This window comes from Haliotis rufescens, unplaced genomic scaffold (genome assembly GCF_023055435.1).
Source record: "Haliotis rufescens isolate VD_foot unplaced genomic scaffold, xgHalRufe1.0.p SCAF_13, whole genome shotgun sequence".
NCBI classification, from domain to species: Eukaryota; Metazoa; Mollusca; class Gastropoda; order Lepetellida; family Haliotidae; genus Haliotis; species Haliotis rufescens.
In genome coordinates, this window is record NW_025963813.1 from 25435467 (window position 1) to 25507555 (window position 72089).

Below are 72089 nucleotides of genomic sequence, written 5' to 3' on the forward strand. Positions count from 1 at the left end.
TTGCATGGATTTAGTTTTAAAAGCGTTGTGACTTGAACTTTACCAAGTTCGGCATACCAAAATATGTTAAAAGATGGTACTTGATGTTACCCTGCAACAAGTAAGGGCCTGCTCCGTGTGTTTGGGGTGTGATGGGGGGGGGGGGGCATAGTGTCAAATGATCAGTATGTGTTTACATTATTAATTATTCCCATTTTCCAATGTGTGGTCCAGTAGCATTGTTCATCTTAATACTCTGAATCAAGTATAGAAATATGCCGTCTCCCTCTGTTTGTTGCAGCAAATGTCTAACACTAATACTGTACTGTATTTGTGAACAAATAAATAATTTAACAATGCATGTACATGCATTTCCTATTCACTTACCCATTACCCATAAGCAACCAGACATGTCACACACCAGTTGTAGATGAGGCAACGAGGCCCCTCTCCACAGCCAAACATTATCAGAGGGAAGGAAGCTGTATAAGTCCTTAACTTGTAGTGATCATTTGTTGGGAGAAACATTAGGTGGCAGCATTTAGCAGCCCTCTTCAAGTCTATCACAGCCAGAAGTCAACCCTGAAAGAATCCCTGGAACCCCCTGAATACAATCATCACTATAATGTGTAGGAGACAATCCTTATTGTGGACCTTTACATTCCAACATAATCAAAAGCAGCCATAAGTCTCCTCTGGAGCTCAACTGATTTAGGGTGCAATAATGGCAGCCATGTTTTAAGTCAGATTTGAATTTTATGTTCCAATTTTTAGAGATGTCATACCTGGGATCATTCACACAAAGTTTCGTCTCCATAGGCCTAGTAGTTGGAGAGATGTCATAGCTTGATCATATATCAAAATATGCCAAAAAGAGTATACCAGTATGATATTCTGCATGCCCCATAGTTGCTGCCTATCAAATTCCATAATGACACATGAAGAGATGGCTGAGTGATCGGCAAACATTACAATGTCAATATGGTCGCTGTCTGCCATGTTAAAGATGGATTGGAATTCTGTGAGCACTTTTTAGAGACATCAGTGCTGGGATTGTTCATCCAGTTTCAGAGCCATAGGCCTTGCAGTCTCGGAAATGTTGAAAGTACAGTAATACAGTAGAACAGATTGACAAAAATCGAAACATGCCAATAACCGTGTACACTCAAGCAAACTTTCAGTTTCATAGGCTTTGTAGTTTTAGAGAAACCTAAGAGTTAATGAAGGACAGAGAGACAATACGCCTTGACATAAGTTCATTTGACTTTCAACCAGGTGAGCTAAAAATGTGTGCATGTATGCACATACATGCAATGTGCTCAATTAATGGAAATATTTGTGATCATGGTGACACCATCTGCTTTGGTAGCTGTTATCTTACTTGAAACATGATGTGAACTCCTATGCACAAACTCAATGTGTATAATTTCTGATTACTGCTGAATATTTTTCACATCTTTAAACAACATCCCACACAGTTTTCATTTTATTCTCTTCATAGTACATGATTGGACAGATTCTCATTTCAATGTCTCACTTAATTTGGATAAGGGGAAAGAAATTGAAAGTTTAACCTCAAGTCACGGATGTATAAGTTACCAATTCATTATTTTGGAAAGCTCTCATGGGAATTCCAGTTAAGAGTGACAGATTTGGGTTTAACACTGCTTTTAACAGTATTCCAGTTATGTAATGGCATGTCAGCTTAATGTGGGAGGAAAGTCCGAAATGATGCAGGTCTCAGAAATTTACCATTTTGGTGAAACCCACGAGAGCTTCGGTATGGTGCTGACAAACCTAGAAACATAATCGGGGCTAACCAAGATTCAAAACCACAATCACTGGTTTATGACATGCCCAAGGGACACAACTCTGCACAGCGAATTGTGGTGCCTTTGACGCCCCATGCCCCTCCAGGTTAGAACTGGTCCACAGCAAACATTGCTAGAAGCAACAGGCAACATATCAATCAGGCGGTCAGGTTCAATGACTTTGTGTCAATGTGCTCCAATGCTCACAATATCAATCAATGGATTGTCTGGTTCAGACTCGATTATTTACAGGCCAACATCATGTATCTATTGTTGAATGTCCCATTAAAATTTCTTTTTGAAAGACCTTGGTATGCTAGCAACAAGGAATTTGTAAATATTGTATTCTTGCCCTTAACTGGAAAGATTCCTATCTTGAATAGGATGAATGTCGAAATTACTTGCATTGTCATTATGTGCACAAACAAGGATTATATGACCAAACTATTCATTTATACATTCAGTATTGCTCAAATGTTGCCTTACAGGAAAAAGATGTTTTTGTCATTAATGCCCTCGATATAGAAGTGGTAGAAGTGTATAAGTGAAATTAGTCCAAAGCAGCCCATATGCATGTTGTACAAAGCGGGTAAGTGGAGCAGCAGGTCATGATTGGTGACTTGGTTGATAATGTGTCATTGTACCCTGACAGCGTGTTCCCTTAATGTCAACCACTGGTTTATCTGCCCCAGACTTGGGTGAAGCATCAAACAACAAACAAAATATTAAGATCCATATTGGGTCAAAACCTATCAATCTTTGATTTTAAATTTGATCGGGATAGAAGAATGCTAACATGATTAAGCAATAGCGGAGCCTTATTGGACAAGAGAGGGCTGCCCTTGTATAAATAATACTTGTATCAAACCAACTGAGCTGAGCAAATGTAAGGAACAAAAGAGACAAGAAGACTACAGAACTTCAAATATAACACATTTTCCTTAAGTCTTCCGACATGAACATCAATTTTCTTTGACTTTAATTCTGCTTGCATTTTAATTTAGATTTACATCATTTAGTTCTCATGAACAATATTCTATTTGAAGCGCATTTCCTGGCGTAGTGCAGTCTGTGGTCCTAGTTACTGATCCTAAGCCCAAATCTATCAAAACTCTCAGTGTACTGTCGAGATATTGTATGACTGGGAGCAGTGTTCCCCTTGTACTATATAAATGTGGACATTAATGTGACAATCATGACAATAGGGGCCTTTGAAAGATGAAAATGACCAACAGCTTTGGTATGTAATTCAAGCATATCCTTTACCTTCATCAGAAATGCTTTAAAACAGTCAGTGAACCAAAATATACCTAAAATGATGTTAAAGCCCTGTTCATTCTTGTTCTCACAGGTATTTTTCCCAAAGATGAATGAAATACAAAACACAATTATCAAAGTTCAATATAATGGTGTGCACTGTTTATTTGCAAGCATAATGTCAATTGTAATTAAGTCAGCAGCTTAATAATAACAGTTCTAATTTTAAATTAGAATCCCTGGTCATGTCTAATGATTCCAGAGTTTTCTTTGTTTATCTATCAGCATTGCAATTTGTTTGACTGTTAGCACAATAACTAAGAATATATATCCCTAGACATATTTACTTTGTAAATTGTTCAACCAATGTCACTATACATTACATGTTTACAACTGTTCAGCCGACTGGGGAGATTGTGTATCTGCTAACATAGAATTTGATCTAAATTGGTCGATGGAATACAGGCAGGGCTTGGGCATAAGGTGATACCATTATTTAGGCCAATGAGTGAAAGTGCTATCACTCTCCACTTGGCAAATTGCAAAAGTCAAGCTTTCAGTAGAGCCTTGTTTCATCACTCAAACCTTTTGCTCTCTTGAGGTGGTAGTAGCTAGTTAACAGAACAGTTTGATACACAACTGCTATCTGAGAGATGGTATGTTGATGGAATCAAGTCTGGAAACCAATGTCTCTTAGTCTTACTTCCAATATTTGAAGTTCAAAACCATATTTTATTCACTTTCTTGGCATGTCCCAAGTCAAATATTATATTACTGACACAAAATAAGGGAAGTAATTATTTTAATGTAGCTATCGTTGAGGTGTACAATTTACAATACTGTGGCATCGCATGTGAACGCAACATCTAATCACAATGAAATTTTGATTCATGCAAGAACAGCATGCCAAAGTACCTATGGGGGAACTCACAATTACTAATACAAATGAGCGAAGCACATGCTTAGAAATGCCTCCAGTATCTCAATGACCAGACCAAATGGCGAATGGTGGGTACAACAGAGGGGCGGACATCAATATCCCAAGTTGCCCAAATGTTTGGCAAATCAAATAGTTTAATTTCTCAACTGTCAGACAAGTACCGTCGAATAGGTGAGGCCAAAGAGACCTGGGTGTTGCAGGCCTAAAATGTCGAGACTTAGACAAGACTGTCTCATTACATTAATTGCACTACACAACCGATTCAAATCCGGAAAGCCAATTTCAACAGCTACCATCAAAAACTGTTTCTTTGAAGCCCGCCTGAAAGCAAAGCATCCTGTGAAGGGTGTGACCCCAGTAGGTTACCATAGGCGACAAAGACTGGGGTGGGCTAGGCAACACCAGGGCTGAGCATCAATGTCATTACCCAATATTTACAGACAAATCAAGATTTTCCGCCCAGTTCTGAGATGGTACAAAACGTTGGTGACGCAGCAAGTGCAGTATGCAAGGGCAACAATTCTTGACCACGATTTGTATGGGGGCGGTACTGTTATGGTGTGGAGCAGCATCACACTTGACAGGCGAACTGATTTGGTTATTGTGAGTGGGCATTTAACTGTCCAGCTATATCTTGACGAAATTTTGTGTCATGTCGTTGTTCCAATTGCTAGAATTATCAGCAGAAATTTTGAACTGCAAGATGGCAATGCCTCACCACATCATGCCCAGGTCAATTGATCATCTCTGACAAGAAGGCATATGGGCATTGGACTAGCCAGCTAAGTCCCCTGACGAGTCCCCAATAGAGCATCTGTGGGATGTACTCACCCGGAGAGTGTATGCGACAGACCCAACACCAACTAATGTGGTCCGACTTGGGGTAGCTCGTCAGTCAGATTGACGGGCAATAGCATGGAAAACATGCACAAATTCATCAACAGTATGCCATCAAGGTGTCGACATTGATCGAAGTAAGGATAAGATTTATGGATGAACAACTTCTTTATTACAATTAGGAGCGACACCGTTATCAACCAAGTGAGAGACATTTCGGTGTAGGTTCTAACACTGTTATTAACCAAGTGATCACTTGCTTGATAACGGTGTAAGAACCTAAACTGAAAAGTTGCTCCTAATTGTAATAAAGAAGATGTTCATCCATAAATATTATCCTTACTTAGTACTCAAACTTCTATATGCCTCTCAAAGAAGATATTGAACCTACACGCATAAAAAAGTGTCATTACACCTTCATTATCATTTCATCAGTTCCCTTATTTTTGTCGGTAGTATAATTTTGTGGCATTTGATAAAATCCTTCAGAAATGTTGTATTCTTGGTAGAACACTTTACTCGGATTTTATACAAAATAATCCATATATCATCACAAATATCTATCTGATATGATGAGAAAGAGACAAGTTCAAGCTGATATACTCCAATGTTTATGGCTAATACTGGTAATGTTACCATTGTTAAGTTGTTAATTCCTAATTAGCATGATTAGGCTACAAAGCTACTTGAAAGTGGTCAACATACAGAACAGGTTAAATTTGATTTAAATGCCAAAGGCAAGTTACCATATGAGCATAGATGTCCCAGATAAGTATTGTTTGCAACTTTGCATGCATTTCCATGGAGAGGGTAATAATAATCAACAAAATACAGCTTGTGTTTCATAACAATCCTTGTTGCCATGAGAGTGGAAGGTGACAAGGTTTATAAAAAGTGTCAATTTACATCAAATTCAAGATTAAAATTCTCAAAAACTTAGAAATGGACATGAAAATCACTTTAATTCAGATGCCAATACATATCATAGATGAAGTCAATTTGTAAATGGAAAATTGTACAAATTTATGCCACAGCCAAGATTAACAGCAGAATTACACTAACTAATCTAAAAACAGTCATGATTTATCACAAATACTTCAATCATTCTCAGTAAATAGACATTTAGCCATATCTGGATCACCCTAATCATTCAAATGTGGTGGTGACCTAGCACATGCACTAGACAAGGGAGGTAACTCCAATTGAACAGCTGGAACCAGTGCTTGCAGATGTTATATTTATCTAGTCCTTATTAATTCTATGGAAAACATAAACACAAGTTATTTCGGTGGATGTATGATGGAGCTTTAATATTTATCAAGATTACATAACAATTTAAGACATGTTGCTTATCTAGATATTATCAAGCACTTAAAAAATTGTTAGCCTATTTTTCTTTCTGCATTTAAAGGATAGAACTTAAAAATTCTGACAAAACCGTCACTACCTGTATGACACTAAAATGTCCAGTGTTATTAAAATGTCAACAAACTATCCTCACAGATATCATATTATAACTTTGGACAAGAAAAAACATGATATGAAGAGTCAGTACTCAGTAGTATGGGTGTCCAAGCTTTCTCAAGAGGAAACAAGCAAAATACGAAAACTCTTTCCTGGCACAACTCGATTGTAATTCATACATGATACTGTCATTTTGGAGAGTGTGCAAGCAGCAAATTCAACTAGTCCAAGCTTTGGAGTCCGTGGGACAAACGAGAGAACAAGAGTGACTATTGAGACTGTTCCAACTTCACATTCAACCGTTTCTCGCACAGTTTGTGTTTACTGTTCACTCCTGTGTCTGCCCCTGTTCGTCTTCACAGGCAGCATCAGACGTCCACAGTGTCAGGTTGTCACGCAGGAGTTGCATTATAAGTGAACTGTCCTTATATTCCTCACTGCTAAGTTGATCTATCTCTCCTATGGCGTCATCGAAGGCTTCCTTAGCCAAAGCACATGCTTTGTCTGGTGAATTTAGAATTTCATAAAAGAAAACAGAAAAGTTCAGTGCCAAGCCTAAACGGTTAGGATGTGTTTTATCCATTTTTTCCTTTGCGATTTTGTATGCTTCTTCATAAGCATGTTGAGCTTTCTGCTGGACCTCCGTCTTGCTGTCGCCTTCGGAGAACTCAGCAATATACCTGTAGTAGTCGCCTTTCATTTTCAGGTAAAATACTTTTGCTGCTTCGTCCTCTGCTTTCTCGATGAGGTGCTTATCCAATAATTCCAAAACAACGTTACATGTCTTATTCAGTTCTTTCTCTATACTTTGTCGAAACTCCTTGGCAATTTCCTTCTTCCTATCCGCTGTTTCTGGCTTGTTTTCGATCATACAAACAACCCTCCATGACGATCTTCTAGCGCCGACAACATTCTTAAATGCCACTGACAGCAGATTTCGCTGATCGGCGGTTAGCGGTTTCTGATCACGCTCTGTCACTAGTCTCATCGCCTCGGCCATATCGTCGTACCTTTCAGCTTGCTCAGCCAGTCTGGCCTTGTACACCAACTCATCAAACTCTTTCGCCTGGTCAGTCATTCTGGCAATCTCTACCAGAAGTGTCAAAGTGTGAAGCGATCGGCGATTCTTCAACAACTAGATTCGATTTGAAAAAGGAAGGGCCTGAGCGGCACTTTCCAAAATGGCGGATGCTGAGTCTGGCTGTTGCTTCGTGATCCCTCTGCGAAATGAATCATTAGCTCGTGTGCAAAAGCGGTGTTGCGCTTTCTTATTTACCCATGAAAATAAGATCCGATGTTAGGGACCGATTCAAGAAGGATGTGGTGGACTTTTCTTATAGGCAGTTACCAACCTGTCATCATCAATACAAATATTATTGTTATGTGCTAAACATAATAGAATTGATATAATATCCTTACTTATATATGTGTTGGGGGGATATTAAAGTTGTTAATCGCAATTCAGACAATATTGATAATAAAAGTGTTTTGTGCATTTGATAGGTTCCCTAAAGTAATTTCTGAAGAAAATCAATGGCAAGGTAATGCAGCATTACAGCTTTGAGCCCGCTTGTGAATGACGCACTCTTTGTTGACCGAATGTAGTAACCTGGCAACTAATTTCCTGGTGTAAGTGCCGCATATGTGTGCGAAATATTGAATATTTCACCACCTCATGAAAATCGAGGTCGTGCATGCACAAGCATGTACTTTACGATCTATATTTGACATTTGACCAGTATCAATTGAACAGCCTCGTGTAATCAATATGACACTCGCACCGTGACAACTGTACACTTAAATAACGCACGCGGCTGTAGCTTAGCATCATATCTATACACAATGAAATATAAACGAAGTCTAGCTCTCCATTGACATGCAAATTACCAGCATAGGTATAGGTATAGGTATATATATATATATATATATATATATATATATATATATATATATTCAAACCCCACAAGGCATGACAAAATACACAAAACTCATTTCAAATGCCATACAGCTGTCATTTATATTGGATGCTTGGCGCGTGTAATACAATGCGCTACGGTTATAGTGTTACCCAGCAATGTCACACGTGTCGTGGAAGAATATACAGTGAGGTAGGGACGTGAAGAAGATTCTCCATAAAATGTAGATGGGCTCAATTATCATCGTCACCAAATACGTTTTCGATGTAATATTACTTTATATGCATGCCATGATTTATATCAGGTGTAACGTATGTTGTTGAGAACACACTTGCCTATGAAGAAGACACCTTGGTTTTCAATACTTTTGTGTTTCCATGGTAACAAGTTCAAATGTGTCTGTGATGATCGTTTTTACATTACTGGCAAATTGTACTAGCTCACAAGAGAGTTGTCCGACGTGTATGTAGGAGTTGCGTGTGTCTGTTTCCTCCCAGTGAGGGACTGTATAGGCGCGATGTGTAAACGAGGAAACATTATATTACGTAGAAATACACATTTAATGTTCTGAGTGGTACGATTAGAACTCGCGAGATGTCCGTATACCGAAACTGAGTATATTCCTGCATATACCGAAACTCGAGCAAGACGCTTGTATAGCGAAACTGAACCATCCGTATACCGAAACATACTGTACATACAGCATTGATGTCAAGCTATCCAACTTTACCTTGTGTTATTGAGTACATAATGTGTGTGTGTGTGTGTGCGTGCGTGTGTGCGTGCGTGCGTGCGTGCGTGCGTGCGTGTGTGTGTGTGTGTGTTTATTTACATGCATCCAACATATTATATGCATATTATATATTCATCGCATCCAATGTAAAATCGCACTTTATATACTGATTAAGCTGAGAGAAAGAACTTCCTATTTTGTATGCACAGTTCTATACTCGGAGCTTATAGGGAAGCATATGTTTTGTAGATTCGTAATTACAACAACGGCGTAGGAGATAACGTTTTCCGTCCTATCCCATATATTCGAATAGAACATGTAACTTGGTATATGTAATTATTACATTAAGTCCCAAATGCATGCAAGACAAGCATCAACACACCAGCCTTCGACCATGGGAGATACAAAATGATAAAACCCTTTGACGCTTTTCCATGATCTACTTACAAGGCAAGACGATGACCTGTAGTATCACGTTAAGAACCGACCGAAAACATATCAGTAATCTTGAGTCAATCAACAATAAAGACTCTTTCACATTCGACCAGAAGACAATGTTGTTCTCCTTCATACGAAAAGATGTATTAATATACACATGTATTGTCATTCATCGACACGCACTATACCTCGGATACTGCACTAATTGCAGGAACCCGAGATGTACGAATAGACTAGCTGTCACTATATTTGATATTGACATCTTGATATTATAATTCTGGCAATTGATGGTGTATATAAAAGCAAACTTCCATAACTTTGTTACATGTTGTTGAAATAATTTCGCACGATTAAACTTGTCATTTTAACACCCTCTGCCTCAATCACGCGGTACACTCTAAACCCAAGTGTTCCACTTCTGAACACTAGACAGAACACATGGATGTAACACTTTTAGAACGCGTCCATGTGTTCTGAAAATATTCTGAACGTTGATGTTCTCGACCCAGAACAGGAGTGTTCTACAAACATATTTAGAACGCTTCAACGTGTTCTGACGATGTAACGCTTTTAGAACGCCTGTAAAGTGTTCTGGACCGAGATTCAGAACACTACACGTTCTCGGACACGTACTTCCACATTACTGAAACGACAACTCATCGTGTGTGTCGAATACAATTTACCCGATGTTTTTCAAGGTGTAAGAATTTACACCATACACCCATGCATATTCTCTGGCATAAAATCACACGGACGAAATTCTGAACTGCAACCATGAATTCTTTATTATATTTGTTTGGGATGATCATGGATATTCAAGTCACTTATGAGTCAGAGTTCTTCATGAAACATTACAAACTGTCGTGTAGCAAATTGAAGCATACTTCCATACTCAAGTCTTTCACGAAGCGCATGTACTTCGCAGATGTTTCTTGTGGGTAAATATCCCCAAAGGACGATGTTCGTAACAGCGACATGACCATCGCAGGCTTCAGGAAACTTCATGTCAAATATGACTCCCCAACATCCTACAACACAAAACATTTATTTGATCATAGTCATATAGTTATCAAACTCGTACATATTACATAGGACATTCTAACAAATGTTCGTTAGTAAACCCAAGATTACCGTGACATTTGTTTCATTATTTATAGGTTGCAAAATGTTTTGCCAAAAATGTCATTTGACTAACAAAGTTACCACTTACTTGGATAAAGGTTAGAGCAAAATATACACAAGTACCTTCTTATTTGATCTGCAAAACCTTGTGTCTTTTCCTCCTTTGTGTAGACGTGTGCCCTGTGCAATAGTTTCCATGGATGGTACTGATTATCTGCAATGCACCCTGAAACCTGAAATAGAAACAACAAGACTGATTCTCTAAAATATTTCACATAAAATAGCCAAAAACATGTCCTGTGAAGGTTTAGTTCTTTTTGTTCATTACATACTTACACTACTCTCTGCTGATTTCGATGCATTGTCGATGCTTGCTGATCATGCCCTCGGATCCCAAATTTAGATGTTCAGAGATTTGTTGCATGTAGCCCGCTTCGCACTTTCAGGCGATTCATATAGAACCTGAAATATATATTCATTTTATTTGAACATCATTCAAATAAACGGAAACGTTCAAATAGTGACACTTGCAATTTGGATTGGAATTTCATCTCATAATTTATAAATAAAGCGTGTGGAACAATGGCAGAAATGACGGTCAAAATGGCGAGTAATATGTCGTCTGCTATGCGTTTTGTAAGGGGCCGGTTATACTTCGTTGGGATCAGCATATGAATATATCGCCGAAATATTACATTATTTTAGGTACGTATTAAATATGAAACAAAAGTATTCCTAGATGGATACTTACCACAGACACACCTCAGATCATAGGAAATTGTAGCGCCAAATACATGCGACGTCACGCCAGTTTCTCACATAACGGATGTGAATCACAGAGCATGGACAGCTTTGAATGCTTGTTAGAAAAACAGAACACCGATGTTCTATTAATGGAACACGTGTTCTCGCATATAACATTATAGAACACAGCAGAACACACGCGTTCTAGGAGAGAACGCAGGCGTTCAGCAAATAGACCGTATATGTTCCAGAGCACCCATTAAAGATCCAGCTAAAATTAGCCATCAGAATGCCAGTGTTCTGATACACGTAAATGTCCCCAATGCAAGCAAGTTATTTCCATGTATTAGCAATGAGTTGTATTTCAGTAATGTTTCTTGTTGTATTTATTCAGGCTACATATGAGTTGTTATTAACACAAAGTATGCCATGTTTATAAACTATTTATTATTCATCAAACTCAAAATATAACCCTTCTTATACACATTTTCTGTTTGACATACCAATCTACCAGCCTCTCTTCTTCTCAAAAATAAATATTCCGAAAACACAAATATGATGGTCGAATTTAAATTTGTCTAACAGCATTCAGCACATTAACTCTGCTAATGTGCATGGACTTCTCCCAGGAGAGAACACACGCGTTCTACATCAGATCACAGGCGTTCAGCAATAGCACACGTGCTGCACGAATTAGAACATTCGTATTCTGTGGCAGAACGTATGGACGCGTCCAGTGTTCTATATTAGAACACATAGATTTAGAGTGTACGTGTTGTGACGGGTCATGAACTCCATATATTACAGCAACCTCACTATTTATAGACCTGACTCATTAATACCAAGGAGTCCATATATATCTTTGTAAAATCTCCTTGTTAATACTGATATCTGATCATGGTAACAGAAAGAAAAGGAATGATTATGTTAACTGGACCATATGGTGTTATTTCATCAAGTAAAGACAATGCAACACACTTAGGGATTATCTTCGTGGATTTTTAAAATATTTTGTTTGTATTTTAGATTGTAATCAAGTACTAAATATCCCTGGAATAACAAACGATCAACATATTATTGTAAATCTGGCTGACATTTTGACTCCGGAAGTGTTTGACTACGGAAATGAGGTCACTCGGCCACCTGCACCCCCGAACTTGATAAATGCATCAGATAAGTCTATGTAAGGTGTCCAAGCCTGTGAGATTAATCATTATCAGAGGTTCCAAAGATAACATGAACTGCATGAAGCCAGTTACTTTAGTGGTTATCGTTATAAACTACACGAGCATTAAGTATATGAGACAATCGGTCGTTATACGTGTGTTTTCAGTTTTAAAAAAGAGGAAATTGTTTGATCGTTTTTGTATCTGAAATTTCAGATTTGGAATATCTTTTTTGTTTTGTACTTCTTACAAGTGGGATGATGCATGGAGGCAACATATGCCAACAGACATGAACTTGACAACAAATAACTGTGCCTATATATAAGATGGCATCATGTTAATTCCTAATAATTGCTTTCATTACCGTGCACATTTTGGGATATACCGAAAGCATTGTAGGATTACATACTGGCATGGGTGGGAATCCCAAACCATTTCGTTATGTCATGAAAAGTGGTTAAATGACCGACACGTGCACACGCGGAGCTCGTTATCCAGCATTGGACTGTGTAGCATAATACCGCTCGTCAACACCTCACGGAGCATGCGCAGTGGCGGTGTCCGGAAAGTCGCTTACACTACTTAGCAGGGGATATCTGTGTATTGCATAACGTAATCAATACAAGAGGTCGGTGGCCATGGCGACTGCTACCCTCGAGCGCCACAAACACAAATTATGACCGATTGACAGAGGTTGATAATCAGCCATGTAGCAAATCTGTTGGGACTTCTGGTCCATGCGGGTATGCGGCTTTGCATGAAGAAGCCATCATTAATGTCCCAGCTCCTGGAAAATAAATCTATATTTCGGTATATGGTCTCTGAAAATGCACAACTGGGTTTTCTGATGTGGGCTGGGAACATCAAAAATATATTCCGTACATATTCTGTCCTATATGTTCACCCTGAAACAACTTACAATTATAGCACAGACCATACACCGATGGAGTCTTCCTACTTGTCCAGGAGACCCGTGAAGATCCAGGTTAGAATAGGTCTTCAGAACCCATGCTTGTCGTTTGTTTGTATGTTGTTTGACGCTGCACTCAGCAATATTCCATCTATATGACGGCGGTAAATAATCGAGTCCGGACCAGACAGGCGACTATGCTTGAAGTAAGAGGCGACTGACGGGATCGGGTGGTCAGGCTCGCTGACTTAGTTGATACATGTTATCGTATCCTAATTGCGTTGATCGATGCTCATGATGTCAGTCACTGGATTGTCTGGTCCATACTCGGTTATTTACTCGTCATATAGCTGGAATATTGCTGGGTGCGGCGTGAGGCAACAAACAAACTTGTCCAGTACCTATTGTTATAGGTACTAATTTACCCAAATACCAGTATATGGTTTCTGCAATTAGTTGTGACAAAATAGATGTTATTAAATCTGGTAAGAACACTCGGGATCAAGCGAAAGACTTTGGCCATTACATATGTGTGGAAGTAGAATACCCCACATGTACAACTGTTAAATATTCATTAATACATCTTTACACATACAATGTAATTATTAGTTCCCAGCTTCGTCACATGCATCGTGTAGGAATATGTGTTCTAACTTCAATCGGGAGCTATATCTACATCTATGCATGTCTTTGGTTGGAGAAAGTCAAAAGAGAGTTGAAAAAAAACCAGGACAGGTTCTCGAGGAGGGTACGAATTTTACAGTGCACTTGACGTGTCAATAAAGGGAACATCACGCTATAGAGCGAACACCGGTGTGCTTGTCGTGTTAATACAGGGGGACCTCACGCTATAGAGCGAATACTGGTGCACTTGCCGTTGGATTACCGGGGACATCACGCTATAGAGCAAACATTGGTGCAATTGCCGTGTTAATACAGGGGACGTCACGCTATAGAGCGAACACTGGTGCACTTGACGTGTTAATACGGGGGACGTCACGCTATAGAGCAAACATTGGTGCAATTGACGTGTTAATACAGGGGACGTCACGCTATAGAGCGAACACTGGTGCACTTGACGTGTTAATACGGGGGACGTCACGCTATAGAGTGAACACTGGTGCACTTGACGTGTTAATACGGGGGACGTCACGCTATAGAGCGAACACTGGTGCACTTGACGTGTTAATACGGGGGACGTCACGCTATAGAGCGAACAATGGTGCACTTGACGTGTTAAAACGGGGGACGTCACGCTATAGAGCGAACACTGGTGCACTTGACGTGTTAATACGGGGGACGTCACGCTATAGAGCGAACACTGGTGCACTTGACGCGTTAATACGGGGGACGTCACGCTATAGAGCAAACACTGGTGCACTTGACGTGAAGTCGGGAGTTGGAACAAATTACCCATACCAGAGCGCGAATGTACTTTTTGTCATCTATCCGATATTGCAGTTGAATACCATTACAATTATTTGATTCCGTATTTAAACTCAGAACGTAAGATATATCTACCAACATGTGATTCAGCTAGACCGAATATATATTATTTTTTCAATCTCTCTTTCAATGTACAAAACTCGGAATCATGAAAAACTCAGCAAATTCTGTAATATTGTCATGAAATATGTTAAATCCTCATGCAAACCCTCTTACGCCATCATGCAATTTGTATTTGTCGTGCGCCGAGTATGTCGGCCTGGGAGCAAATAAAGTTATGTTCTTTTATGTCACACAACTGGTTGTTGCTGAGAACACTCAACATTCTGATGCTCATTGGTGTCTTGAAATAATCCCACTCTCACCAACCCTTATCACATTCAAAGAATTTATTTATAAGAAGGAAGGTGCGTTCCTTTCTTCGTGCGACGAGGCGTTAAATACATGTGAATAACTGCATCTGCATGACTCGGCGACGAGTGTAGCGACACAAGTGCTTGTAACGTTGTACACGCTGTGTGTCACGTGCTGACCCCGGACAACCTGATATGGTCATAACGTGCTGCCTGGGTCTCGTCATATAATCTGGAGCAATGTCGTTAATTAGAAATAGCTGATTATATAAGAAAACGTGCGATGCAGCTGATTAGTGCGCTTATGAGTGTTTCACATACAACCGACATCGCTAACCCCCCCCCCCCCCCCCCCCCATCTTCCTGTTACAAAGTACAGATTGTTAACAATCAGTTTTAGATAATATGTCGATGAGTCACCTGACCCAAATATACAAGCAGGTGAAAACTACATCACAGTATCCATTGAATAGGCCTGCGCCTATATCTCCCTCCTTCAGCCACGAGAGTCACCTTGAGTACCGGGTCTAGTATCCCCCTACACAGGTGTCTCAACAGTCGAGTCATGCTGCTTTATACGTTGTCACCTTGACAACCGGGGCTTGTCTCCTAACACACAGGTGTCTCAACAGTCGAGTCATGCTGCTTTATACGTTGTCACCTTGACAACCGGGGCTTGTCTCCTAACACACAGGTGTCTCAACAGTCGAGTCATGCTGCTTTATACGTTGTCACCTTGACTAAAGGGGCTAGCCTCCTAACACACAGGTGTCTCAACAGTCGAGTCATGCTGCTTTATACGTTGTCACCTTGACAACCGGGGCTTGTCTCCTAACACACAGGTGTCTCAACAGTCGAGTCATGCTGCTTTATACGTTGTCACCTTGACAACCGGGGCTTGTCTCCTAACACACAGGTGTCTCAACAGTCGAGTCATGCTGCTTTATACGTTGTCACTTTGACTACAGGGGCTTGTCTCCTAACACACAGGTGTCTCAACAGTCGAGTCATGCTGCTTTATACGTTGTCACCTTGACAACCGGGGCTTGTCTCCTAACACACAGGTGTCTCAACAGTCGAGTCATGCTGCTTTATACGTTGTCACCTTGACTAAAGGGGCTAGCCTCCTAACACACAGGTGTCTCAACAGTCGAGTCATGCTGCTTTATACGTTGTCACCTTGACAACCGGGGCTTGTCTCCTAACACACAGGTGTCTCAACAGTCGAGTCATGCTGCTTTATACGTTGTCACCTTGACAACCGGGGCTTGTCTCCTAACACACAGGTGTCTCAACAGTCGAGTCATGCTGCTTTATACGTTGTCACCTTGACTAAAGGGGCTAGCCTCCTAACACACAGGTGTCTCAACAGTCGAGTCATGCTGCTTTATACGTTGTCACCTTGACAACCGGGGCTTGTCTCCTAACACACAGGTGTCTCAACAGTCGAGTCATGCTGCTTTATACGTTGTCACCTTGACAACCGGGGCTTGTCTCCTAACACACAGGTGTCTCAACAGTCGAGTCATGCTGCTTTATACGTTGTCACTTTGACTACAGGGGCTTGTCTCCTAACACACAGGTGTCTCAACAGTCGAGTCATGCTGCTTTATACGTTGTCACCTTGACAACCGGGGCTTGTCTCCTAACACACAGGTGTCTCAACAGTCGAGTCATGCTGCTTTATACGTTGTAACAATGACTACAGGGGCTAGTCTCCTAACACACAGGTGTCTCAACAGTCGAGTCATGCTGCTTTATACGTTGTCACCTTGACTAAAGGGGCTAGTCTCCTAACACACAGGTGTCTCAACAGTCGAGTCATGCTTCTTCATACGTCACCTTGACTACAGGGGCTAGTCTCCTAACACACAGGTGTCTCAACAGTCGAGTCATGCTGCTTTATACGTTGTCACCTTGACAACCGGGGCTAGTCTCCTAACACACAGGTGTCTCAACAGTCGAGTCATGCTGCTTTATACGTCACCTTGACTACAGGGGCTTGTCTCCTAACACACAGGTGTCTCAACAGTCGAGTCATGCTGCTTTATACGTTGTCACCTTGACTACAGGGGCTAGTCTCCTAACACACAGGTGTCTCAACAGTCGAGTCATGCTTCTTCATACGTCACCTTGACTACAGCGGCTAGTCTCCTAACACACAGGTGTCTCAACAGTCGAGTCATGCTGCTTTATACGTTGTCACCTTGACTACAGCGGCTAGTCTCCTAACACACAGGTGTCTCAACAGTCGAGTCATGCTGCTTTATACGTTGTCACGTTGACTACAGGGGCTAGTCTCCTAACACACAGGTGTCTCAACAGTCGAGTCATGCTGCTTTATACGTCACCTTGACTACAGCGGCTAGTCTCCTAACACACAGGTGTCTCAACAGTCGAGTCATGCTGCTTTATACGTTGTAACATTGACTACAGGGGCTAGTCTCCTAACACACAGGTGTCTCAACAGTCGAGTCATGCTTCTTCATACGTCACCTTGACTACAGCGGCTAGTCTCCTAACACACAGGTGTCTCAACAGTCGAGTCATGCTGCTTTATACGTTGTCACCTTGACTACAGGGGCTAGTCTCCTAACACACAGGTGTCTCAACAGTCGAGTCATGCTTCTTCATACGTCACCTTGACTACAGCGGCTAGTCTCCTAACACACAGGTGTCTCAACAGTCGAGTCATGCTGCTTTATACGTTGTAACATTGACTACAGGGGCTAGTCTCCTAACACACAGGTGTCTCAACAGTCGAGTCATGCTTCTTCATACGTCACCTTGACTACAGCGGCTAGTCTCCTAACACACAGGTGTCTCAACAGTCGAGTCATGCTGCTTTATACGTTGTCACCTTGACTACAGGGGCTAGTCTCCTAACACACAGGTGTCTCAACAGTCGAGTCATGCTTCTTCATACGTCACCTTGACTACAGGGGCTAGTCTCCTAACACACAGGTGTCTCAACAGTCGAGTCATGCTGCTTTATACGTTGTCACCTTGACTACAGGGGCTAGTCTCCTAACACACAGGTGTCTCAACAGTCGAGTCATGCTGCTTTATACGTTGTCACCTTGACTACAGGGGCTAGTCTCCTAACACACAGGTGTCTCAACAGTCGAGTCATGCTGCTTTATACGTTGTCACCTTGACTACAGGGGCTAGTCTCCTAACACACAGGTGTCTCAACAGTCGAGTCATGCTTCTTCATACGTCACCTTGACTACAGCGGCTAGTCTCCTAACACACAGGTGTCTCAACAGTCGAGTCATGCTGCTTTATACGTTGTAACATTGACTACAGGGGCTAGTCTCCTAACACACAGGTGTCTCAACAGTCGAGTCATGCTTCTTCATACGTCACCTTGACTACAGGGGCTAGTCTCCTAACACACAGGTGTCTCAACAGTCGAGTCATGCTGCTTTATACGTTGTCACCTTGACTACAGGGGCTAGTCTCCTAACACACAGGTGTCTCAACAGTCGAGTCATGCTGCTTTATACGTTGTCACCTTGACTACAGGGGCTAGTCTCCTAACACACAGGTGTCTCAACAGTCGAGTCATGCTTCTTCATACGTCACCTTGACTACAGCGGCTAGTCTGTCTCACAGATAACGTATGTAATATATTTGTCTGCATATCTGTCCATATGTATGTTACAGGTGTTTCTTGAAGAGGTCATACAAAAGTGATAATATGAAACGTGAACATAATAATAATACCAATGACGACGATGGCAACAATACGAATATAAGGCGTCATCTGTTTATGGTGTGCAAGACACCTGGTGTCAGTGGTCTATGCCCAAAGCAGCACATTTGTGTCCCGGCCAAGGGATCAGTGTGCCTTCAGACTGCAGGCTCAGCGCTCAGGGCTAACGCTGTTGGTGAAGCTCGGGACTTGCGTCAGCACGCGAGGCCTTGGGCTCAAAATTGAAGTCCACCAGTTCACATTGTGACCCATATGAACGTGATTACCCATTGACCCCACTGTTTAAATGGTAGCATAATGCAGTTAAAAAGGAAAACGCCATGCATTGCATCAGCTCACAAATCTTATAGATGACATTCGCGGAACTGAAGACAATTACACGGCATATTTTCTTCTCAACCATGCTGAAGTTGAAAAAAGTGCAGAACCATCCTCATGCCGTGAAGCCATTGTATCGGAAAGAGGACACATAACAGTGGGCCGACTGCCGGTGAAGATGGGTACAGGTTATGTCTCAGACAGGGTATACGCATCACAGTGGGGCGACTGCCGGTGAAGATGGGTACAGGTATGTCTCAGACAGGGTATACGCATCACAGTGGGGTGACTGCCCTTGAAGATGGGTACAGGTATGTCTCAGACAGGGTATACGCATCACAGTGGGGTGACTGCCCTTGAAGATGGGTACAGGTATGTCTCAGGCAGGGCATACGCATCACAGTAGGACGACTGCCCTTGAAGATGAGTACAGGTATGTCTCAGGCAGGGTATACGCATCACAGTGGGGCGGCTGCCCTTGAAGATGGGTACAGGTATGTCTCAGACAGGGTATACGCATCACAGTGGGGCGACTGCCCTTGAAGATGGGTACAGGTATGTCTCAGACAGGGTATACGCATCACAGTGGGGCGACTGCCCTTGAAGATGGGTACAGGTAAGTCTCAGACAGTGTATACGCATCACAGTGGGGCGACTGCCCTTGAAGATGAGTACAGGTATGTCACAGACAGGGTAAACGCATCACAGTGGGGCGACTGCCCTTGAAGATGGGTACAGGTATGTCTCAGACAGGGTATACGCATCACAGTTGGGCGACTGCCCTTGAAGATGGGTACAGGTATGTCTCAGACAGGGTATACGCATCACAGTGGGACGACTGCCCTTGAAGATGGGTACAGGTAAGTCTCGGACAGGGTATACGCATCACAGTGGGGCGACTGCCGGTGAAGATGGGTACAGGTATGTCTCAGACAGGTTATACGCATCAGGGTATACGATTGTGTGGTACGAACTCAATTATTTACAGTCCGCCGTCACACACACACATATATATATACACACGCACAAACACGCACACACACAATACTATTGTGCAAAAAACATAACTCGCCTTGGTATTACCACGAATCCCAACGTCATTGTGAAACTACGATCTATCTCCTCGATACATTTACGAATCCCAACGCTATTGTGCAACTAGCACCTCTCAAAATGTTACAACCACGAATCCCAAAACTATTTGACAACCAACAATCCTCGTATTGGTACTGCCACGAATCCCAAAGCTTGTGTGCAGCCTCTGTCTTGGTAATTCCAAGAATACCAACATTTCTGTGTCGCCTGAATCCTTAACATTCGTGTAACCACGAATCCCTTTACTAATAGGCAACCAGTAATTGGCGATATGTTGCATTGTATAGTTAAGTATATATAACTTAATCCAAATAACAGCCACATAAGTTCGTTCATAGTGACCTATCCGACAAAGACTCACGGACTAGATACAGAGAAGATACTCAACATTCGTCCGATTCCTGGATGTGTTGCAGGGCAAGTTGGCATGTTGTGTGGGTAACATAGAAATCCACTGAACCAATCCAGGATATGGATGCGTGGCGGCTGCAGCAGGTGCCACATTCACACCATCTTTAATACTGTCCGTATGAAATAAGATAGTTGGATGGTTATTTTAAAAGATAGCCAAGGTAATATATTTGTTTAAATTCCTACCATGACTTTTGAAAATGCTCGCTTCCGGTCTCCGATCGATACAGCGTACTTCCGGATTCATTGTATGGTGTATGTCCTTTAAACCCGAGTGAGGAAATATATCGGGTTAATCATTATTACCACTCATAGTCTTCCTCTTTGTCAGATTAAAACATAAAGGAACTATATAATTCCTCTACAATAATTAAAAGGAAATTAATATATTGTTTCATAATTAGCACCGTAGACAAGCTACCTGCACATAGAGACCTGATGTCTCTCCTAGTCCAATATACCTAAACCTATGTATACTTGGTGACTTAAGGTTCGTGTTTTTCAATATCAATGTGATATCACTATACGCCAGTGCATTTGAACATGTAGACGAAATATAGAGTGACTATGTCTATGCTCTCAACAAGTGCAGGTCGCTTCAGTTAACGTAAAACACGGAACGGTACTGTAAGACTTTTCTAGGATGTTCTTGAATCGGGTACACAATTCCTCCTGTGAAGGAAGAACACTGCGTATGGAGAGAACGGGGCGGGGAGGTTGGGGAAGGGAGGATGAGGTTACGGTTGACAAAGAAAGTTGAGGTGAAGGGAGGGAGGTTGCCTTCGCCGTCTGCGATATACACATTACTATACATTGTGTGTATAGTTACCACATTGGGTTTGCAAACGTCATACAGTTGAGCATGCACAGCCTTATTTGTCAGAAAACTTCCATCTAAACAAACGCTTCGTGAATATAGAGATATTATTTTATGATTTTTAAATGTAGCCTCAACGATATAATATGAGTCTAATATCACACACGCACACGCGCGCACGCACGCACGCACACACACACACACACACACACACGCGTCAGGCCCAAGTATTCAGAAAACTGTACATAAGCATTACGGCACCTCTACACGAGGATGTATTGCATGTTTAACAATTAAGTCAGGGCGTGGCACTTAAAACTTAAACACGCCAATAAACACACATGGAAGATATCTGTCCTGTACAGCCAAGTTAGTTAGGAGAAGATCGATGTTATATTATAATCCAGCAGACAACAAGATATAACGCTTAATCTGTTCATAGGATATCACTTGTTTGTGTATATAAACAAAGTTTGACATCACAGACGCTATATTGGTGTATGATCTTGAAAATAATACCCGATACTCTTGAAATCTTGCAACCAGCAGTAAGTTGGGACGTCGCTTCGCATTACCAGGTAGTCTATATAAGACTTACATTGACACCCTGGCTAAATCGTAAATGTACGTAACATATGAGTCCTCTTTACACAAATTTCCACATCAATATTCTGTGCTCTGGTTAATCATAGTATACTTCAAGTGATTCGGAATTCTGCATTACAAATAGGAGCATAAGTAATACAATACAAGAAACAGGAGATTGTGTTACTCTGACTCAGTGTCTGATATCGATGAAGAATTGTTATGACGATGAAGCCATCATTACAGTAGAAAGAATGTTATGCTGGAGGGTTACAAATTTGCTGCGACACCGCCAAGAGACATTATCTCCCTTGCAAATAGATGGCGCTATTATACCAGGAAGTGCGTCGATCACGAACCAGCCGGCTGTCCCTCGTCATGCCTGACTCATTTCCGTTTATCATACATCTAGGTCCTGGCAACTGGGCTTCCCGGTACGATATTGGGCGAGTTTGAATTACGAAGCACACCGACAACGTACAACAGTGCGCTACGCGTCGCACAAATAGGGGTGTGTACACAACTTGTCATTAGAGTTACACATACTGTCAGTTGTTAGTGAACGAGAACCAAAGAGAGCACTGATTCTATCCCAACATTGTAAGCATGGTTTAGGCCTATGATATCAACAACATATCTAGATCTATTATTCTTGAAACTTTTGAAGGCGTCATATTTTTTTTATCTCCGACCAATAGATACAGCAGACGTGTACACGGGTCCTTTTGTCGTTGCTTAATATTTCTTGATCTATTAATATCACGAGTATCAGAAATGCGCTATCCTGTTGAAACTGTACATTGTAAAGATCTGTAGGATAGACCTAGGCCGATTGAATTTATCGATCTAGAAATAAAGGCCTCATTCCTGTACTCTCAAGTGCATGGTAAATTGTGAAATTCACAAGTTTGGTTGACCTCTGGTACAAGAAGATCTAATAGATCTTGATTGAGTCTGTTGAAAATTGGATACAGCTCGTGTAGCTTTCCTGTTTTCATCTTCAAGCACCTAGGCAGTGAAGCCATAGTAATATTTCCCAAAACTTACAAAGACCTGAACATAGTCTTCAAACCCCTAAATAAACAACTGTGTTCAACATATTATATGTAAAGTAATGATCCACTTGTACCAGCTTTACATTTTACTCTTTGCATTTGCAAAGTAGGAACATTAATTTCAGATATAGATATCTATTCAGTTGTTATAGATCCATTTATATGTTTATCCATAAGGCGACATGGTTATTGGATATGCTGATTTGCCCATATAACCTGGTAACTTCCAACTTGTGAATAGAAAGTGCATAGTATGCAAGTTAACTGGGTAGGTTGTTTAGTTCATGGAGTTGGGTCCTCAGACATATATATGCATACCCTCAATCTTTGTTTGCCCCTAAGCTTGTTTAGTAAATAGAATCAATTCATGTGAAACATATGTGCTGAAATGCTGTATATTAGAAGAAAATACACATTAAAAAATTGATGGGGAGGTCCTGGGGTGCTTGAGGTCTTCTCCAGCACTATTGAAAGGTAGGGCAGGGGCCAAACTACCGTTGTAGCGGAAAAGCAGTTGCTTACACCTAAATAAAACCCACATTTTTTTAAAATAAGTAAACCTCAAATTACCATCTATGCAGTAAATTATTTATTCAAATTCTACACAGCCAGTCATGATATTTATTGCCTAAGTTGAAAATTGGAGTCTTTACTCACATGAGGATTTTAGTGGTAGATGTGATGTAAGCAAGCCACGCTCTCACAATTATTTTCATTTTAATAATAGGCCGGCTCGCCTTAAGATATAAGAAAATAAATATCCATCACATACTACGATGAAGGAGATGTAAAAAGTAATATTATTGATTCGTTTTCAACATGTTTTATGTCCAAATTTCATTTGTCATCATAGATGTTTCTTGAATGAAAGTCGAAATATGTAGCTTAAACGCATATAATTAATTATATATATAATTACAAATAAAAAAAATTATGATATAACAATACCCAAATCTAACATGAACAGCCCCCAAATGCAGGAAATAGCGTTAAAGAGCATCTAATTTTTTTTAAATTCTTGGTAAGCAAGCCCTTGAACCCTCCCGAATGGGTATGCTTATGCTTAAAATCAGCTTAGTCGCGCCCCTGTAGAGACCCCTAAATCTTAATCATTAAACATTAGGGTTATGACAAGGAGCCCTTGACTTTCAAGCTTAATTTTGAACACTGAAATACATATCTCTAGCAGGCTCCAGATACAATGTAATTGCTTTCCTTAGTATTTACTTACATGTTTTCATTAACTTAAGTTTTAATTTTGTTTGGGTATTCTATATAGTTGTACACCCTTTGGTCCAGTTGGTTAGGTATTTTGTGCCAATGTGAGAACTTCTTTAAATGCCTATAGAAGTTGGTATGATGAGCAAGGGAGATAGTTCTAGGGATATACAACTTCTTTATTACAATGAATGCAGTTCAATGAGGCAACCTTTGTCAAGCATAATTCTACTTAAATCACTGTTTCAGGTGACTTCTAATGTGTGTCTGTCCATGTGATGCCTCATGTGTCATATATTGCAGAAGCTCACAGCAGTGTTACATGTCTGAAGTTACAATAAGCAAGACAGCACGTTCTTGCAATATTCACTGCAGTAGAGTTCATGTAAATGTAGTGCCTGCATTTGATCAGTAAATAAAGGTCTGTAAGGACATATTGCTACATTGGGTAATATGCAGTGTCATACTATTTGGTTTTTAGGGTTTTTTTCATACTTATTTGTATGCAAGCAAATCAAAATTAATTGAGTTTTGGTGTAATGTTGTATGTGACCTTCACAAATATGCAGTTTATTTTTTGTTGAAAGTTATGGATTTTCATGATTTCTGGACAAGCTTGTGAAATACATCAGTGCAGGAAGCTATCCAACAAACAATTACACAATTATCAAAAAAAAGATTACTATTTGCCCAAAGGATACTTTCAAAATAGGTTGATGCCTTCAGGCAAATGCTTGATGCTGGTGTTCTTTTGCAACAAATAATGTGGAATGACACAAAGTTATAAAGTATCCTGAATTATTGTGAAACCCATGGATTAAAGGCTATGATAATGAAATGGGCTGTGAGAAAGATTCCTGCACAGTGGTATCATGTGGGCATTGCTTGTAAATGTATTCTGTTTCAAGTTTAGAGATAACTTACTTACATTTTATACCTTTCCATTTTGATAGGAGACTGATCAATTTCTTCCTTCATTGACAGTCCAAAGACCCTACTTAGCAATGAATTTTAAGACAGTTTTTTTCATTTATGATTGTGTTTGTTCTTGTTTGGAATGTAATAAGTCAGAGAAAAATCTTTTGTAAACAACAAATGATGAGTGACACACAACTCGCTGGGGCGACTCATGATGTGTCGGGTACAGTACATTGTTCTGTGGAATTCAGAGTTACTTAACATGTTTAATTTAAAAGGTCAAGTAGGATATCACATAGGCTAAAACATTATTAAGCACACCAGTCATGTTTGGTGTCTTTGTAGTGAATATGGCCGAGTGCCCTTATCCCTCTAACTTAATCTGAGTATTATTATTGACCTTACTGAATGCTTCTTAGGAGGATTTGGTAATTTCTTGATGGTGAAAGTTCTCACGCTGAAATGGATAACATGCCAAGCCTGTCTGTATCTTTTTCTGTGTTTCCCATCTCCCGCCCACCCTGAATTTCCATTCTGACATGAAATAATTAAAAAGATTTTGTCTCACAATTTTCCCTGCCACTGGAATATTATGCCCCAGTGTGATAGCAAAATAAGCACTACCATTCCACGCTCCTAAAAACACCAGGTCAGCCTGATCTTTCTTCAGCTATGTTTATTAAAAATTCATTTACGAAGCAAAGTGACTCGATTCATCGTCATAAATTAATTAGTTCGTTAAACTTTAAACTGTCACAAAATAAGTTACACAATTAATGAGAAACAGAGTTGTTTATATTTTTAATTTTTATTTTATTTCGGCTCTCTGCCAGCTCTCTTGATGGTTGAGATTTGAGATGAGAAACACAAAAAAATATGAATGGTGCAAGCCTAGATCTGATCTCAACAAAAATGGACAATATCATCTGAATAGCAGTATATAAGGGAGACAACTCATTCAGACTTAGTGCAGCTGAGTGCTTGATGTTTGTTTATCCAGTATTTATTGCTGGTAGGTTTGTCATGTGTCTATTCATATGTGTTTATTTCGTTCACATTGAGGAAGTAAGTATTTATGACCTGTTTATTTTATCCTTATTTTTCACATTTGTCATGATTCATCCATACCAGGAATATGAGAAAAGGAAGAAATTCATGTCATAAATAATATCTAAATAACAGGTTCAACACAGATCTATTTATGCTGTAACTGATATATATTTAGGATAACAAGTCTTTGACAACACTCACACTTTGCACAAATTGTAACAAGGAATTTTATTTACAAGAAAGTGTACTATTCAATCAACTCCTATCATTTCTTACTATGAGCAGAGTTGCAGATGACAGTCCGTCCCACCAATTTCACCAAGGACAGGTGACATACAAAATCTACTTACCGTGTCAATGGTCATATTTTTTTCTGTCAATTAGTAATCGCCATGATGTGTATTGTGTATAAAACTAAACAACCCTAATTCAAGTTCAAAGTTATAGACAACAGAAAAAGATCTGCATAAAATGTTTGCATTGGCAACTTTTGACAAGGACAAGATTTTCGAGTAGCCAGTTCTGTGGTCTGTTCAAAATTTATTTTAAGTCTGCAACACTGCTGAGAGTATAAAATGACACCCATATTTTCACATGCAGATGACTGTTTGGTCATCTGAAATGTGATTTGGATTTGTTAATTGCATTGAAACTTTTAATTTTGAACTGTACTTGTAGGCAACATATTTCATGAATATGGAAATGGAAGGTCTCAGCTGTACAGTGTTTCTAGTGTATGCAGGATACTGACCAGTAAATTATGGCTTGGGCCAGTGAAGTCAAGGCTAGTATTGGTTTTCTGAAGAAACATGGTGTACTGTTTGAGTTGTTTACATTATCTGAGCCTTACAGTTTACATTCCTTCAGTTAGACTTAAGTCTTAATGTAAGTGGAACACCAAGCTAAACTCTGATGTGTAGACATGTATATAAAGTGATGTGACATTGATCGTGGATTTCTGTACTTCTGTACGAACAGATGAGTTGTCATTGTGGTAGTTTCAACTGTTTGGTATTTCTGATAATCTCAAATGCTCTGCACCATGTGGTTGTAGTGTGTCAAATGCTCTGCACCATGTGGTTATAGTGTGTCGATTGCTCTACACCATGTGGTTGTTGTGTGTCAAATGCCCTACACCATGTGGTTGTTGTGTGTCAAATGCCCTACACCATGTGGTTGTTGTGTGTCAAATGCCCTACACCAAGTGGTTGTTGTGTGTCAAATGCTCTACACCATGTGGTTGTTGTGTGTCAAATGCTCTACACCATGTGGTTGTTGTGTGTCAAATGCCCTACACCATGTGGTTGTTGTGTGACAAATGCTCTACACCGTGTGGTTGTTGTGTGTCAAATGCCCTACACCATGTGATTGTAATGTGTCAACATTATCCAACTGAGCCATGTGTGACAAAAAACTGACATTCATGAACATGGCAACTGGCAGACAGCAGTTCTGTCCTTTATATTTAAGGATGCAAAAGGTAAAAAAACAACTTTTCAGCAAAATTTAGAACAGTGCAGTATATTTTCTATATTTTGCAATAGCCCAACTACATGCATATGACAGCAGTCTGTACATAATTTAGTCTAGACAAAATGTTTGAACTGTTATAATAATCGTTTGGATTCCATGATTTTTATTTGTTCAAGGCATAGATTTGGACATCTTCACGATCAAAGTAGTTTACTCACTGTAAAAGTCCAGTTTCCACCCTTGCTGATCTCGGCTGGAATTTCTGGGCTCGATCGTAGTGCCACCAGTGGCTATTACGGGTTATGTCCCTTCTATGTTCCTCCTATCCTCCAATCAGATTCCACTTCTCATATCACTTGTATTTGCTTCAAACAAAATGGTGGCACTCAGTGAAGACGATCTGATCGATAATCAATATCTATATTGTAATAAAACGGGTCTTACTTCGCGAAGTGCATCCCATTATGTGAGCACCTTTATTAAAAACATGAAAAGGTTTTGAACGTATCTGTTGATGCTTAGTTGACGGTACACATGCATTGCAAATCCTGCAATTTACTGAAATCTGCAATCCATTTTACGAACAGGACGTTGATTTCATTTTGCCATTTTGATTGGACTATACATCGACTCATTCATCCAGCCAAACTATAACTCCATAATTCCAGCCTAGTTCGGCAGGGGTGGAAACTGGACTTTTGTAGTCAGTTCACTCCCTTGACGCGGAGATTTGGAAAATATAGTTATATATAGCCATGGAAAATGTTGCATTATTACATCATCATCATCATCATCATCATCATCTTCATATTTTCAGTTTCTGGTTTCATTTAATTCCCTTGCCAAGGCAGGGTTAGAACAAAATTGAAAAGATTTACTAGACTGGGTAAAGATAATATATTAGTTTTGCATCACTGTCTTCACTAACTATGGCAGTTGTTCCTGATGTTTCAGAAATTAGGATAGGTGATGTTGGAATCTGCTGTACCAAATGCTGTAATATTTTGTATGAGTGTTTGTAATGTAATAGATAGAGGACAAGTGGGAGTAGTTCAATGAGACTTATAGGTACAGTTGCAAGCAGCCATATTGAAAATGTTTGTACTAGCACCGAATACAGTTATTACATATTTAGAAATAGTGCATATGCTTACTTAGTGAAATATCCTCAAATTGGTTCAGAGTAGGCTGATATTGTATAACAAATATATTGTTCAGCTTCTAAACAACACATTTACAATGTGACTTTTCCAACTTCAGTTTGTCCTCCCAACACTCCAATATGGCCGAGGAAAAGAGACGCAGCCCTCTCAAGGTGGCTGCAGTGGTGGCCATGTATTGGAGCATCTCTATATCCATGGTGTTTATCATGAAACATTTGCTGAGTGGTAGCTATGGCAACCAGGACCTCACCATCTTCGTCACATGGTACCAGAGCGCTTCTGTAGTTGTGCTCATCTTGGCTATGTCATCAGCATCAAGACTCCTTAAGTTTGGATTGAGTATTCCATCCCTGGACAAAGAAACTATCCTAAACAGTGACATGCTATCACTTAGCTTTTCATTTGTGATCAGTCTCACCATGAACAATCTGATGTTGAAACATATCAGTGTGTCGTTTTATCAAGTTGCACGATCACTGACGCTTATCTTCTCTATACTGTTGTCATTCTGTATGTTGGCAAAAGCTCCCTCTTACAAGGTAGTGTTGGCCTGTTTGCTCATCATCGCTGGGTTTGTTATTGGGGTGGACCAAGAAGAGGCTTCAGGTAGTATCACAATTTGGGGAATTATCTACGGACTACTGGCAAGTCTTACATCAGCTTTAACAGGTATATATTTCAAGAAGGGGGAATATGCAGTCGGTGGAAGTGCTCTGAAACTGGCTTACATCAATAACTTCAACAGCATGATGATAATATTTCCACTAGTGTTGAGCACAAATCAGCTGTCACATATCATGAACTCGGACATAGCTACCAACCCACAGCTGTGGTTGTTCCTAACAGCTTCAGGAGCTCTGAGTCTGGCAATTGGTTGGGCAAGTGCATTACAGATTCGCTACACTTCCCCAGTTACTCATCAGATCAGCATCAACGCTAAGTCCATTACTCAGACAGTCATCGCAATCTTATGGAACAACGAACTTAAAACTGTATTCTGGTGGTTTGGCAATGTCCTTGTGTTGTTTGGAATAGGCATCTACACCTTTGCTAAATATCAAGAGAGCAAGACCCAAAAGGTTGAGACTTCACCAATGCCCACAAAGAACAATTCCAGTAGCAGCTCTTCACCTGAGAAGCCAACTGTGTGAAGGCACTGAGAAAATAAGACTTTTATTGTGTTAATGTTTTACCAGTATCTGAAACTATCATTCTAAAAATAAGGTCTTTGAATATGTTGCCTGAATCTGAATATTTTTCTGTCTTGTCATATTTAATTATAACCGTTTTGCGTTGCTTGATCCCAGAGTGGGGCTTACATTATGGTGCTATGTTTATGCATAAGTTCTCTTCCCAAGTAGTCTTTGTCATTGGAATCGTCTCACAGAGCAGAAGAAAACCGCTTGAAAACCAAGCACCATGACAAATGGCATAATATAGAAAACTTCAATATTTACTCTTCTTGAGAATAATTCTGGTGAAGATAAGGACTGGCAGTTATGCCATATATCCTGGATAATGTATTACTGTCAACCTTTATACACATAACACCTTTGTATTTATTAAATATTGCTCAGTATATTTTGTATTCCAGGACCAGGGTTTGCACAGTATTGTCCACAGCTACTGATTCAGGTTTTGCGGTAAACCAGAGAAATACTAGTATTCACAAACAAGGAATGGCTGGAGTTTTTCTGTTTCTATTTCCAATTTTGAAATAAGAACTTGTTAGTATTATGAATCTCAGCATGTCTCTGCAGTGTCTCAGGATTGCTACAGCTATTACTTCACAAACTTCAGAGGTGACAGAGGGGTTCAGGTCGTGTGGACTATATCACTGGGTTGCTTGTTATTGTTCCCACACAAGGGGGATAACTCCTCATTATGACCACACTGCCCTGATGTGGATGTACAATGTATTGCCCCTTGTACATTACTACACGAGCAACCCATACAGTTTATGAGTTTCAAAATGTATCTAGTAAGCTAACACTTTGAAATTTGTTTGGAAATACACAGGTGGAAAACAAGCAGTATCTGTCGAGGACCATCTTCCCGAGGCAAGAGAGTTAACTGACTTTAAAAGTCCAGTTTCCACCCTTGCCGAACTAGGCTGGAATTACTGGGCTGGACCATAGCGCCACCAGTGGCTATTACCAATTATGTGCCTTCTAAGCCTCTCCTAAGGACCAATCAGATTCCACCTTTCGTATCACTTGCGTTTGCTTCACACAAAATGGTTGTGCCCGGTCAGGACATTCTGATCGATAATTAATATCTATATTGTGATAAAATGGGTCTTACATCGCAAAATGCATCAAATCACGTGAGCTCCTTGATTAAAAACATGAGAAGATTTGGAAAATATCTGCTGACAACGAGTTGGTGGTGCACATGCTTTGCAAATCCTGCAATCGACCGAAATCTGCACAACAGTTTACGAACTGGATTTCAATTTTGCTGCGCGCTTTTGATTGGACTATGCATAGACTCGTTAGTCCAGCCAAAAAGTAACTCCATAATACCAGCCTAGTTCGGCAAGGGTGGACTTTTATAGTCACTTAACTCTCTAGCCTCGGGAAGATGGTCGAGGACAAATGTAGTAATTATTATGTCTCCCCCAGAATGGAGGGAGACATATTGTTTTTGGCACGGTTCCCGTCGGCGTCGGCGTCGGCGTCGGCGTCGACGTCGGCGTTCCCACCGTTTCCGGACCATAACTCAGAAACCGTTTAATATTTTTTCGCGAACTTTGTATACACATTAACCCAGCACTGAAGTGGTGCCTTTTGCTATTTAGAGATTTTTGACATTTTTATTTTTTCTCGTTTCCATGGAGATAACTTGAACATAGACTCTGAATGGGGGTAAACTTGGTTTCCGGACCATAACTCGGAAACCGTTTAATATTTTTTCGCGAAACTTTGTATACACATTAACCCAGCACTGAAGTGGTGCCTTTTGCTATTTAGAGATTTTTGACATTTTTATTTTTTCTCGTTTCCATGGAGATAAGTTGAACATAGGCTCTGAATGGGGGTAAGCTTTGTTTCCTGACCATAACTCAGAAACCGTTAAATATTGTTTCGCGAAACTTTGTATACACATTAACCCAGCACTGAAGTGGTGCCTTTTGCTATTACAGTTTCCATGACATCACATATGTCATTGTGTCGAAGACCTGCAGAGTCAGATACACGGGCAATTACATCACAGAGACTTTCCTTTGTGCCATATAACATTGCTACATCATTTCTGATATGTTGGGGATATTAATATATTTGTGTCCAAACTCTATTAGTACTTAAGTGGATTTTCTATAAATACTTCAGTAACAAGAAAACTGTGCTACTTAGATGACTACACTGTCAGGTGGGTAAATGATTGAGGGATTAGTGGTGTTGATTAGACGCTGAAGTGGTGCCCATTAGTTGTTTGAAATTTCTAGGAGTTCTATTTTTGTCTCTGTTATTAAGTAATGGAGGGTGGGAATGAAGAGATGGGGTTTAACGTGAAGTAAACGAATGAATGGGGGTTAGGGGAGTGGGGGGAGACATATGTTTTTACGAGTAAAAACACTTTCTAGTTTATTACTCATGTTAGTAAGCATTAAAACATTATAACGTCACTGATGAAATCATAGGGTGACAACAAATCAGGTGACAGTACTTGTAATTTACATTCCCTGAAACTATTGAGCATTATTCTTTACAAATTTTACTGAACAGTGAACATGCCCTTAAAATTTTATCAGTCATTTGTATCCCCTGGCTTGAAAAACTCCCAAACCATTGAATATTTCTAGATGAAACTTGCTATACAGATCAGTCTAGTGGTGAACTGGTGCCTTTTGTCATTTGATGATTTGGGATTAACATTATGTTTTTCTTCACAGAACTAAAAGTAATCCATTGGCAATAAACCAAAAGTTGGGTATAAGGAGCCAAACTCCACTCCGGACCTAGGGGATATGTCATCTCCTGATGACTCTTTTTTGTCACCTTGATTAAGATATTCTCATTTTAACATAAGAAAATCCACACTGACCACAGATATTCCTTTGACGGTACATCCATTTAAGTGTAGTTGCCATGGTAATCAGAAATGACTGGGTGTATAAAATATCCATAACAATATAATGGTACATCCTTTATTATTTCAATTCAGAACAAGCCAATTATAAAAGTTTCTGAGATACCCGGTGTTGTGGTCTGAATGCTCAACTCACTCATACCAAGAAATACTATACCTTGATTCTGATTGGCTTTTTAGAAACTTCACCTGACATGACCTATGGAGGGGTTTGGGGTTCACGCTGAGAGGTCATGATCGGAGTGAAAGATGTGATATTGATGAGATTGGTCTACACTCATATTATGTTAACCTAACAACACAACTCCTGTAAGCAGCTCTTCACCTCCTTTCCCCAACACTTACAGTGCTGTCTGCACTGTTCCATGAGGTACACTTTACCACATACTGTGAGAGTTAGGAGATTGTGAACTGTAGCATGTTAGTTTCCCTTCTCACGACTCATTGTAGTGATGAACTGACCTACTGATCCCTTTCAATTCATTCTTTTGTTTGCCTCAGTGATATATTGCTGCAAACCTACTTCATTACTCTTCATGTTATGTTCATTCGCACCATGTATTCAGCAGCCATTGTTTATCATGCTTGATAGCATGTATTTTTTACATTTACTTGCCATTGGTTGACATTTAATTTTAAATATGTTCCTTGCCCCTTAACTGTGATATTTGTTTACATGTATTGAAGCATATACATGTATACTTTGGACTTGTGAAAATGGTTATTGTAAAAATAATTATCATGCATGTTGTTTTTGCAATATTATATACAGATTAAAATTTTAAAAATGCAGCAAAGAGGGTTTGGCACAGTCGGGCTGGTTTGGCTCATCATCAAGCTCAGGGCCCTTGCCCCCTCTACACGCTGCTCAGACAGTGAATTGGACTTCTCCCAGGAAGCGCTGCCTGGTCAAACCCACCCAGAACTTATTATTATTATTATTATTATTATTATTATTATTATTATTTCTTGCCAAAGAAAAATACACCTTCATACACCTTGTCTTTGAAATTTGATGAACAGCCTTTGACAAATATCTCACACAACATTTCCTACATGTTAGTCCCAACATAACTAGCTCTGATGCGGACCAGGGCTAGAACTTTATAGTAGCCCGTTAGCCTAAGCCTAGTACAAATTCCTGCACGCCGTACAAATTTCCCTATTGTTTTAACATTACAAGGGCATTATATTTCTATCCAGGCTAGTAAAGCTTTTGAGGTTAACTCTAAGCCTGTTAGCACTATCAGAAATAACATGAAACTGTCTTTTTTAGCAATGTAGGAGGTATGGCTGCACAGTATATCTCTCACAACTGAATGACTAGCTTGAAGTAGTTCGACCACCAGCACTCTGCTAGCTGCCCTTCACAGCAGTGTAAGCAATGACTAGCTTGAAGTAGTTAGACCACCAGCACTCTGCTAGCTGCCCTTCACAGCAGTGTAAGCAATGACTAGCTTGAAGTAGTTAGACCACCAGCACTCTGCTAGCCGCCCTTCACAGCAGTGTAAGCAATGACTAGCTTGAAGTAGTTAGACCACCAGCACTCTGCTAGCCGCCCTTCACAGCAGTGTAAGCAATGACTAGCTTGAAGTAGTTAGACCACCAGGACTCGGCTAGCCACCTTCACAGCAGTGTAAGCAATGACTAGCTTGAAGTAGTTAGACCACCAGCACTCGGCTAGCCGCCCTTCACAGCAATGTAAGCAATGACTAGCTTGAAGTAGTTCGACCACCAGCACTCTGCTAGCTGCCCTTCACAGCAGTGTAAGCAATGACTAGCTTGAAGTAGTTAGACCACCAGCACTCGGCTAGCCACCTTCACAGCAGTGTAAGCAATGACTAGCTTGAAGTAGTTAGACCACCAGAACTCTGCTAGCTGCCCTTCACAGCAGTGTAAGCAATGACTAGCTTGAAGTAGTTAGACCACCAGCACTCGGCTAGCCACCTTCACAGCAGTGTAAGCAATGACTAGCTTGAAGTAGTTAGACCACCAGGACTCGGCTAGCCACCTTCACAGCAGTGTAAGCAATGACTAGCTTGAAGTAGTTAGACCACCAGCACTCTGCTAGCCACCTTCACAGCAGTGTAAGCAATGACTAGCTTGAAGTAGTTCGACCACCAGCACTCTGCTAGCCACCTTCACAGCAGTGTAAGCAATGACTAGCTTGAAGTAGTTCGACCACCAGCACTCTGCTAGCTGCCCTTCACAGCAGTGTAAGCAATGACTAGCTTGAAGTAGTTAGACCACCAGCACTCGGCTAGCCACCTTCACAGCAGTGTAAGCAATGACTAGCTTGAAGTAGTTAGACCACCAGGACTCGGCTAGCCACCTTCACAGCAGTGTAAGCAATGACTAGCTTGAAGTAGTTAGACCACCAGGACTCGGCTAGCTGCCCTTCACAGCAGTGTAAGCAATGACTAGCTTGAAGTAGTTAGACCACCAGCACTCTGCTAGCTGCCTTCACAGCAGTGGAAGCAATGAGATATTGATCAGTTCCGGCTCCAGACAGGATACCTGGTTATTACACACAATTCTCAAACAACTTTACTCACAAGGGAAATCAGTTTTTATTATTTTTTGTGCAAACCAACCGAGATTTACGTACTGACATGGCTGCAGCCCCTATGCCAACATTGTACAAGTAAATATTCTTTTTGTGACATGTTTGTTTATTATCTTTTGAATGCCAAATAAGGTAGTAAGGTGTTGTTTGGCTATATAGGTTTTATTGTAATGCCGGTTCTTGTTTTATATCAAAGCCACAGCATTTTATATTTTCATTGATATGCAGACACTATTTTTTACATACTTTTTGTTATACCTACATATCAGGCAGAAGCCGGATAGTTTAAGGCACCTTGTGGTTTAAGCATGTACTCTTTTATGCTGTTTTTTTAGCTCCATGATTCTTCACAAGAATAGAGTCTGGGAAGCCCATTCTTGACAACTTAACCATGATGTTTATGGCAGTCTATGTTTGGCACCTCTAACCAAATAAACACAAATGGGGATTTAATTAGTTTTTAGCATGCACATTTCAAAGCAATTCACAGTGCAATTTCAGATGTGATTTGTTTTGTTTTATGCTATGTCATAACTACTTGTATGGAACATCTTGACATGGCACACTTCAGTGGGGAGACTCTTAGAGTATTTCAAATAATCATAAAGCACTGGCATGATGAAAATGCTAAAAGGACTTTACTTTCTGTGCAGACTGAACCAGATCCACAACCTGACAGCATATTCTGCAGGTATCAAACTTACTAGGTATGCTCTGCTCCAACTCCAACAGCCATCCATGCGGACATGGGGCTCATTCCTTTGCCGCTGTTAAGGAAAGAACCGTCTGGTAAGAAGTATGCAAATGATGATGATGATGATGATGATGATGTCATTTCTGCTGTGGAGGACTTTGACACCAGCAGGAGGAAGTCTTCTACCCCAGCAGGAGGAAAGTCTTCTACCCCAGCAGGAGGAAGTCTTCTACCCCAGCAGGAGGAAGTCTTCTACCCCAGCAGGAGGAAGTCTTCTACCCCAGCAGGAGGAAAGTCTTCTTCCCCAGCAGGAGGAAAGTCTTCTACCCCAGCAGGAGGAAGTCTTCTACCCCAGCAGGAAGAAGTCTTCTACCCCAGCAGGAGGAAAGTCTTCTACCCCAGCAGGAGGAAGTCTTCTACCCCAGCAGGAAGAAGTCTTCTACCCCAGCAGGAGGAAAGTCTTCTACCCCAGCAGGAAGAAGTCTTCTACCCCAGCAGGAAGAAGTCTTCTACCCCAGCAGGAGGAAAGTCTTCTACCCCAGCAGGAAGAAGTCTTCTACCTCAGCAGGAGGAAAGTCTTCTACCCCAGCAGGAGGAAAGTCTTCTACCCCAGCAGGAGGAAAGTCTTCTACCCCAGCAGGAGGAAGTCTTCTACCCCAGCAGGAGGAAAGTCTTCTACCCCAGCAGGAAGAAGTCTTCTACCCCAGCAGGAGGAAAGTCTTCTACCCCAGCAGGAGGAAGTCTTCTACCCCAGCAGGAAGAAGTCTTCTACCCCAGCAGGAGGAAAGTCTTCTACCCCAGCAGGAGGAAAGTCTTCTACCCCAGCAGGAGGAAGTCTTCTACCAGAGCAGGTTCCAGGCTCTCCAGCGGCTGGCACAAGGGTGTGGACCTCGGGGAGTATTTCGTGGAAATATAATTAGCAACCAACTCCAAACACAGTCCGTCGTAGTTAAACTCAGGAAGCCCCCTCTTGTAGCTTTGAGATACAGTGGATGTTAACCAAAGGGTGATTCCACTGTGTACTTTTAAGCCATCTGTGTCAACAGTTGGAAATATTTTCTGATTTGTTTATAGTTGAGATCTGTTCTATTTATGCTGGTGTGCTTAAACATGTATTGAGGTTACTAGTTTGGTGTAGTTACTTTCTGAGGAAGATCAATATTACAGCAGTTTTAAAATTTTGTTTTAGTCCTACAGTGAAGTAACAGTATGTATAAGATTGTAATGGGATTTGTAGGACACAATGACGCAATGAAATGGGAATGTTGGATTGCGAATTACTGAAATCTGTTTGTCATTATGAAATACTTCACCACTCTGACATTCCACTCGGCCTTGTAGCCTCCATGTACTCATGTACATTCTCATATTGTTTTTGGTTTCTTGTTTAATGTTTATGTATTCATTGGTTGCATATATGTGATAAGCTGTTATTGTAGTTTGGTAGACGTTACAATGGGTATCAGGCAGAAGATAACAAAATATCAGATCAAATTCTTTGTTAATGAAGGTTTGTATAAAAGATGTATATTGATATGGTATGTTTTCATATGGCTATTCTGTGAAAAGAATTTCTGGTCCACAGGAATTCTAAATATATTTGTTTCACTAAAATTGTATCACAAGATATGCACATTTTGCAATTCAGTGATCAATTGTGAAAACAAGTGATAGCTGGACTGTGATTGTGGCCCAACTGACAAGCCATTCCTGCCTGTTGGTGGTTGTGCAGGATGTGTTCCCACAGGGATGTGTTCAGGGAGGGTGGGAACAAAATCATAATTTATTTATACTGTCTTGTCCCAAATGGAAACTTGATGTATACCGGGTATACGTTCAAATATATCCTGTCTATGGTGCATTGTTGATGTTAGATCTGGTTGTAGTTTACCTTTGTTTCCTAGCAGGTGTGTTGTAGGCTATTGAAACTCCATGACCTGTGATAGTGAGTCTTACTGCTTTCTCCAGTTTGATAAAGTAAACATTTTGAGTTTGAAATTAAATAGGATATTATAAATCTCAGTGAAAAGAAAGGGACATTTTTTCTAAATTACAGCTGAACTGCATATTATCTACCTCAAGTTAAAATGACATTCATTGAGTTGCATTAAAATTGATGCATTAAAATTATTATTATCAGCACACTTAAAAAAGTATGTATCTATTTGTAAAGTATGATTTGAAATAACAAGTATTTGGTGTCATGTCTGCCACACAATTTAATGGTACCGGTACCGGTAGTTGAGGGTTGTTCTTAGAAGCAGGTTTGCACTATTTGCCTATTATTCCCCGCCACAAAGTGGAAGGGGGATATAGGAATGGGTGCTGACCGTCTGTCATGTTCCGTTTTGTTTCCGGAGCAGAACTAAAAAACCATGAGATATAGTTTCACCAAACTTGGGATATAGGTCTAGTGGTAAACTGGTGCCTTTTCATAGGTTGGGATTTTGAAAAATTTATTTTATGAGTTTTCATAGCAACGACTTTGATTTAGACGGAAAATGGCGATAGTGCTCGTTTCCGGAACAGATCTTGAGAACCGTACAATATTTCTTGCCTTTCACACAACCGAACATGTCATACTGGCCGGAGATAGGAGTATTTCATACTTGTTTTCAACAATGATGATGAACAAATGTTTGTTCTGGGGGTATAATGCAATGGAAATGTTTTGAAAATGGTTGTGAATGGAGTGTCAAATAAAACATTTTTCACTCTGCACATCTTTGTGTTTTACAGTCCAGCATGGGATCATCTGCAAGAAGTAGTTCTAGTCATCAGTGCCTTCGTCCTTCAGGTGGGGAGGATTGGCTGGTGTTATCAGATTTAAGGTTGCAATCTCCTCATGTGTTTTAACTTGGAATTTAAACTGTTTATGAAATACATGAAACAGGAATCAATTCTTGTATAATTTTGCACAGTAAATTATATTTGAGGGCATCAGTTACTTCCCCTTACTTTAGTATACTGGATGTATACTGGATGTGGATGTGAATATTCTGGGAACTGGTCAAGTTACAAATAACTTTAATACATGGATACAACTATAGATTTCTTCTGCAATCTTTACACAAATAGTTATTAAAGGTTCTGTGAGTTGAAAAGATTTTGTGCAACATGGGGTTTGAAGATTAATTTCGAAAAAATCTGAATGTTGTTTCAGAAATGTTGGTAAAATATAATTATAACTTGATGTTTTGGGACTCTCCGTGGTCTAGTGGTAGCAAATCCGCCCGGAGAGCAGAAGGTCCAGTACCAAAAGACGTTAAAAAAATGGTACTTGTTGTCACCCTGTCTGGCGCATTATGGGGCTAAAACAAGGACTGGTCGGCTTGGAGTCAATATACTGTTTCTGAGTATGGTATCTCAGTGAGCTCGCACTATAAATTGACATCAGTCCGTACTACTACTACTACTACTACTACTACTACTACTACTACTACTACTACTACTACTACTACTACTACCACACACACACACATATTCAATTGATCACTGAGGATGAACACTCTTATCTACATCAGAGTTCTACTAAAGTCAGTGGCTGAAAAAGGTAAACAAGTTGGGTGTCAGAAATAAGTTCTTTATTTTGTTCAGGTTTTTCTTCTGCTTGGTTATCACCATATTCACAAACAAAACCGGTGATGGTATCTTCATAAAACAACATTTATAGAATATGAAGGTACCATTTCTTCCCATTTCTTCCTTTCAAAAACAAATATGCTGAGACATTTGGAATATTGCCACTTTAAGTGGAAATCCATTCTAATAAAAAAATAATTTGAATAAGGATTGTCCAGCAAGTTTAGACATGAGGTAGTGTAAGGGACCCTACATAACATATTAAATCCCCTACCATGACAGTGCTCTGCACCTTGGTGTGTTCATTGTACACTATTACAAATCAATAGGACACTAAAGACATAAACTAATATCAAATATTTTTCAACATTTGTCAATGATAAAATGGTAGCTATGCCAATTTTGAGAGGCAGTGATATAATCTCTGGTTGACCACCTGATGATTGCTGTGAGTGAGTTTGGTTTAACGCCGCTTTTAACATTATTCCAGTTATATCACGGTGTGTCAGCTTAATGTGGGAGGAAAGCCCGAAGTGATGAAGGACTCAGGCGTTTACCACGAGCACGGGTATTGTGCTGACAAACCTAGAAACATAATCGGGGCGAACCGGGATTCGAACCCACAATCAGAGGTTTCTGGCATGCCCAAGGGACGCAGCTCTGCACATCGAATCGCGGCGCCTTAGACGACTGGGCCACCCGTGCCCCTATTGCTGTGAACTAGTTGTAACATAACAAGGGCATCTACATCTGGATGGATCTGATGGAAACAAGGGAACACATCTACATCTGGATGGACCTGGTGGAAACAAGGGAACACATCTACATCTGGATGGATCTGATGGAAACAAGGGAACACATCTACATCTGGGTGGACCTGATGGAAACAAGGGAACACATCTACATCTGGATGGATCTGATGGAAACAAGGGAACACATCTACATCTGGGTGGACCTGATGGAAACAATAGAATACACCTACATCTGGGTGGACCTGATGGAAACAAGGGAACACATCTACATCTGGGTGGACCTGATGGAAACAAGGGAACACATCTACATCTGGATGGATCTGATGGAAACAAGGGAACACATCTACATCTGGATGGATCTGATGGAAACAAGGGAACACATCTACATCTGGGTGGACCTGATGGAAACAATGGAACACACCTACATCTGGGTGGACCTGTTGGAAACAAGGGAACACATCTACATCTGGGTGGACCTGTTGGAAACAAGGGAACACACCTACATCTTGATGGACCTGATGGAAACAAGGGAATACATCTGGGTGGACCTGATGGAAACAGGGGAACGGTAGGTTAGCCCTGTGGTTAAAGTGTTCTCTTTTCACGCCAGGGTTGATTCCTCACATGTGTTCAATGTGTGAAACCCTGGTATTGCTTGAATATGGCTAAATGTGGAGTAAAACAATACCCACTCACTCACTCCAATTGCGGGTGTTTTTATCTTGTTATCAGTAGTATATAACAACACTGGTTGGCATCCACTCAACACTCATGCAGGAACAAAAGCATCTCAGATGAACATAAGCATTTCTGATCAACGTAAGAAAATATCAGATGAACAGAGACAAATCTAGACCTGCTAGATTCAGCCTCAACACTGAATTAATTGTCAGTTTCGTATCTTAGATTGAAATGATAATGGACGAGCTCATCGTGCCAGGATTGTGATCCAATTCCTCCAACAGCAAAACATCCATGTCATGCCATGAAGACCAGCACTCGGTCCTGACCTATTTGCCTAATATTATGTCTGGAACGTCAGTGGCAGACGTACGTCAACGTCGAATACACCAACCATCATCAGAAGCATGCCTCAAAGAATTCGTGCATGTCTCATCTCACCACACCAACCACCAGAACCCAGTACTCCACAGCAGATATGATTATATCATTTCCTTTTGCCAGTACTGCATATAGATCCACATATGTGTCTTCATGATTCCCACTATCCCCTACATTTTGGCACAATATATATATCTGTGTCTGCTGGTGATATGACATTTGAACATTTGATTTTTAGATATATACTTCTCTTTATTTCAGTAAATGTCCCCGCTTGACAGCGGTATAAGGATCTATACCGAAAAGTAACTTTTTACAGTATTTAAGAAGTTGTTATCCATGTAATTGTGTCTACCTTGGCACCCGAAAACTTCTAAGTAATGCCTATGGATCAAGTTTATTTCGGCAAATGTAGGCCAATGACCCATGTTTACATTCGATTGCATGACGTGTAGAATACATACAACATATTTATAGAAAATAGTTTTTCTGTCATTACATCCTCAGAATTATTTTATGTAGGAGCATAGCATGATAAAGGTACATAGCTAGATTTTGAACACACGTACCGCTTCCTGTGGCCATTAAAAGGGAAAAATTATTCTTATTAGTAAGGAGGCTATAGGTTTCTTGTATATATTTTGTACGTAGATGTTTGTAAGCAGAGCAAATTTGTAGGAATTAAATGATATTCATTCTCGATATAGCCAGAATTGCAACATTAAAATAGTCGACCACTTTGCGGTATATGAACATATCTACCAGTTGACCCGTGAAAAACGTCGAGTCAGAATTTCTCCTCGGATTGGCTACGTCAAAACAATGTACCTTGGCGAACTTAAGTTTCAGGTATATCGATGACGTAATATATCGGTCAAACCTGCCAACCTGTGTTCCACCAGATTCAACCTATTAACGTTTTGATCACGTATTTTTGTTGGGTTAAATCCAAACTTTCTTTTGCCCCGCAGTTTAATGAGTTGACACGAGCAGAATCCATCACGTGTACATCATATCTTAAATATCAAACCAACTGTATAATGAATGTTTGTGCCATTTGTTGCGATACGTCATAAAGGGCCTCACCACAAACACACATCTTCAAAATCTAAGCCTGTTTTGAAGGAAAGGTATAGTTAATGGGGGCCATCTTCAGTTTGCTAGTCAAAATGAGGTATGTATATACTAGTATATGTTTATAGGGATCTAGCTACTGTCGTAACGATCGTTTCTATCAAAATCGCGAGTAGTCTTGAAGTCACATTCTTATCTTTATAATTGCCTCCAATTAAAACCCGTTTAGACATAAAGAATTGATTCTCTGAATATTGTATCATGTTTTGATAAATACAGCAGCATGCAAAAGTCATGGATTGTAGATATGTATTTATTTCAAAAGACATGTTCAACTTGGAAGCCCTTGTGTTGACGTTGTTTTATAGTGTATCATCGCAGAGCAGAGTATACCCGGCGAAAATGTTTATCATGAATATCGATAGAAGTTTGGTTCTAAACGCGAGTAGATTATGAACTATAAACTAGAGAATTAAAATTATTTCTTCAATGGGTAGGCCCTTAATAACTCTATATTTGGCGTCCTGGAAAATACTATCAGGAATTAATATGATAGATTTTGCGAGAAACGGAAATGTAATTTTCTTAAACTAAACTGACAGGAAGAGATATATGGGTTTTGGGGTTGTTTTTTTAAAGGGGTATAATTATTCCCCTTCCCTCAACCCACCACGTACAAAACGAAACACATATATTATACACACATATAGTTTTTCCATCCATGATCCCCCAAAGACGTATATACGTCCGTGATCCCCCGTACACACCTCCCTTGAACAGAATTAAATTGGATGTGCAGATACTGTTGTTCAAAGTAACCTAGTATCTATGGTTTTGTTTCGGGTAAACATGTGGCACGGCCATGCACAATTTGTAGCATTACAATATTTACAGTCATCCTTTTCCGTTTCAGAACGGTAACCCCTTTTCTACTCAACCGATAGAAAGCCGCACTTCCGTAACCTACATATTCCCGCGAAAACTTCAAGGTAAATAATTTGATAAATATGACAAATGTTGAAGTTGATACCCATGTAGGTATGGAGAAATCTTTAAACTATTCGCCAATTATGTCTGAGTAGCAGTAAGTAGGTCACATTATGTAGATAAACGTTGAAATCGTGGAACTCGAAGTCCGTACACGATTTTCCTGAATTGCTGAAACGAAATTATGGTAAAAAATCATGAAAAAAGCGTTATTTGATTTTTCGTAACCGCACAAATTCCCCTCCAGATCTTTATCCATACAAAAATAGGTTGAGACAATCTGATCATTGACATCATGACTTTATTATGAATATGCGTGAATTTGAGAAATAGCTGAATTCAACAAGTGTTTCACCATGGTAACTGATCACGTGAATGTTCTATTTATAGCTCGGGAAACCCTTCTGACTTGTCCAAACTTGCACAGAGCTTATTCAAAACAAAAGGAAGCCATGAGTGTTTAGATACTCCACTTTCGAACAATTGCTGTGAGCACGGTCAGACTGTTAGATGCGATTGCTCGTAGACGTATACATCAATATGTCATCATCTGCATTGCACAACAGTACTTGAGCCCAAATGGTCAAACTATCTTATCGAACTCAATGAGTTATGAGAATCGTACCTTGAGACACAGCATTATTACAACCAGAGACCATATACCGGTATATGGTCTCTGTTACAACTGATGCAAGCCACAAGAGATGCATCACAATCTAGCCATGAAATAAGCACCAGGATAACTATGGTGCTAGAAAAGATTGGACCACAGTCAGAAATGGAAACAGTCGCTTCATTATGAACTAAACTGAAGGCCATTTGCTTGTGGTGGTGAAGCGAATAGGTTAGAACTTGGGGATTAAGTGTATGATAGAGCCTCATCAGTGCATCGATTGAGTCCAGCTCCCTGGTCTTGTACACTTGTGCTATCTCCGATGAGGACAGCCACAAGGGAAACATTGGACTCATCCGTCTTCACCACATAGTTTGATGTATATATTGAAAAGTAAATTCGTTTCCCCATGGAGTATAAAACTGTCCATGATATTCTTTAATGTGTACTGTACAGCGCTTGTGAAGGCTGAGAATGAAACGCTGTGAGAGTGTACCAGGAGTAACTATATAGGTATTAGTGAGCAGTAGATGGCAGATAGAACTTTTAAGCAACATGCAAAGCATATGGATTTGTTCAACTGCAGGATTTCTATTGAGTTGAGAGCCCCACCTATGGAATGAAAACAAGAAGACAAGTAAATATCACCATGCTCTTGAATCTAAGTGTATGTCATATACCTGATTGATCCCATGAAAGCCTTCATATTCTGACTGAAAGGCTATAGAATTGAATGTCTAGAAATTAATCAGAACACAGAAAAGACAGCATTGCATTGGCACACTACTGTTTATGGATTGTGTGTTTATTTATGTTAAGAGTGACAAGCAATATCTTATTCTAACCAGCTTTGTATTCTTCCATGAAACCCAATCACTTTAGTGTTTACAATAAATTCTAAAGTTATATGTTGGGTGCCTTGAATATATGCCTAGTCAACTGATGCTAATGACATGAATGTCTGCCTTGAATATATACCTGGTCAATCATTAGATGTGAACAAAATGATTACATGATTAGATTCTGTTGTTACCTATTAAAAATTTAATGTAACTGTAATCATGGTGAGATGTCACTCTCAAAAGAGTAAATGCCAGCCTCAAGTAATAAAAAACCTTCATGGCTTTAGAAATACATCAAACCCAACTCACTCACTCACTATTGATAATCAAAACAGATTATTCCATGGCCATGTATTGTAGTTGGTGGTCATTTGATTCAGCCATGAAGATCTTGCTGCTTTTCTTGCAGATGTTACATCCTCTGGGCACACATTAGGAAGCAGGAGAGCAAGATGGAGAAGAAACATAAAGAAATTTTGATAAAGCAGCGTGCCAACCTTGTGGAAAACATCAACCCCAGAGATGGCTTGTTTACCCAGCTGATATCCCAGAAAGTCCTCAACCCTAGAAGTGTTCGTACCATCCAGGTTAGTGCTGTTATGTGCACTCTGTCATCTGTAGTGCTGCAAGATATGTAGTGTCCTTGGGCCCTAGAGGTGTTTTGTTCAGTTTCATTCAAGGACCTAAACAATTCGAAATATTAGATTCTTAACATAAAGGCAAGACAAGAACCCTTCGACACTTTTCTGTCTTGAGCAAACAAAGGTGGCAATTCTTGTGTGTACGTACACTGTTACTATTGCTTTGAGTTAATGAACAAAAGTCAGCTTCAGTATTTGCAGAAATCAAACACGAACAATTTATGTAGGAAATTTGAGATTCCATCTGTTGTGTTTCTGTTTCAATACGATCGTCCCCCTGTCCAGCAGATTATCTAAGTGTTCCTTGTGTTTCTGTTCCAGTACAATTGTCCCCCTGACCAGCAGATTATCCTTGTGTTTCTGTTCCAGTACAATCGTCCCCCTGACCAGCAGATTATCCTTGTGTTTCTGTTCCAGTACAATTGTCCCCCTGACCAGCAGATTATCCTTGTGTTTCTGTTCCAGTACAATCGTCCCCCTGTCCAGCAGATTATCTAAGTGTTCCTTGTGTTTCTGTTCCAGTACAATTGTCCCCCTGACCAGCAGATTATCCTTGTGTTTCTGTTCCAGTACAATCGTCCCCCTGACCAGCAGATTATCCTTGTGTTTCTGTTCCAGTACAATTGTCCCCCTGACCAGCAGATTATCCTTGTGTTTCTGTTCCAGTACAATTGTCCCCCTGACCAGCAGATTATCCTTGTGTTTCTGTTCCAGTACAATCGTCCCCCTGACCAGCAGATTATCCTTGTGTTTCTGTTCCAGTACAATCGTCCCCCTGTCCAGCAGATTATCCTTGTGTTTCTGTTCCAGTACAATCGTCCCCCTGACCAGCAGATTATCCTTGTGTTTCTGTTCCAGTACAATCGTCCCCCTGTCCAGCAGATTATCCTTGTGTTTCTGTTTCAGTACAATCGCCCTCCTGACCAGCAGGTGGAGGAGCTTCTCAATGTTCTTCCAACAAGAGGCCCTGAAGCTTTCTCCAAGTTCTGTGAAGCACTGAAAGAAGATGATCAAGAACATGTGCTGGACTTCCTTAAGTGTGATGAAACTAAAAGTGAAACAACGAATGATGGAACGACACCAACTTCAGAATCGGGCGAGTGTTCACGTAAACGAGCTCATTCTCCGTCCCCCCAGGTCTTGTGTATCAAGGACAAGGATAGTCAGAATTTAATGATCAAGTATTTAGCCAGTGAGGAACACTCAGATGCAGAGAAGAAGAGACAAATGTTTACAGATGGACACAAAGGTTATGAACAGGGAGAGCCACGGCACACATTCAAACACTGGATATCTGAACCTGGGGTCGTTCACATTGGTCGGTTTGTGCCGGTGGACCACCTTGAAAACTACATGGCCGCCCCATCAAGCTTGTCAGGGGGCAGATGTACCCCCTATGATCTTTCCCGATGTGATAGCCTAGGTGAGAACCTGATTTGAGCTGAATGAAACTATGTATTTATCGAGGTATTAATGAAGTTAAGACCTCCATGGTTTGCAGTGACTGACTGCACATTCATTCATTGTTTGAAAGCCCTTGTAAATATTAACGGACAACAATTCTTCAATCAGGGCCCCATATTAGGTTAACAGAGATTGTTCTTGAGGAGAATGTTATCAAATTAGGGGTTATATTATTCCTTTGAACTCTCAATTTTTCAGATGCCATGACCAAGAGGCCTGTCCAGTTGTCCTCACCACACCAGCCGTCCAGTGATACAATAGGTGACCACTCTTGTCTGGAGCTCTGTACCGCTGGCTTCCTTAATCACATGTTTCTTATACAAGGATTCTCTCTGCTGTGTTCATGCTAGAGGGAGGAAGTGTGACATCTATTTCAATTATAATGCAAGAAATATTGCCTTCTCAAACTTTCCATTTAGAGTTCAGGGAATGAGATTTCTCAGTTGGGTGCTTTGTTGCTAAGCTTAGAATAGGTCTTCAGCAACCCATGCTTGCCGTAAAAGGCGACTATGCTTGTCGTACGAGATGACTAACGGGATCGGGTGGTCAGGCTCGTTGACTTGTTGATGCATGTCATCGATCCCAATTGCGTGGATCGATCCTCATGATGTCAATCACAGGATTGTCTGGTCCAGACTCGATTATTAACAGACCGCCGTCATATAGCTGGAATATTGCGGAGTGCGGCGTTAAACTACAAAAAAAACACAAAAAAAAACATTGTCTGTGCAAATGTCAAACGTAATGGTGAATATTGACTGAAGCACAGTCAGAAATGCTAGAAAAATGCTTTATCCCCTTTAAATAATTTTAGCACTTAACACACAATTCTACACTTGAAACCTTATAAACTGGCAGTCAACTGTTTGTCGAAATTCAAATTGGTGTCTGACTAACTCTTACTTTTCCACACAACAAGGGTCTTTGAACATAGTGAAATCCTCTTAAGCTTCATAGACCATACAACATCATTAATACCTGGGTTATATGTAATTTGTCTTCCTTTCTTGGGCTTGACATCATCAAACTGTGGGTACTTCAAGATTATGTGCACATCCTATTTCGTTTTCACAGCAATATTTATGCAAAATCATGACAATCATCAGAGATCTGAGATTGATTTATGGGACAAACATGCAACCTTATTTTGTATGTCGCAACTAGGTTTCATGTCAACATGCACCTGGTGCAAGTAAAATGAAGTTCTTAAATCAAGCCCTGACCTGTGGTGGCATCAACACACAGATAAAGACTGTACAATTGCAGACTACAATAACACCCTTCCCATGATATTGCAAAGATGAGAATCCCTCTGTTGTCGTTCATTGCAACTTTAGACAATAATCACTCACTCACTCTGTTGTGGTTCTGTGTGCAGTTTGAGCCAGTGTTGTGTCCTTGTCCTCAGATTCTGAAGCAGTCCAGATAGCAAACACCTTTGATGAAACTGAGGATGCTCAGATTGACCTAACTGACGGGCCAGTCAACGTCAAGGTCGACCATACATCCCGGCAGTTCTTCCTTGCATTTCATAGAAAGGTAAACACAAGAACATGACAACTGTGATGGGAACTTGTGATGTGTTACAACATACTCTTAATGTTCAGGGCTTGTCATGGTCGGCACACACCATGTGATCAGCTCACACTGTTCCCTGCTCTATACTACTTTAGAGACCGGTCTATTATTTATTATAGGAGGGGTAGGTCAGAGGTGTTTGATGCTCTAATGTATTGAATATAATGATTACATTTTTTCATTGACCCTCAATTTTTGATGCCCCCCCCCCCCCCCCCCGACACACACACACATCCTCTATCAATTGTCATATTTTTGGGTGCCCCTTCCCTCATTCCTTCTGACCCACATCCCAATTTAATAAATGACCTGTGTTTGACCAAAAATATATATATATCTGTTGCCATAGAAACATTGAACTTTGTTTAAAAGGCTGTATCCTTGTTTGCAGTCATACCCCATGCAGAGGCTACCTCGAGGGAAGGCCCTCATCATCAATGTCAATGAAGTCATCAGCAAACCACCTCGACGAGGCACTGACATCGACCGTGATAATCTCCATAATCTGCTCAAGCAACTTCACTTCGATGTCCAGGTGTTTAATGATAAAGATGGCCTCACTGCACAGGTGAGTTAGTGATTGTTGGTCTCGGGAACTGACCGAGAGCCAGTCAGTAATACACTACTAATGAAGTATGTCACTACAGGTCTCCAAGTGACTGACGGTATCTGTAGGTAGCAAGAGGTCACTGTGAGTCAGTAACAGACTTGACTGTTGTCACTAGGTATCAAGAGGTCACTGTGAGTCAGTAACAGACTTGACTGTTGTCACTAGGTATCAAGAGGTCACTGTGAGTCAGTAACAGACTTGTCTGTTGTCACTAGGTATCAAGAGGTCACTGTGAGTCAGTAACATGCTTGACTGTTGTCACTAGGTATCAAGAGGTCACTGTGAGTCAGTAACAGACTTGACTGTTGTCACTAGGTATCAAGAGGTCACTGTGAGTCAGTAACAGACTTGACTGTTGTCACTAGGTATCAAGAGGTCACTGTGAGTCAGTAACAGACTTGACTGTTGTCACTAGGTATCAAGAGGTCACTGTGAGTCAGTAACAGACTTGACTGTTGTCACTAGGTATCAAGAGGTCACTGTGAGTCAGTAACAGACTTGACTGTTGGCCCTAGGTATCAAGAGGTCACTGTGAGTCAGTAACAGGCTTGACTGTTGTCACTAGGTATCAAGAGGTCACTGTGAGTCAGTAACAGACTTGACTGTTGTCACTAGGTATCAAGAGGTCACTGTGAGTCAGTAACAGGCTTGACTGTTGTCACTAGGTAGCAAGAGGTCACTGTGAGTCAGTAACAGACTTGACTGTTGTCACTAGGTATCAAGAGGTCACTGTGAGTCAGTAACAGGCTTGACTGTTGTCACTAGGTATCAAGAGGTCACTGTGAGTCAGTAACAGACTTGACTGTTGTCACTAGGTATCAAGAGGTCACTGTGAGTCAGTAACAGACTTGACTGTTGTCACTAGGTATCAAGAGGTCACTCTGAGTCAGTAACAGACTTGACGGTTGTCACTAGGCATCAAGAGGTCACTGTGAGTCAGTAACAGGCTTGACTGTTGTCACTAGGTATCAAGAGGTCACTGTGAGTCAGTAACAGGCTTGACTGTTGTCACTAGGTATCAAGAGGTCACTGTGAGTCAGTAACAGGCTTGACTGTTGTCACTAGGTAGCAAGAGGTCACTGTGAGTCAGTAACAGACTTGACTGTTGTCACTAGGTATCAAGAGGTCACTGTGGGTCAGTAACAGATTTGTCTGTTGTCACTAGGTATCAAGAGGTCACTGTGAGTGAGTAACATGCTTGACTGTTGTCACTAGGTATCAAGAGGTCACTGTGAGTCAGTAACAGACTTGACTGTTGTCACTAGGTATCAAGAGGTCACTGTGAGTCAGTAACAGACTTGACTGTTGTCACTAGGTATCAAGAGGTCACTGTGAGTCAGTAACAGACTTGACTGTTGTCACTAGGTAGCAAGAGGTCACTGTGAGTCAGTAACAGACTTGACTGTTGTCACTAGGTAGCAAGAGGTCACTGTGAGTCAGTAACAGACTTGACTGTTGTCACTAGGTATCAAGAGGTCACTGTGGGTCAGTAACAGACTTGTCTGTTGTCACTAGGTATCAAGAGGTCACTGTGAGTCAGTAACAGACTTGACTGTTGTCACTAGGTATCAAGAGGTCACTGTGAGTCAGTAACAGACTTGTCTGTTGTCACTAGGTATCAAGAGGTCACTGTGAGTCAGTAACAGACTTGACTGTTGTCACTAGGTATCAAGAGGTCACTGTGAGTCAGTAACAGACTTGTCTGTTGTCACTAGGTAGCAAGAGGTCACTGTGAGTCAGTAACAGACTTGTCTGTTGTCACTAGGTATCAAGAGGTCACTGTGAGTCAGTAACAGACTTGACTGTTGTCACTAGGTATCAAGAGGTCACTGTGAGTCAGTAACAGACTTGACTGTTGTCACTAGGTATCAAGAGGTCACTGTGAGTCAGTAACAGACTTGTCTGTTGTCACTAGGTAGCAAGAGGTCACTGTGAGTCAGTAACAGACTTGTCTGTTGTCACTAGGTATCAAGAGGTCACTGTGAGTCAGTAACAGACTTGACTGTTGTCACTAGGTATCAAGAGGTCACTGTGAGTCAGTAACAGACTTGACTGTTGTCACTAGGTATCAAGAGGTCACTGTGAGTCAGTAACAGACTTGTCTGTTGTCACTAGGTATCAAGAGGTCACTGTGAGTCAGTAACAGACTTGACTGTTGTCACTAGGTAGCAAGAGGTCACTGTGAGTCAGTAACAGACTTGTCTGTTGTCACTAGGTATCAAGAGGTCACTGTGAGTCAGTAACAGACTTGACTGTTGTCACTAGGTATCAAGAGGTCACTGTGAGTCAGTAACAGACTTGTCTGTTGTCACTAGGTATCAAGAGGTCACTGTGAGTCAGTAACAGGCTTGTCTGTTGTCACTAGGCATCAAGAGTGTGCTTGAATGTCTTGGTATATATCAGTGATAAAACTGTATGGTTGTCGAAGCTGAGAGGTACAAACTATGTTGTTGTTGAAATAGCTGTTGCCTTATTTCTTGAAAGTTTGAATCCAGGATGCCTGATCCAGTTAACATACAATGTACAAACACAAGGTCCTTTGCTCAGTGTTCCTTGTATAACATTGCAGGGAATAGTGGCGAAGCTGAAGATGTTTTCATCCTTGTCTGAGCATGTGGAGTCCAACTGCAGTGTGGTCTGCCTCCTGAGCCATGGGGAGGAGGGCTATGTGTTCGGGACTGATGGCAAGAAGATCCCACTGGATGAGATTTTCATGATGTTCGACAACACCCAGTGTAGAGGACTGATTGGCAAACCCAAAGTGTTCTTCATTCAAGCATGTCGTGGAGGTTTGTCATGCAGATATGTCATCAAGCAGCCCTGTTGTTGTGGTTATGACAGTTGTTAGATTAGAATGTCACTTAACCCAAAGATCAAACAACTTTCTTATTACGGTAGCTAGAGGTATGAGACTTTTTGTTTTCAAGTAAGGGGCATTGGGTTAGCCTTATGGTTAAAGTTTTCAATGCCCACATGGGTACAATGAGTCCATTTCTGGTGTTTCCCTGCTCTGATGTGACTGGAATATGTCTGACGGCAACATAAAACCTGATTCACTCATTTTAAAGTGGTACTGCAGTAGTCAGCAAAAGGGCTCAAAGATGAGTATCTATAGATGTTGGTGAGGTCAGCTGTCACCAGTTTCTGTGAAGTCCGAATAGTTAAATGGTGGTCAAGTTTTGGGGTTTTAATCTCAAGATGTCCACACCAGCAGGTATTGCATGACTATGGCTGAACACCATGGATTTGGTCATGTCATTGGAACTGTTCTCAACAATTCCTTGCCAAAACATTTCTCATGGATACATATATCTTGTATTGATGACCTTGGCTTGATTCAGGAGCTCTGGACCCTGGGGTGCGACTAGAGAAAACAGACGAGACAGATGGGGGCCCGCCTGTGTGCCCTGAGCCGTGGAAACAGCTGCCCACCATGTCCGATATGGTTATCTGTTACCCCACACAGTATGGTGAGTAGGTAACTCCACACCCCTCTCAGTACCCCTCACCCCTCTCAGTACCCCACACCCCTCACAGTACCCACAGCCCTCTCAGTACTCCCCACCCCTCTCAGTACTCCACACCCCTCTCAGTACTCCCCACCCCTCTCAGTACTCCGTACCCCTCTCAGTACCCCTCACCCCTCTCAGTACTCCATACCCCTCTCAGTACTCCACACCCCTCTCAGTACTCCATACCCCTCTCAGTACTCCACACCCCTCTCAGTACTCCATACCCCTCTCAGTACTCCATACCCCTCTCAGTACTCCACACCCCTCTCAGTACTCCACACCCCTCTCAGTACTCCATACCCCTCTCAGTACTCCATACCCCTCTCAGTACTCCACACCCCTCTCAGTACCCCTCACCCCTCTCAGTACTCCATACCCCTCTCAGTACTCCATACCCCTCTCAGTACTCCATACCTCTCTCAGTTTCCCTCACCCCTCTCAGTACTCCACACCCCTCTCAGTACTCCACACCCCTCTCAGTACTCCATACCCCTCTCAGTACTCCATACCCCTCTCAGTACTCCATACCTCTCTCAGTACTCCACACCCCTCTCAGTACCCCACACCGGTCTCAGTACTCACCCCTCTCAGTACTCCATACCCCTCTCAGTACTCCATACCCCTCTAAGTACTCCCCACCCCTCTCAGTACTCCATACCCCTCTCAGTACCCCTCACCCCTCTCAGTACTCCATACCCCTCTCAGTACTCCACACCCCTCTCAGTACTCCACACCCCTCTCAGTACTCCACACCCCTCTCAGTACTCCATACCCCTCTCAGTACTCCACACCCCTCTCAGTACTCCACACCCCTCTCAGTACTCCATACCCCTCTCAGTACTCCATACCCCTCTCAGTACTCCACACCCCTCTCAGTACTCCATACCCCTCTCAGTACTCCATACCCCTCTCAGTACTCCACACCCCTCTCAGTACTCCACACCCCTCTCAGTACTCCACACCCCTCTCAGTACTCCACACCCCTCTCAGTAGCCCACCCCTCTCCGTACTCCCCACCCCTCTCAGTACCCCACACCTTTCTCAGTACTCACCCCTCTCAGTACTCCACACCCCTCTCAGTACTACACACCTCTCTCAGTACCCCACACCTCTCTCAGTACTCACCACTTTCAGTACCCCACACCCCTCTCAGTACCCCACACCTCTTTCAGTACTCACCCCTCTCAGTACTCCCCACCCCTCTCAGTACCCCACAGCCCTCTCAGTACTCCCCACCCCTCTCAGTACCCCACAGCCCTCTCAGTACTCCACACCCCTCTCAGTACCCCACACCTATCTCAGTACTCACCCCTCTCAGTACCCCAAACCCCTCTCAGTACTCCACAGCCCTCTCAGTACTCCACACCCCTCTCAGTACCCCACACCTCTCTCAGTACTCACCCCTCTCAGTACTCCCCACCCCTCTCAGTACCCCACACCTCTCTCAGTACTCACCCCTCTCAGTACTCCACACCCCTCTCAGTACTCCACACCCCTCTCAGTACTCACCCCTCTCAGTACTCCCCACCCCTCTCAGTACTCCCCACCCCTCTCAGTACTCCACACCTCTCTCAGTACTCACCCCTCTCAGTACTCCACACCCCTCTCAGTACTCCACACCCCTCTCAGTACTCCCCACCCCTCTCAGTACCCCTCACCCCTCTCAGTACTCCACACCCCTCTCAGTACCCCTCACCCCTCTCAGTACCCCTCACCCCTCTCAGTACTCTCCACCCCTCTCAGTACTCCACACCTTTCTCAGTACTCACCCCTCTCAGTACTCCACATCCCTCTCAGTACTACACACCTCTCTCAGTACCCCACACCTCTCTCAGTACTCACCCCTTTCAGTACCCCACAGCCCTCTCAGTACTCCACACCCCTCTCAGTACCCCACACCTATCTCAGTACTCACCCCTCTCAGTACCCCACACCCCTCTCAGTACTCCACACCCCTCTCATTACCCCACACCTCTCTCAGTACTCACCCCTCTCAGTACCCCACCCCTCTCCATACTCCCCACCCCTCTCAGTACCCCACACCTTTCTCAGTACTCACCCCTCTCAGTACTCCACACCCCTCTCAGTACTACACACCTCTCTCAGTACCCCACACCTCTCTCAGTACTCACCCCTTTCAGTACCCTCACCCCTCTCAGTACTCCCCACCCCTCTCAGTACACCTCACCCCTCTCAGTACCCCTCACCCCTCTCAGTACCCCACCCCCACTCTCAGTGTTAATTACCTTTATGGCCCTTTCCACTGTTGGCCCTGGTTAGTCCTTCTCTCACTCAACACACCACTGACAGTTCATGTCAAATCCCCGCCATGCGTAAACACGCTGCTTCCTCTCTGATTTTTCCCATCTACCCCTCAGCTTCCGCTCACGCATGCGCACACGTAGTCAAGTTCAGAGGTCACTTCCAGTACACTCAAATGTAAATATACCACACAATGTGGTTAGGACTGACATGTTATCAATCTCCCACTTCTTTAAAGTTTGTCTTCATATGTGATAAGGCTGGAGTGACAAACTTTGCTGGCTGTGTCAAAATTCCATTTGTTTATGTGCAAAGCCTTCCCTCAGACTTTCTCGGTAAAAGTAAAAATAAATTTCTTAAAACAAGTCTCTGTACAGTATATCCCAGGAACAGTTTCCAGTCTCTGTACAGTATATCCCAAGAACAGTTTCCAGTCTCTGTACAGTATATCCCAAGAACAGTTTCCAGTCTCTGTACAGTATATCCCAAAAACAGTTTCCAGTCTCTGTACAGTATATCCCCAAAACAGTTTCCAGTCTCTGTACAGTATATCCCAAGAACAGTTTCTTCAAATCATATAACCTCAAATATTTTTGATTTGTATAAAATAGTTTTATGTAAAAGAAGGATGCAGACTGTTCCAACAAACATATATTTTTCTTCTTCTTTAAGATCTTCATAAAAACAGGTTAAAAGATGATACAGTTTATAATAATATCTTCACAGAGTTCCTTCTTCAAGGACCCGTAGTAACTTCATAGGTGAAGCGCCTTCTTTGGTCAGACAGTCTGCCAACTGGTTATTTGTGTGTCCACCCATGTCACATCTCCTATCTGTCCACATTCCACTAACTCCTTGATCCCACTTGTTTCCATTCTTAGTCTTGTTTCTTTAACAGGTGTTGCGCAGCGGAATTTTAACTTTTAACTAAAGTGACAGATGTACGTCCTATCGCGACATCTCGAACCAAAGTGACGAACATGCGTCCCATCGAGCCGAACTATCAAACCAAATTGACTGATGTACGTCCTATCGCGACGACATCTCAAGCCAAAAGTGATGTTAACTCAAGCAATTCCGATCTCCTCGCTCCGACCGTGCTCGGACAGCCCTTGCCATGCAATACTTTTTTCCGCGAAGCAAGATGCGTTTCCGCGAAGCAAGATGCGTTTCCGCAATCTGTTCCCTCTTTGGCATGCCTTCAAACCATACCCCCTTCCATGATTGACTTCTGTCAATCATAGATTGAAAACTATTATCCTGAAAGCTAATCAAGACCATTTGTTTCACTCGAAGAAGCCCATTCCAGTGGACATACTTTGTTTGCTGGTCTTTTCACTACTGACTGTCTTGTCTTAATATCCAACATGGCCATCTTTTCCTGGATAGACCTTCAATATTCTGCCAAGTTGCCAGTTTCCACGAGGCGTGTCGGGAGATCCCTAAGACAACATCTCCAACTTGTAAATCCCTCTGAGGAGTGTGCCATTTTCTTCTGGTGTTGAGGCTTGGTAGCCATTCTCTCATCCACCGGTGCCAAAAGTGACGAACCAATTCTTGAATTCTTCTCCACCGTTTGCGTGGATTGAAGTCTGTTGTGTCAACTGTGTCAGGTGCGAACACGCCACCAATCTGGCCATGTAAGAAGTGATTTGGCGTGAGAGGTGTACTGACTTGTGGATGAGCAGATTGGTACGTCAACGGACGAGAGTTGATAAGAGCCTCTGCTCCAGTGAAAGCTGTCATCAACTCTTCATCTGTGACATCACCGGCACTAAGGAATGGCACGCTTAGCAGCTTTTATCATTGATTCAAACACCCCTCCAAAATGTGATGCATGAGGAGGATTGAAACGCCATTTGATCCCTTTGTTTGCAAGTGAACGTCTCACTGCATCCTCATCAAGGAGTAGGAACAGCTCCTTCAATTCCTTGACCGAACCAACAAAGTTGGTACCATTATCAGATACTACCAACTCAGGAAGACCTCTTCTGTTAATCATCCGATAAAAGGCATTTAGAAAAGAGTCCGTATCCAATCCATAGGCCATTTCCAAAAGAACGGCTCTGGTCGACAAGCATGTAAACAGACAGGGGTAACGCTTCTGTCGATGTTTACCTCGACCCTGAATGGTCATGAATGGCCCAGCATAATCTACCCCAGTTTGTGTAAAGGCTCGAAGTGAAACTCCCATTCTCATTTTCGGCAAAGGAGCCATAACTGGTTGAACTGGCCTTGCTTTATTCAATAGGCACCGTGAACATTTCCTTTCCCATGACCGAATCACTTCTCTACCAGAGATAATCTAGTACTTTGTTGAAAGTGAAGCTAATGTTTGGTTCGTTCCAGCAACATGCTTACCTTCGTCATGATCTCCTAGCCATTGTTCTATTCTGTTTCTCAACGCCTCATCTACTTCATCATCCCAGTCGAGTCCCGCCATCCACATCTCTTGTAGGATTACTTTAGCAGTGACAATGAATGGTGCAATGAAACCCAACGGATCAAAAACCTTGGCAACATATCTGAAGAAACCTCTTTTGGAGATTTTGTCATGTGTTAAAGGGTAGTTTATCCTAAACGTAAACCAATCATTTGCGGCTATCCATAACAAACCAAGAGTTTTCACTGATGGCAAATGCCCTCTGTTGAGATCAACCTCATTTACTCCCTCAGGTATGCCATCAAATACCTCAAGGTGATTAGACATCCACTTTCTGGCATGCATAGATTTTTCAACTGTTCATAGAGTTCTAGACCCTTTTCCTCATCTTCAACAGAATTCATACTATCATCCATATATGTTGATTTGATGACAGTTTCTGCAGCCAGTTGAAATTCTTTGATATGAACTCGTGCATTTTCCTGTGCCACGAACTGGGCCAAGAATGGAGAGGATGTAACTCCAAATACAACCCTACTGAATTCATACACGTCAGGACTTCTAGTCATATCCATTGACCTCCACAAGAATCTATGATAAGGTTGATCACTTGGTGAAATACTGATCTGAAGAAACATTTCAGCTATGTCACAGATAAGTGCCACTGGATGTCTTCTGAAGCGGAGTAAGACATCAAACAACTCACTTTGCAACTTCGGTCCTGCATGTATTGTATCATTTAAAGATAGGTCATCATGTTTAGCTGATGCATCGAACACAATACCAACCTTTGTGGTACTCCTGTCAGGATGCAAAATGGGAAAGTGAGGAAGATACCATCTTGTTTCACTACATGACTCATCTTGTGGAACTTGGCGAATGTATTCTTTCGACAAGAACTCAGAGATAATATCATCATAAGCCTTGGCTATTTCTGGATGTTTAGTCACTTTCTTTTCCGTACTGTTAAGACGTTTAACAGCCATGGGATAGTTGTCAGTCAGTGAATGAGCATTTTCATTCCAAGGAATACCTATTTCATATCGGTCATCCTTATGAGTGAGTGTTTCATGGACATACTTTAAAACCTTTTCATCATCAGGCTTCATTTGTGATATTGGGTTTCCTTGATCTATTTCCCAAAACTTGTGTTGTAACTCAGTCAGCTCAACATCATTGCTGTCAGTGAAGAATGAACTAACAAAGTTACTTTGTTCAAACTTACCTTGATCAGATAAGCTACCTTTGCATGTCCATCCAAGTGGGGTAAGTCTTGCAACTGGATCACCAGGATGCCCAGTCACCTCTCTAAACGACATGTGCAAATCCAAATGATCGACACTGATAAGCAATTCAACCCTGCAAGGCTTTGATACTTTTGGGAATGGTATACTTTGTAAATGTGTCCATTTGTTTCTGTGCTTTTGCCAGTCAATCGCTTGCAAATTGCCAGTCACAGCATTAGTTGTCATTGCAGACATCTGAATACTAAGATCACCACTGATACTTTCAAGCTTAAATTCTACTGGTTTTGTCTCAAACGATTCTATGTGACCATTTAAAACATTTACAAAGATCTTCTCAGGCTCACCCTGTAAACCCAACTCAGCTGCAATGTCGGCATTAATGTAAGACTTTGTGCTCGCATCATCCAACAAAGCGTTTACTGTAATGGTCCTAGTCCCATTTTTCAATACCACTGGAACAGTGCGAAGAGCCATCAAAGTGTTTGACGTCGGTGGCATTGTTGCATGAGACGTTTCAGTTTGATCACGTTTTTGAGATTTTGATTTTTCTGCATCGTGACCCAAATTTACCACTGACTCATCAACTTGTGGTTTAGCTTTAGCTCTGTTTTGGTAGGTACGCGAAGTCTTGTCAATGAACTCATTCTTTCCAGAGTTTCCATTATGCAATAGTCTGTTGTGGGTCCTTGAACAACCTGATATACCACACAGCCTATTTTGACGACAGCTGTTACCAAGATGATTGCCCCTAAGACAACGAAAACAAAGCTTCAATCTTTTGGCTTCGTTCCATCTATCAGAAACAAGCATACCTTTGAAAAGTTTGCAGTTCCAAATGTCATGCTCTTTAGCACATACACCACAGATACTAACATCACTAACAAATGTGCTAGACATTTTCTGTTTTGCCTGTGATCTCTTACCTGGTGTAGTCAATCCATGTACTGATTCCTTTGCAACAATCTGAAATTCTGATTCTAACATTATCCATTCTCTGAGAGTCTCTACTGACTCCTGTCTGTCCCTTTCATACACCCACCTTTGATATTGAGCGACCATAAGTTCAGTCATCTTTTTCAACAAAGTGGCATAAAGCAGGCCATTACCCAACTCCTCTACCCTGTCAGATTCTCTGATGTTTGTGACTGCAACATCCAAAATATCCGCAAATTTCTCTAGATCCTGAACATGGCCTTCACGAATTGGTTTGAAATTACTAATTTCCTCATTTTGGATTGCAATCTGCCACCTCTTCCCACCAAACTTTCTTTCAAGACGTTTTAGTGCAACATCAAAAGCTACTGAGCTGTGGCCTAAAGACTGAATTGATTTCAACGCTTCGCCCGAGAGATATTGGCGTAATTGCAACAACTTGAACTCAGGTGTGGCTGGGGACTGATCTATGCAAGTCATAAAAGCTGCCTTCCAACTTTAATATGTTTTTATATCACCTGAGAAAACAGGTATCGACACACGTTTCAACTGTGTCCACATGTCGTTCCCTATGGCCTTATTATCAGACTTACCTGGGCATTTTGTCCTACTAACATGCAATGCTAGCTCATCCTTCTGACCATGATTGTGTCCTTCAGAGACCAAATGTTCACGGTCGGCTACTTCAGATTGCTGCGGAGATACAACACTTTGTTGTTTAATTTGGGATCTTTTTGGTATGCTATATAGCCTGCCTAACCTTCTACTGGACACAGAGCTATTTCCTGATCTGTTAGACCCTGATCTGCTTTGCAGATATTCCTTTACAGATTCAAGAGCTAAGTTATTTTCCTCCTCCAAACTATCTATTTCTTGATCCAACTTTTTAATATTAACATGTTCTTCCAGTTTAACATAAACCCTTGAAAGCTCTATCATAACATCCATTGCTTTCACAAAATGATCATTCATTTGATCGACACGATCCCTTACCTCTTTCCGTGATGGTTGATCCTGACTTTCTATCAAAGTAGTAAGCTTATTCCTAGCTTTTGTACAACTAGATTTGGCTGCTGCCTTTTGTTGTTTCAACACACGAACTCGTTCTTCCATCTCCAAGAGAGATCCAGTTTCCGACATAGCTGCTCTACACTGGCTATCTATTCCAGTTTCAGACATAGTTGGTCTAAGCTGTCTATCTAATATCTAAATACAATTCTAATAAAGCTTTCAGTTCAAATGGAAATGTAACAGAAAACCACGCTCTGCTACTATTGTTGCGCAGTGGAATTTTAACTATTAACCAAAGTGACGGATGTACGTCCTATCGCGACATCTCAAACCAAAGTGACGAACATGCGTCCCATCGAGCCGAACTATCAAACCAAATTGACTGATGTACGTCCTATCGCGACGACATCTCAAGCCAAAGTGACGTAAACTCTTTCATCCCTGGCTGCCCCAGAGTTATGTCCCTTGAAACACTGCAGTCCCTGACACTGACAAGGCCTGCACACTGGCCTCCCTGGCAGTATTATTGGAAAATCACACTATCATTTTTGATGCACTTTTTCTACCAGAAACTTGCTTTTAATATACATTTATCATATACCATTGTAAAGAGGATTAAGTATACTGTAATATTCTTTGTTGTTATTGTCTCTAACCTTTGTTATTTTCTAATTACAGTTGTTTACAAGTGAAATAAAACTTGAAAACACTGAAAAAATGATAACAGACAATGAATTTTGGCTCAAATTGTATTAAAAATCACAAAAATAAATCACAGATGCAAGGTAAACATAACACGGTGGTCTTGTCATCTTGGACGGCACAGGTAATCCCAGGTGTTACAGGTAAATTCTCTTCATGCACATCTGTTTACAACACTTGGTACCGACTTTGTTTTCTATACTGATGTCACATATTACTTATGATACACTTACAGCCTCTTAGGTAAACTTGTTAACACAGGTAAACTTGTTACGCAGGTAAACTTGTTAACACAGGTAAAAACACAAATATCAGATTTATTTTGTTCTTTTTCAGGATTTGAAACAAAAATTAAGTATTTAAGTAATTAAATAGTAATTTATCACATTACCTGAACATTGGAACCACAGCTACTATAAGAATGACATCACAGGGAAGATATCACAGATTGATCTGAAAGGAGGGAAAGATTGTAACAGGACAGAAAGATCGTAAATTCAAGTTCTGCAAATATACAAGTTGTGATAACATATTTACAATACACTGCTATTTACAATTGCATAATAAGTTAAATCAGTACTTGATTAAATCAATTAATAAATAAATAATTATTACAGTTACTAAAATTTAAATTAAGATGTAAAAAACAAGAAAAAGAACATGAATATGGAAATAAATTTTATTCAAATTGAGCGAAATACAAGGACATACGACAAACCGGCAAACTACAATTCGGATTGCGATCAGAAAAATAAATTTTTAAAAAAAGAAAGAGATACGTCATGCCACTCACCTTTGTTGTTGTTGTGATCGCTCGTTCACGTGTAGGCTGCATTCTCATTCGTCACCCTGATAATCTGTTCAAACACAGAATCATTGTAAAACAGTTGGAAAAAATCAATAGCATGACTCTTCACTCACCGTGTCAATAAGTATTCTTGAGTCCAGTCGCCTCTTCAAAATCCCTCATGTCTCCACCGTTGTGGTCACTCTGCCACTCCCATTCTTGAAAGTTGGCGGGGGGTGGGGGGGGGGGGGGAGACACCTCATCGAATTTATCGGGCAGCCGGGTACTGGGACATGGTTTTTGCTAAAAAAAATCGGGCAGTCGGGGCGAAAGGGTTAACTCAATCAATTCCGATCTCCTCGCTCCGCACGTGCTCGGACAGCCTGTGCCATGCAATACTTTTTTCCGCGAAGCAAGATGCGTTTCCGTTATCTGTTCCCTCTTTGGCATGTCTTCAAACCAACAGGTTTAGTGGATTTTAGAGCATCATACAGTGATTAAGAGTCAGTGATACAGGTCAATGTCATTCTGTTGTGTTTCTCACCACTCAGTTCTCCAAACAACATTGATAGGTACACTCCTGTATCAATAAGTTTCCAAGTTTCACCAGCCAGTGTGCTTCGCACCACCCGACGAATCTTCTTCGAGTTCCAACATAAAGGTGTCACCTTTCCTGTACTGCCTGTGAGGAAAATCATGTGTCCACCCTGTGTGCCTCCATCGGGCAGGTTTCCTAACGAAGCATCACTGAAAACTACAAGTGAAAGTTCCTTTCCTACATTCTGAAATTTCAAGTTGACATGTTCTGACTTAATCTTCCTAATAATCTTGTTTGCTGTCAAAAGATGTTCAACTTTGGCATCCTTCACACATGCTGCTAGTCGGCAAGCATCAAATATAACATCAGGACGACTCTGTTTAGCTATCCACAGTATTTGTCCTATCTTGCTTCTCAATATCGTTCAGGGGTAAAGATTTCTGAGCGGATCTAGATTTATCAATCTGGACAAAGTTAAGGCTTTCTGCATATTTCTGTTGATGTAAGAAAATGTGTCCGTCCTGGTAAGGTAAGTTCATTCCCAAGTATTGAAAAGCTTGGTTTTCTTCTTTTCCTACCTTGAAGTATGATCTCACAGATTCCATTACATTTGATCTGAATTCTGCAGATCCACCTCAAATAAAGTCATCAACATGACATGCCAAAATTCCAACAGTTTCTTGATCTTGTCCTTCCCAGAAAAATACTGCTGGGTCAACTCTCAATACCTTAGCTCCTAGTTTTAACATGACTGACTTGACCTTCTGATACCAATGTAGTGATGCATCACTTAGTCCATAGACACACTTCTGAAGATGCCAGAGTTTTCCAGGTATGTTTGCTTCTTTTGGAGGTCTAATGTATGCGTCTCTCTTCATCTCTTCACCTTGAAGAAACGCAGTTTTAATATCCATTGAATGAGGTTTCCATTTTTTCTGACAAAATACTGCCAAGATAAGTTTCAGCAATTCTTTAGCACATGTTGGGGAATCTTTTTGAATGTCCGTATTCTCACCTTCTTCAAAACCTCGGGCAACTAACCTTGCCTTAGGTATTATTTTCTCTGGTGTTTCTTTAAGTGTACAGACCCACATGGTTGACACACATCTTTGCCCATCATCGACAACTTCTTTGTAAACTCCATTTTTGTCCCCCGCCGCGCGAAAGCGCGAAGCGGGGGATATAGTATTCACGACCGTCCGTCCGTCCGTCCGTACGTCCGTCCGTCCGTACGTCCCACCTGTTTGTTGCCGCGATATCTCAAGAACTAAACACTGGATTGTCTTCATATTTGGAACTATGGTGTATATACAGACTCCGCAGACACCAGTCGGTTTTGGTGACCTTGACCCCATTTTCAAGGTCACAGCAGGCATATCTGCTTTTGGAGTTGGAAAACGGTGTTGCCGCGATATCTCAAGAACTAAACACTGGATTGTCTTCATATTTGGAACTATGGTGTATATACAGACTCCGCAGACACCAGTCGGTTTTGGTGACCTTGATCCCATTTTCAAGGTCACAGCAGACAAAACTGCTTTTAGAGTTGGAAAACGGTGTTGCCGCGATATCTCAAGAACTAAACACTGGATTGTCTTCATATTTGGAACTATGGTGTATATACAGACACTGCAGACACCAGTCGGTTTTGGTGACCTTGATCCCATTTTCAAGGTAACAGCAGACAAATCTGCTTTTAGAGTTGGAAAACGGTGTTGCCGCGATATCTCAAGAACTAAACACTGGATTGTCTTCATATTTGGAACTATGGTGTATATACAGACTCCGCAGACACCAGTCGGTTTTGGTGACCTTGATCCCATTTTAAAGGTCACAGCAGGCAAATCTGCTTTTGGAGTTGGAAAACGGTGTTGCAGCGATATCTCAAGAACTAAACACTGGATTGTCTTCATATTTGGAACTATGGTGTATATACAGACACCGCAGACACCAGTCGGTTTTGGTGACCTTGACCCCATTGTCAAGGTCACAGCAGGCAAATCTGCTTTTGGAGTTAGAAAACGGTGTTGCCGCGATATCTCAAGAACTAATCGCTGGATTGTCTTCATATTTGGTAGTATGGTGTACAGGCGGGGGATATTTCGTCACTCTGTGACAAAAACTTGTTCTTCCAGTTATCAAGTTCAGTTAGCTTGGGTTTAGTCCATGAAACATCTTCTGTCATCATGATGTTTTCCTCCATGATTTCACAGGGGATGATCCGCTAATCTTCTACACTGGACAAATCAACTGACTGACTTATACCTTGCATTTCAGAATTCGTGAATTCTAAGTTGTACCAGCTCCTGTTTTTGCCTGTTGCCTTTTCTGCTCTGCTAAGAACTTTCGCACAGACTTGATCTCCAGTGTCTTGATGTATAAAGTTCATCAAGTGCTTTGACAAGAATTTTCAAACCCGTTTTGGAATTCAAGTCTTTCACATCAATTGCCACTGCTTTTGCCCTTGCTTGTCCCGTAAGTGATCCCAGTGAGACTGTGAGTGCCTGTTTTTCCTCTACAACCTCGGTCATGTGACACCATATTTCAAGTTCGTTTTTCCACGTCTCATATTCCATCTCATTTGTCAAAGTCAGGGGATTCTTGTAACCATGTGCCATATTGCTAGTCCCGTTTTCCCGCAACCACGCTCTGCTACCAATGTTAATTACCTTTATGGCCCTTTCCACTGTTGGCCCTGGTTAGTCCTTCTCTCACTCAACACACCACTGACAGTTCATGTCAAATCCCCGCCATGCGTAAACACGCTGCTTCCTCTCTGATTTTTCCCATCTACCCCTCAGCTTCCGCTCACGCATGCGCACACGTAGTCAAGTTCAGAGGTCACTTCCAGTACACTCAAATGTAAATATACCACACAATGTGGTTAGGACTGACATGTTATCATCAGTGCCCCACACCCCAGTAGGTTGCAGTTAGCTGTAATGTGTCGATGATAATGACCATATGATGGAGAAATTGTATGTTGCTTTAGGCTTCATGTCTGCATTCAACTTTGGGCATGCTCGACATTGTTGCAAAAAAGCAACCAAAGGTGTTTATACGTCGCTGTTATATCGTAACATAGCTTTTAATGTCCCTTTTTATTTTACATTAATGCCAATAATGCATGGTTTTGGTAGGATATGTTGTACTTACTGAGTGATAATGTTGGAATCACTAGAATACCTTATTACTGTGGTGATACCACACATGTATATTTGTTACCATATGGTAACAATAAGAATATCTCACTGAGAATATTCAGTCAACACACCCCATGATCCAATTTCTATTCAAAATGGCTAATGATTCTAGTAAACCTGTCTTCATACAGATGTTTGCCATTGTAAAAATGTGTAAACGTCATAAAACTAATTCTTAAAACTATTTATTCATAAGTCAGGTCAGGAATTCTTGCTCTATTCATTCAACCTGTGTTAAGGTGGTTTATACTTACAGTAGGCAATGAACCGAGACGTTGCTGCTGCCGCTCTGCAGACTTTGTGAAGATCTGAGCTTTGATTGGATGATGAGTCTGTGTTGTATGATTATTCAAAGCTTGCCAAGGACACATGGTACCTGAGTTGACTGTCTAATGTTTGATGTGGGCAGGTTACTATGGTACCCAAGTTGACTGTCTAATGTTTGACGTGGGCAGGTTACTATGGTACCCAAGTTGACTGTCTAATGTTTGATGTGGGCAGGTTACTATGGTACCCAAGTTGACTGTCTAATGTTTGATGTGGGCAGGTTACTATGGTACCCAAGTTGACTGTCTAATGTTTGATGTGGACAGGTTACTATGGTACCCAAGTTGACTGTCTAATGTTTGATGTGGGCAGGTTACTATGGTACCCAAGTTGACTGTCTAATGTTTGATGTGGACAGGTTACTATGGTACCTGAGTTGACTGTCTAATGTTTGATGTGGGCAGGTTACTATGGTACCCAAGTTGACTGTCTAATGTTTGATGTGGGCAGGTTACTATGGTACCCAAGTTGACTGTCTAATGTTTGATGTGGACAGGTTACTATGGTACCCAAGTTGACTGTCTAATGTTTGATGTGGGCAGGTTACTATGGTACCCAAGTTGACTGTCTAATGTTTGATGTGGACAGGTTACTATGGTACCCAAGTTGACTGTCTAATGTTTGATGTGGGCAGGATACTATGGTACCCAAGTTGACTGTCTAATGTTTGATGTGGGCAGGTTACTATGGTACCCAAGTTGACTGTCTAATGTTTGATGTGGGCAGGTTACTATGGTACCCAAGTTGACTGTCTAATGTTTGATGTGGGCAGGATACTATGGTACCCAAGTTGACTGTCTAATGTTTGATGTGGGCAGGTTACTATGGTACCCAAGTTGACTGTCTAATGTTTGATGTGGGCAGGTTACTATGCATGGCGCAATCGTGAACGGGGAAGCTGGTACATTGAGGCCATTGTGCAGATCTTCATGAGGCACGCGAAGAATGAGGACATCTGTACCATGCTGAACCGGGTGAGTAGTACGACTAGGGGAGCAGCTTGTTGTTTGTTGTGTGGTTGTTGTTTAATGCTGCGGCCTGTAAATAATCAGCTCGGCTCAGAGAATCCAGTGATTAATATCATGAGCATGTGTGACTTATGTAGGTCCTAGTAAATATACTCACAGCCAAAAGAAATGTGAACCGTAGAAACATATAGAGAATTATAAAGACGAGATGTTTCCAATGTGTTGCTTAATGACAAAAGTTACATACAAACCGTCAAATGTTACCATAGTGTCTTTATTCTTATCACGATATGGTGCACGAGATTTCCAAACTGTACACACTTTTCCTGGGGGTGACAATTGGTGCATCTCGAGTCATGGATCTATGACGTCACATGTGACGCGCTCTGATATCTCGTGAATATAAGTAATTCTTCCTATATTAACCAACATGTATGGTATTCGTGTGAGTATAGATCTAGTGACTAACTTGCTGTGGTTCTGTGGTTCAGTGCCTAACGTTGGTTGTTCAGTGCAAGTGGGCCTGCATTACCATGAATAACTTGTTGAATGTTGAATATGAAGATGAGACTAATTACTTTCAGGTGAACCACCTGGTGTCAAGGAAGGTGTCCCGTTGTCCACAGATTGACATGGACCGCATGACACAGATGTCGGAGTACAAGAGCACCCTCCGGAAGCCACACCTTTTCTTCTTCCCCGGCATCGGCAGTGGATAAGTTTAATCAGAATGTAGACAAGACATGTTGTGGCCCCCACTGCTGCGTGTACTAGACTACTAGTACTGTGCTGGGTTGGAGTGTCTAGGGGAGAGTGCCTTGGCTCAAGACCCAGTATGATGATATATATTGTGCAGATGGGTTGGAGTGTCTAGGGGAGTGCCTTGGCTCAAGACCCAGTATGATAATATATTGTACAGATGGGTTGGAGTGTCTAGGGGAGTGCCTTGGCTCAAGACCCAGTATGATAATATATTGTACAGATGGGTTGGAGTGTCTAGGGGAGTGCTTTGGCTCAAGACCCAGTATGATGATATATATTGTGCAGATGGGTTGGAGTGTCTAGGGGAGCGTCTAGGGGAGTGCCTTGGCTCAAGACCCAGTATGATAATGGCAGGATACCTTTGCAGCAACTGAAAGAAATGCAGTGTGATATTTTACATCCAGTTCATTGCCTGTTATCTGAAAGTATGGTGTGGACTAACAACGGGGTTTACAGCAATTGCTGACAGGTGCTTTGTGTGTGTTTGACAGTTTTATCTTGGATCTGAATTTTAGGTTATGAAATCATTTTGAATCTGTTTTACACAAACTTGTTTTACATGCTTCATTTAAGTCATATCAAGATGATATTTGGTGCTTACAACTTACACAAAATCATTCTGCCATCTTCACATGTTCATTAACATTATTACTGTATGACAGCCCTAAGCATATTTCATCTTTGTTGTGGTGGCTGTAGATGGCTGGTGTATGTTTGGTGTCCATGGTCAGCTATCAGTCTCCATCAGCCCCCAAGTCAGCTCACAGTGTTGCTGGTGTCTCCTGTTAGCATGTGGTTTCAGAATATTTAGTTTTTGTTAAGAAATCAAAGTACCCTGTATGTTTCAGATTTTGTGGTCAGTTTTCCTATTGGTTATCTATACTGAACAAAAACAGTTTGAGATCATTAAAATATTTTGGGGGATATTTTTTTGAAGACCCTATGTATACAAGTCCCGAGGTTTGTCATAACGTGTAGAGGTCAGTTTGTATGAATGTACAAGTGATCTGCAACTGACCTTATGGAGCAGCAATTTGCAGCAATATGGTGCATGACTGGTAGAATAGAAAACAACAACTGTGCCATGACTGGAACACTTGGTACAAGAATGCCTCTTCTTTCTCAGTATATGAACACAGTGTGTCCTAATGTACACACCCTTGACTTTGTCAAGTTGAGAAACTAATCAAAATGCTGCTGCTGTTGTACCCATCAGCTGTTGGCTGTGTAATAAATAATGTAGGAGATATTGATGAAATGCTACTTGACACAGTTCCCAGAATGTCCAGATTGGTCTCAGGTATCTCAGTTACCTCCCTTATGCAGATCACTGACTAACATCTATTTTAAGAAAACATTTAAAGGACAATGTCTTTTTTAACATTTATCATGATTTAGTTGTATTTGTTTGTTTTATCCATTGCTGTTTTCTATTAGTTTTATCCATAGTTTTAGCGTTTTACATGTGTATGTGTTTCAGAATTGTGTGTAGTGTACTGTGGTGTGAGTCAGTTCACCTCGACTATCCATTGTATTATATCTCAGTTCTGTGAAGGTAAATACCCTATGTCCAGTTACTATGGAGGTGATCTTGCTGTCTCAAAACTTCTACCAGGTAAGCACCAGCTTGACCCAAGTCCCTGCCTCATCAATCAACAACCATTCTAAATGACTCTCCTGTATGAAAGTTTGGCTTAGAGCTATTCAAAATATATATTCAAAATTGGGACCTTGTACAAGCGAACAATCAATATTTTCAATCAAATCAGAATATTGTTGGCTTGAAAAGATGTCCATGTGTGTCCCATCAGGCATTCCGAGATGAGGTGAAAGAACTTTGTAATTTAATGGAACATCTATTCTCAGCATGATGCCATTCAAACCACACTATTTATCACGTTATGTATCATATTATTTATCAAGATAGAATGGAGATATTATTTGCTGGATAAACACAGTTGACATAAAAGTGATCAAATCCTCTTAGCATTGTAAATGGGAGTGTGTTGTATCAGTCATTCATTGGTTAGTTGCACTCATTCTTTGGGTCCTGTAAGGATTACTGAAGCCATAATGTCCCACACGAGGTACAGTACCCCTTGTTATGCCCACTCTGTGTCTCACCCTGTCCATATCCTGCTATATGCAAGGGAGGGAATCAACCTATATCTATCCTGGTATGAGGGGTGTTCAATAAGTTTTGCAACTTCAATATAAGACCAAGTCGCAGAATATCTTTTGCACTTTTATTTTTCAATATAATCTCCATTCATCTCAATACACTTATTCCATTTGTCCTTAAGCTTTTACTACCACTTTTATAGAAATCCGCAGATTGGCCCTCTAACCATGCCTCTGTGGCAGCCTTTATGTCCTTGTCATCCTGGAAGCGTCTTCCACGTAGGGCAGATTTCATTTGCCGGAACAGGAAATAGTCACTGGGGGAACAAGAAACATTTTGCGTGTGACATATTTAATATGTTGGTAAGCATTCGCCATTATGATCCATCATAATTAATTACCACGATAATATAGTGGGGCATCACGCTATACATCTCCTGGTATATGTATACAAGGGAGGGCATCACGCTAGACATCTGGTATATTCAAGGGAGGGCATCACGCTAGACATCTGGTATATTCAAGGGAGGGCATCACGCTATACATCTGGTATATGTATACAAGGGAGGGCATCACGCTAGACATCTGGTATATTCAAGGGAGGGCATCACCCTATACATCTGGTATATTCAAGGGAGGGCATCACGCTATACATCTGGTATATTCAAGGGAGGGCATCACGCTATACATCTGGTATATGTATACAAGGGAGGGCATCACGCTATACATCTGGTATATGTATACAAGGGAGGGCATCATGCTAGACATCTGGTATATTCAAGGGAGGGCATCACGCTCTACATCTGGTATATGTATACAAGGGAGGGCATCACGCTCTACATCTGGTATATGTATACAAGGGAGGGCATCACGCTATACATCTGGTATATGTATACAAGGGAGGGCATCACGCTATACATCTGGTATATTCAAGGGAGGGCATCACGCAATACATCTGGTATATGTATACAGGGGAGGGCATCACGCTATACATCTGGTATATGTATACAAGGGAGGGCATCACGCTATACATCTGGTATATGTATACAAGGGAGGGCATCATGCTAGACATCTGGTATATGTATACAAGGGAGGGCATCACGCTAGACATCTGGTATATTCAAGGGAGGGCATCACGCTATACATCTGGTATATGTATACAAGGGAGGGCATCACGCTCTACATCTGGTATATGTATACAAGGGAGGGCATCACGCTATACATCTGGTATATGTATACAAGGGAGGGCATCACGCTAGACATCTGGTATATTCAAGGGAGGGCATCACGCTATACATCTGGTATATGTATACAAGGGAGGGCATCACGCTAGACATCTGGTATATTCAAGGGAGGGCATCACGCTAGACATCTGGTATATGTATACAAGGGAGGGCATCACGCTATACATCTGGTATATGTATACAAGGGAGGGCATCACGCTATACATCTGGTATATGTATACAAGGGAGGGCATCACGCTATACATCTGGTATATTCAAGGGAGGGCATCACGCTATACATCTGGTATATGTATACAAGGGAGGGCATCACGCTATACATCTGGTATATGTATACAAGGGAGGGCATCACGCTAGACATCTGGTATATTCAAGGGAGGGCATCACGCTATACATCTGGTATATTCAAGGGAGGGCATCACGCTAGACATCTGGTATATTCAAGGGAGGGCATCACGCTATACATCTGGTATATTCAAGGGAGGGCATCATGCTATACATCTGGTATATGTATACAAGGGAGGGCATCACGCTATACATCTGGTATATGTATACAAGGGAGGGCATCACGCTATACATCTGGTATATTCAAGGGAGG

General features: G+C 41.3%; 5 protein-coding genes and 1 long non-coding RNA gene across 9 annotated transcripts in view; 4 read left to right on the plus strand and 2 right to left on the minus strand.

The window, feature by feature from the left end:
* Positions 1-5659: 5659 nt before the first annotated feature.
* LOC124110786 (14-3-3-like protein 2) lies at positions 5660-7523 on the minus strand. Its single transcript, XM_046470201.2, has one exon. The coding sequence runs from the start codon at positions 7364-7366 to the stop codon at positions 6617-6619; it is 750 nt and encodes a 249-aa protein (XP_046326157.1). The 5' UTR covers positions 7367-7523; the 3' UTR covers positions 5660-6616.
* Positions 7524-9778: 2255 nt separating this feature from the next.
* LOC124128695 lies at positions 9779-11643 on the minus strand. 2 transcript variants are annotated; one of them, XR_007220400.1, is made up of 4 exons: positions 11249-11643; positions 10834-10959; positions 10621-10723; positions 9779-10403 (listed from the first exon to the last, which is right to left on the minus strand). It is a non-coding gene; the product is annotated as an uncharacterized LOC124128695 (long non-coding RNA). The 2 variants fall into 2 exon arrangements; XR_007220399.1 differs by having other exon boundaries at positions 10834-11643.
* A 10754-nt stretch (positions 11644-22397) lies between these two features.
* On the plus strand, positions 22398-30516 carry LOC124110785 (GDP-fucose transporter 1-like). The gene is made up of 2 exons (XM_046470198.2): positions 22398-22571; positions 29035-30516. Exon 2 carries the CDS (start codon positions 29057-29059, stop codon positions 30086-30088), a length of 1032 nt encoding a protein of 343 aa, XP_046326154.1. The 5' UTR covers positions 22398-22571; positions 29035-29056; the 3' UTR covers positions 30089-30516.
* Positions 30517-36341: 5825 nt separating this feature from the next.
* On the plus strand, positions 36342-37205 carry LOC124110797. Its single transcript, XM_046470218.2, has one exon. The coding sequence runs from the start codon at positions 36342-36344 to the stop codon at positions 37203-37205; it is 864 nt and encodes a 287-aa protein (XP_046326174.2).
* A 6482-nt stretch (positions 37206-43687) lies between these two features.
* LOC124110783 (caspase-2-like) overlaps positions 43688-72089 on the plus strand; it is a 32967-nt gene continuing 4565 nt past the window's right edge. Inside the window, exons 1-11 of one of the 3 annotated variants that reach the window (XM_046470197.2) lie at positions 43710-43748; positions 44137-45026; positions 45611-45788; positions 46749-47265; positions 47505-47567; positions 48715-48845; positions 49276-49452; positions 52064-52283; positions 52836-52964; positions 67264-67373; positions 67952-72089. The exon at positions 67952-72089 is cut by the window's right edge and continues 4565 nt beyond it. In XM_046470197.2, the coding sequence (XP_046326153.2) occupies positions 45654-45788; positions 46749-47265; positions 47505-47567; positions 48715-48845; positions 49276-49452; positions 52064-52283; positions 52836-52964; positions 67264-67373; positions 67952-68086 (1617 nt within the window). In that variant the 5' untranslated portion in view covers positions 43710-43748; positions 44137-45026; positions 45611-45653 and the 3' untranslated portion in view covers positions 68087-72089. Of the gene's footprint in view, positions 43749-44136; positions 45027-45610; positions 45789-46748; positions 47266-47504; positions 47568-48714; positions 48846-49275; positions 49453-52063; positions 52284-52835; positions 52965-67263; positions 67374-67951 lie in introns of all 3 variants that reach the window. The other 2 variants (XM_046470195.2, XM_046470196.2) reach the window with 2 other exon arrangements.
* The window catches only part of LOC125378622, a 5965-nt gene continuing 4565 nt past the window's right edge, over positions 70690-72089 (plus strand). The window contains exons 1-4 of the mRNA XM_048394345.1: positions 70690-70705; positions 70776-71511; positions 71547-71590; positions 71626-72089. The exon at positions 71626-72089 is cut by the window's right edge and continues 4565 nt beyond it. Of these exons, the coding sequence (XP_048250302.1) occupies positions 70695-70705; positions 70776-71511; positions 71547-71590; positions 71626-71848 (1014 nt within the window). The 5' untranslated portion in view covers positions 70690-70694 and the 3' untranslated portion in view covers positions 71849-72089. The remainder of the gene's footprint in view (positions 70706-70775; positions 71512-71546; positions 71591-71625) is intronic.

What these genes read in the sequence shown, in the direction of transcription:
- LOC124110785 (XM_046470198.2), top strand. Translation starts at nt 29,057, where the DNA reads ATGGCCGAGGAAAAGAGACGCAGCCCTCTCAAGGTGGCTGCAGTGGTG.
- LOC124110797 (XM_046470218.2), top strand. Translation starts at nt 36,342, where the DNA reads ATGGGGCTCATTCCTTTGCCGCTGTTAAGGAAAGAACCGTCTGGTAAG.
- LOC124110786 (XM_046470201.2), bottom strand. Translation starts at nt 7,366, where the DNA reads ATGACTGACCAGGCGAAAGAGTTTGATGAGTTGGTGTACAAGGCCAGA.